Below are 69,201 nucleotides of genomic sequence, written 5' to 3' on the forward strand. Positions count from 1 at the left end.
CTAGGACACCAGTGAGCTAATCTCCTGGATGGGAATAGGTAAGTGTGTCAGTTTTCCATTTGCCAGGATACCAGTGGATCCCCCTGTATCCACCAGCATTTGCTGTGAAATGATTCCGAAACTCCCTTTAACAACAATTTGAGTGGTGGGCCTACCCCACTGATCACATTCCAGAGAGGCCACAGCTCCGGGGCTTCGGGAGCCTCGGCGTCCTCAGTATGGTGCCTCCTGGGCAGCCGCTGAGTGTCCTGGTGCTACGGGCTGCTCACCACCTTGCTGTTTCTGCTCGTGGCAAAGCAATCTTTTAAACATCTCATCTCCTGGGAGTTTGTTTACCTCAGGCCAGGGTTGGTATTTAGCCAATACCCTGCGGGTGGTGAAGATGTCCTTTTTAGCTCCTTCCAGTAGATACTGTTTGGACTAGTTCTGGTTTAATTTTCCCATCCATTTTGTTCGGTCAGCTGTAATTGCAGTGACGTGGCCTTGTGAGACTGCAGCTGGGTTAATTAGCTGTTGCAACTCAAATATCACTCTGATTCTGGTTTCCAGCTCTTGCGGGTTAGTGGCCTGGATATTTACTGGGCCCAAGGCCAATCGACTCCCCGGAACAAACAATTGCCTTCATTCAGGTACATCATATGTAACCATATGGGGAGGGATAGCTTGGTGGTTTGAGCACTGGCATGCTAATCCCAGGGTTGTGAGTTCAATCCTTGATTTAGGGATCTGGGGCAAAAATCTGTCTGGGGATTGGTCCTGCTTTGAGCAGGGGGTTGGACCAGATGACCTCCTGAGGTCCCTGCTATTCTATGTTTCTATTCCATTTACCATCCCAGCAAGCCAGAATAAAAGCTTTTTCCGCATAAAACATCTCTCAGGTCTTTCCCGTTCGGCTTGCCTCTCTGCGTGTGCTTGCCCAGTTATGTTTACGTTAGGATGGAACATGACGTAGACACCTCGAAATATCTTGGGTAAAGGGCACCTGCCTTTCTAGTTGCCATACGCTCCCTTAACAGTGCTATAAAATCATCTTGCGGCAGGTGGGGTGCAACAGACCCATGGGTAAGCCATTCTAATACCGCTTCCTTATTATACTTCCCAAATTGTCGGCCTAACGCTGGGGCTTGCAGTGGCATCAGAACCTTCTCCTCCTCCTTTAGCGTGGGAGGTCGGTCAGTCTGGTCATGAGATCCGGTGATTGAAGTCACAATAAAGGCCATCAGAGGGGCGTCCTCCCTCCATGGTCCTGTAGGACTAACCGAATGTGTCTTCTCCTTGATATCACATGAGGTGTACAGGGGAGGGTTAATGTCCTCTCTCTCTGTCCCTATAATAAACTCCCAGCTCCCCTCCTTGCTTCTGTCAGCTGCAAGGGGATCCCGGTGTTTGGCACTATGTAAACCCTCATAGGAACTCAGTTCTAGTTGCAGTTCCCCCATTACCCTTTTGCATTCCTTATGATCCGCCTTTTGGGCAGCGTTATCCCTGATCTCCTGCATCAGCCTCCTAACGGCTGCTTGGGCCTCTTAAAGCTCCAGGCTACAAATTTCTGCGGCTGCCCTGGAAGCTTCCCTGCGTCACCTGCGTTTCCAGCTGCAGAATTTGGTTCGTGAGTGCAGCATTTCTTGTCTCTTCGGCGTTATTGTCTAAAACCAATTGGTCAAATTGTGGTTGGGAGAGAGAGAACTTCTGTTTTCAGTCTAGCTACCTCCTTATGTAGCACTCGGCTACTCAGTGCTGGGCCATATAACAGGGCGCTACGCCTCTGCCTTCTTCGGCTGGGCTGTATACAGGCAGGGACATTCCCATAACGTCTTAACGGTATTCGGGGCATCAGGGCCAGATATTACCCCCTCTTCCCACGGATTTCTGCCCTTGCCAAATAATTCAACTGCGAAATCCAACGCATTTTTATTTGACTCCGTCTCCCATCCTTTCAGCGCGAAGCCACGGTCCATCTCGAAAAATCCGAAGGGCCTTATCTTTACCCTCGGTAAAATTTGTCCCCCAGAGAAAAGAAAGGAAGGTTGCAAGTCTGACCACCGAGGTCAGAGGTTGGTTCCCACATTTACTGGCACACCTAAGGGTTTTTCCTGTTTAATCAGGTTTGAGCTGGTCCTTGTTTACCACTGCTGACCGTTGAAAAGGGCGGGAAGCAGTCTAGCTAACCCTCCAGTCACATGACCAATACTCCGTTTTGGAGTCTAACATGGAAGCCACCCAAATACAATAAATCAATTATAATACAAACACAAACTTTAGGATTTGGCCCCTAACACCAGTAAACCCCAAATGAACTTTCTTTAGCTGAGATAAAGAGTCAAATGAAAGCAAGTGGAAGGGTCTGGAAGCAGGCCAAAGAAAGACACATACAATGCAATCTTCTCAGGCAGCCTTTTGATTTCCGTTGTTCCCAATGCTCACTTTCCTGCCTATCACTTAACAGCGGCCGTGCTGGAGTGAATCAGGTTGTGTTAATGTTCCCTCGACACCGGCGTGGGTGGGAACCGCAGTTGGGGACTCCAGGGTTGGGGCAGGACATTGGCCTTTGCTGAGCTGACGGATCCGTCCGGCACCGGGAGCGGACCGGGCCGTGCATGAGGCAGATCTCCAGAGGGGAGCTGGAGGGAGGCAGGGATCGAGCACTTGCTGGGGTCGCTCTGCAGTTTAATTGGTGAGGAGCCGACTACTGGCGCAAGCCACAGGCTGGAGGCTGGGTGTGGGCGGAGGCTGGAGTGGGGGCAGGTCGCCAGCAACGCAGCATCTTGGGCTGGAGGGGGGAGGGGACACGGCTGCTCCCCAGCCCAGCTCGCACCCCAGACAGCCCCACCCCGGTCAGACGTGCACATTCCCAGCAGCTGGGGTGAAAACCAGAGCCGGGGTGGGAGAGGCCCAGGGGCTGAGCGCACAGGCTGTGGGGGAGGGACACAGGGAGAGGGCACTGCCCCCAGATCAGGGCTGGGCTGGGGCAGAATCACCCGGGCCCTGGGTAAGTACAGACAGACCCTGTGTGTGAGTCCCAGCCCCGCCCCGCTCTAACCACTAGACCCCACTGCCCTGCTCTGCTCACTCATTTCCCCGCCCTCTCTCCCACCAGCACCTCCCCAGACAGCGATCTGGGACTCACTGAGAGCAGCAAATCACAGAGCCAGTGAGTCCCCGCCTGGAGCCGCGGAGCGGGAGGATGTGGGTGCCAGGAGCCAGCCAGATGCCCCCTTCCACCAAGCTCTGCATTAAAATCATCCTTGCACTGCTCTGCCAGGGTAAGAGAACAGCAGCAGAGACACCTGGGCTGGCAGGAATCCCCCGAGCTGGGGAGAGAACCCAGGAGTCCTGGGTTCCAGATGCCTCCTGCTGTAAGGGTTGATACTGGTCAAATAAATTATGGTTTGGGGAAATAAAGGGGCTCTAGCGGGGGGGCGAGGGGTAGAGTCCAGGACTGGGCTAGCAGGGGCTGTGGGTCGGGAGCGAGGGGCACCAGCAGAGCTGTTGGGAGAATGTGATTTCAAAGGAGTATTTTCCCCAGGAATTGAAATGGGGGGGGGGGGCGGGTGTTTGAAGTCACAGGGGATGAGGGGTGAGCCTGTGAGGGCGAGGGGGGGCTGTATGGCACCATGGTAAAAACTGAGAAATAAGTCAGGGCCATTTTATCAGATCTAACTACTGTTTTAAAACCGTCACCCACATTAGAGCTGGCTACTCAAGCCTTCTATGAAACACGACAGCTCCAGCCTTCTTGGCTTCTTACTGTAATTCTGGACTTGTTGAATGAAGTCAGTTCCCCTTCGGAGGCTTCTCCTGTGCCCAGTTCTGCCAGGCTTTCATGGCAGGCTCCTTCCTTCCTGCTCCTGACCAGGCAGATGGCGACTCCCCCCAGAACACGGCGTTTTCCCAGGTTGGATTAACTTGAACTTCAGTCCTGGAGCATCTTCTATTTTCTCCAAGACGTTCAGGCTTTTCGGACTCTTGCTGAGAAAAAGAGTATAATGAAGACATTGAATTTATGGATTTTTAAATGTCTTTTCAAGATTCTGCAGCTCGTACTAGTTCTAGTTGAATAGATTACAGCATTGTAGGGCTGGAAGGGACCACGAGAGGTCATCTAGTCCAGTCCCCTGCACTCATGGCAGGGCTAAGTATTATCTAGACCTTCCCTGACAGGTGTTTGTCCAACCTGCTCTTAAAAATCCCCCATGATGGAGATTCCACCACCTCCCTAGGCAATTTATTCCAGTGCTTAACCACCCTGACAGGAAGTTTTTTCTAATGTCCAACCTAAACCTTCCTTGCTGCAATTTAAGCCCATTGTATCTTGTCCTATCCTCAGAGGTTAACCAGAACAATTTACCTCTCTCCTCCTTGTAACAACCTTTTATGTAGTTGAACACTGTTCTCATGTCCCCTCTCAGGCTTCTCTTCTCCAGACTAAACAAACCCAATTTTTTCAATCTTTGCTTATGATCTATGACCTTTTTCTAGACCTCTAATCATTTTTGTTGGTCTTCTCTGGACTTTCTCCAATTTGACACCATCTTTCCTGAAATGTGGAGCCCAGAACTGGACACAATACTCCAGCTGAGGTATAATCAGAGCAGAGCAGAGCGGAAGAATTACTTCTCATGCCTTGCTTACAACACGCCTGCTAATACAGCCCAGAACGATGTTTACTTTTTGGCAACAGTGTTACACTGTTGACTCATATTTAGTTTGTGATCCACTATGACCCGCAGATCCCTTTCCGCAGCACTCCTTCCAGGCAGTCATTTCCCATTTGTATGTGTGCAACTGATTGTTCCTTCCTAAGTGGAACACTTTGCATTTGTCCGTATTGAATTTCATCCTATTTACTTCAGACCATTTCTCCAGTTTGTCCAGATTATTTTGAATGCAACCCCGGCTGCAAACTTTAAAAGTGTACTCTCTATGCCATGATCTAAATAATTGATGAAGATATTGAACAGAACCGGACCCAGAACTGATCCCTGCGGGACCCCATTCATGATGGCCTTCCAGCTTGACTGTGAACCACCGATAAATATTCTCTAGGAACGGTTTAGCAACCAGTTATGCACCCACTTAGGTTGTATTTGCCTAGTTTGTTTATGAGACGATCATATGAGTATCAAAAGCCTTATTAAAGTCAAGGTGTACCACGTCTACCGCTTCCCCCTATCCACAAGGCTTGTTACCCTGTCAAAGAAAGCTATCAGGCTGGTTTGACACGATTTGTTCTTGACACATCCATGATGGCTGTTACTTATCACCCTATTGTCTTCTACATGTTTGCACGTCGATTGCTTAATTAGTTGCTCCATTATCTATCCGGATCCTGCAGTTAAAATGGCCTCTGCAGTGTGTATAGGAGAGATTAGGATTATACCTTTCCCTGAGCAAAGCTTGCACTCCACTGTGTCTTCCAGAGAAGTTTGCAGCTCCATCAAATGCAGAAGCAGCATCTCTTTGGGGTCCAATTGACAAGCATTTAACTCTTCTGAGATGTGGGTTGTCAGAGATGGGGCCGATGTGTCGTCTATAACGTGAACATCTAGAAATGCATCTACTGGCCTCCCACGGCCATCAGGAGAACGTCTGCAGTGACTTCGTACTTGGCACCCATTTGCACGGTGCATTTCTCAGCCATGTCTGCACGTTTTCTGAATGCGGGAGAGAGTTCTTCACTTTCCCAGCTCCTGAGTCTTTCTCTGTTGCTCTGCTGTTTCTAGCCAGTCAGCTGCGTTTCTTGCAGAGAGATCGGGAACATTTGCCGGTCTTGTTCAAAACCAGTGTCCACATTCAGCGTTAACAAGTGACAACGCACTTCACGTGGCGTCCCGTTGGGGTGTGACACAAACTGCGCTGTGTCTCCAGCATGAAGTGCTTCTAAATCTGCCTGTGCCCGTGACTGGCTTCCTTTGTACGGTCACTAAATAGGAAACTGTCAAGGCTCCTTCCCCACTCTGACCTTTAGGGTACAGATGTGGGGGCCTGCATGAAAACTTCTAAGCTTAACTACCAGCTTTGATCTGGTCCACTGCCACCATTCCCAATGGGCTAACTCCCTTCCCTGGGTAGCCTTGAGAGACTCTTCCACCAACTCCCTGGTGAATACAGATCCAAACCCCTTGGATCTTAAAACAAGGAGAAATTAAACATCCCCCTCCTTCCTCCCACCAACTCCTGGTGGATCAAGATCCAGCCCCCTTGGATCTAAAAACAAGGAAAATCAATCAGGTTCTTAAAAAGAAGGCTTTTAATTAAAGAAAAAGGTAAAAATCATCTCTGTAAAATCAGTATGGAAAATAACTTTAGGGGTAATCAAACTTAAAGAGCCCAGAGGAACCCCTTGTAGCCTTAGGTTCAAAGTACAGCAAACAGAGGTAAACACCCTAGTAAAAGGTACATTGACAAGTTGAGAAAACAAAGATAAAACTACACGCCTTGCCTGGCTGTTTACTTACAAGTTTGAAATATGAGAGACTTGTTCAGAAAGATGTGGAGAGCCTGGTTTGATGTCTGGTCCCTCTCAGTCCCAAGAGCGAACAACTTCCCAAACAAAGAGGACAAACAAAAACATTCCCCCCACCAAGATTTGAAAGTATCTTGTCCCCTTATTGGTCCTTTGTGTCAGGTGTCAGCCAGGTTACCTGAGCTTCTTAACCGTTTAAAGATAAAAGGATTTTGGAGTCTCTGGCCAGGAGGGATTTTATAGTATTGTACACAGGACAGCTGTTACCCTTCCCTTTATAGTTATGACAGAAACGTTTGAGCAACAAACATGGAGAACAGCCCTTAGGTTGCAGTTTCTTCAGTAGGTAGCTTGGTTTGTGCTTCGGGCTGTTGGGACGTCGATAAACAACTTGAAGCTGCAGATGGCGGGTTGGTGCAGTCTTGGTTCCTGGTATGTTCCTCCCCTTGGTTGGTTTCAACGCTGGGGGGTGATGGGGGATTTCAGGGTGGGTGAACCCCCTCCCTTGTGGGGGAGGGAAATCCCTGATACTGGACAAATAATTTATGGTTTGGGGAACTAAAGGGGCTCTGGCAGAGCTGTGGGGTGGGGGAACCCAGGGCTGGTCTGGCAGGAGGCTGCGGGTTGGGAGTGAGGGGCACTGGCAGAGCTGTGGGGAGAATGAGATGCCCTGGAAGAGGGGGGCTGGTTAGTAAAATGCCCCTCCCCCAAACCCTTGACTCCGGCCCGAACCTGCTTCCTCTTTCACCAGCTAATAAAGGCAAATATTGACCCAGCTGAGAAATCGAGTCTCGTTCTCAGATCCGGCCCTCGTCAGTGACTTGGAAACACACAGCTCCCCATCCCCGCCCGTCTCTAACCACTAGCCCCCCAGTCCCCTCTTAGAGCCAGGAGAGAACCCAGGAGTCCTGGCACCCATCCACTGCTCTAACCACTAGACCCCACACCCCTCAAGCCTCCCATATTTCATCTCTGCTCCGTTGTTGGTGTCTTTTTATTCTCTCTCCCCAGGGAAGGACAGAGCTCTGTGTGGGGCTGGGGGTGGATCTAAGGGGATGCGGGTCAGGACTAAGGGGCACCGGCAGAGCTCTGTGTGGGGGTGGGGGTGGATCAGGGGGCTGCGGGTCGGGACTGAGGGGCAACGGCAGAGCTGGTCTGTTTCCCCTGCAGGTCGGCTCTGCCAGGCGTCCGTCTATCGGATCCAGGTCCCGTCCCGCGTCACGGCCCAGCAGGGTCTCTGCGTCCTGCTCCCCTGTAATTTCACAGCCAAGTTCAACTCCTCCGGGGTCGCCTACAAATACTGGTTCCTCAGGGACGACGACAGGGACACCAGCCCGGCCGTGGCCACCACAGATCCCGGCAGGGCCCCGAGGGAGCCTGGGGGCCGGATCAGGCTGGTGGGGAACGCCCCGGACGACTGCTCCCTGCTCATCAGTGATGTGAGAGCTGGAGACAAGGACCGCTACTACTTCCACTTTGTGAAGGGAGACTTTAAATACAGCTACCAGGTGACCCAGCCGCTGGTGGATGTGACAGGTGAGGCTCGGGGCACTGGAGAGCTCAGCAGTATTAACTCTGCTTATACCCAGTGGTGGAGAGTTCCACTGGTTAATCCCACTAATACCCAGGGGCAGGGAGTTCCGGGGATTAACCACAGTAATTCTCCACTGAGTTGAATTTTAATGGTGTCGCATGCTTAGAGCTGATGGAGCAGCCAGTGCTTAAGGTCTCCGAGGTGCTGCTGTCCGGACAGCTGGTGAATGTGACCTGCCAGGCTCCAGGGACCTGCTCTGGGACCCCTCCCCAAATCACCTGGACAGGGGGGTTCAACTACACAGCCAGGAACATCTCGGTCACCCTGGCGAACGGCAGCATCTCCTATAGCTCCGTGCTCAGCTTCACGCCGGCCCCGGAGGATGACGGCAAAGAGCTCGTCTGCACCGTCACGTACCCCGCCGTGGTTGGGGTCTGCACCCACAGAGCCGTCCGGCTCCACGTCCGCTGTGAGTGACCTCATCCACCTCTGGTGGGGGCGTGGGGTCTAGTGGTTAGAGGGGAGGGGTCTGAGATCCTGGACTCCTGGGTTCTATCCCTGGCTCTGGGAGGGTCGTGGGGTCTAGTGGCAGGGGGTGGGCTGAGAGCCAGGACTCCTGGGTTCTATAGGAGGGCACTGGGGTCCCAGGAGGCAAATCCCCCCACACGTCCCATGTCCCGTTGCAGACCCGCCGACGCTGTTGCCACAGGGGAACTGCACGCTGCAGGGCCGCGATCCCAGGGGAGAGACCACGTGTCACTGTGCCGCCGAGGGTAACCCCCCGCCCCGCCTTGAGTGGCGCTTGCCCAACCGCACCCTCCCCGGGGAATTCGAGGGCCCTGAGCTGCGAGCGACCTCGTGGGCGTGGGGCCCGGCCGTGAGTGGGGAACTGCGGGGCCCGGCCAGGGCCCTGACCAACGTGTCCTGAGCTGCCACCAACGCCCACGGGCAGAGCCAGGCCGCGCTGCCCGTTGTGCCCGCAGGTACCGGGGACTGGCGGGGGCTGGGCATGGGATCCAGTTTTGCCATTAGCTAAAAGCAGTGGCCTGTTTGTCTTCAGGCAGAGATGTATATGTGAGGAAATACGGTGCTATGTGCCAGCCACTTAGACAGATGGCAACCCACGTCCAGTCCCCACCTGCCCCCTTTCACCTCTGTGCCTCCCTGGAGAGGTGGGGAAGGGGGCTCAGTCCCCATGGCTAGGCCAGCCCTCGGCCGCTCTCCCGCTCAGAGGACCCTCCCCCTATGCCGTACCCACCAGTTCATTACAAGCCCTGTAGGGCCGTTTGCCGCCCAGCCGATCCCACCGCTCACACCAGCTGTTGGTTTGCAGCGGGCTTCTCCCGGACACTCGTGGTGGCCTCGGTGGTTGCTGGGAGCCTCGTGCTGGTTGTTGCCGGGGCTGCAGTGGCCTGGAAAGTCGTGAAGGGAAGGTGAGACTCGGGCAGGACGGGAGAAGGATCTGGTGGGAACTGTAGGCTGGAATGGGGCAATAAATGGATCCCCCAAGATCAACTATCACTTCTTGGAAGCGTGAAATTCCACCTGTTGCCCCTCAGCCCGACCCACAGCCCCCTGGTGTGCCAGCCCTGGGCTCCCCCGACATGCAGCTCTGCTGGTGCCCCTCACTCCCGACCCACAGCCCCTGCTAGCCCAGCCCTGGGCTCCCCCCACATGCAGCTCTGCTGCTTTGGGATGGCGGTGCGGGGGGGAGATATTGGGATAGATGGACCCATAGGTCTGATCGGAGCAGGAGGGAGGAGGCGGGACACCAGGATACATGGGCCTAGAGGTCAGATGTTGATGCTGGTTTCACCCCAGGCAGGGGGGCAGGGTCCCCGCCAGGGCTGGACGGTGCCAAGGGACTGGAGATGGGCAGGTCTGTCACTCCTCCGAGCAGCAAGCGTATATGGCGCCCTCCCACAGATAGGTGAGTTCCCGGCCCTTTGGCGGCTTATCCCAGACCCTGTACCCGCCAACCCCGTCCCTGCCCCATCCCCCACCCTGCTGGGATCCCTCCCTGAACTCCACAAGGGCTCTGGGACCCCCTCCCCTGCTCCCAGAATCCCCCTCTGCTGGGATTTCCCCCCGCTGGCGTCCCCTCCCATCCTTTCCCCTGGGCATGGTGGCCACTCTTCCCCACTAACCCGGTCTCTACCCACACAGGACATCACCGGAGGAGGGAGAGCCCTTGAGAAGAAAGGGAGAGGAGGAAGAGGAGGAGAAGGAGGAAGATGTTACAGGGAGAGAGGCGACAGGGAACAATTCACAGAGGAAAACATCTACGCCAATGTCTAAAGCCAGAGAGGGGGACAGGGACACTGCAGGGAGTGAGCTAAAGAGAGACTGGTGTCAGCGGTGGGATAGCCAGTCTGCCTTGTGGCTAAGATGCTAGCTTGGGACGCTGGACACTGGGACCTATTCCCAGCTCTGCTACAGAATGGCTGTGTGACCCTGGGCAAGTCCCTGCCCCCCTCTTTGCCTCAGTTTCTCAGCTGTAACATGGGGAGTATATCACTGCATTTGGCTACTTACACTGTGAGCTTGTTGGAGATGGTCTCTCGCTGTGTCTGGGCAGCGCCTGGCACAACGGGGCCCTGATCTCAGCTGGGGCAGGGACTGTCTTTGGCTGTGTCTGGGCCGCGTCCCCCGCTTTCCCCCCTGTCGCCGCCGCCCATCTCAGCTGGGGGCCACTCTGCTCATGCACCTGAGAGGCAGCTACTGCTCCAGACAGAGTTATGCGGAGCAGGTCGGCCTGTGTTAACCCTTTCACTGCTGCAGCTAAATGAAAGCTATTCCCAACTCCTCCCCGGGCTGAAGAAATTTATGTTGCCTCGGTTTCCCTCAGGGGTTCTTCCCTCGCTCTTCAAGCCGCTCAGCTGTGCCTGGACACTCACCGCCCAGGCCCAGGGCTAGCAAAGCACTGGGAAGAGGGTCATGATAAACAATGCCTGGTGCTGCGATGCAGCCACCTCTGGGGTGGGGCAGCTGGGGAACAGCTCCACAGCAATGCCACGTGGCTCGCCCAGTTCTGAGATGCAGCCACCTCTGATGTCTCATGGTTAGAATGAGGGGAGAGAGAGGAGCCAGGACTTCTGGGTTCTCTCCCTGACTCTTGGAGGAGAGTGGGGTTTAATGGGTTAGAGCGGGGGGAGCTGGGAGCCAGGACTCCTGGGTCCACTTCAGTAACTATGACGACAGGCTCATGACTTTAAAAACCATGTTTACTGTCCACTAACAAAAAGACACAGAAGCAAACGGAGCAATAAATAAGGCGGGTCCAGGGCAGGGTGGGGCAGGGAGTGAGAGGCAGCAGTGCTGGGGGGAGCGGGGGAGGCCAGGCTGTGCCCCACACCCCCATCCATCCCAAAATGCAGTGGTGCCCCCTCCCGGTGGGCTTCCACCCAGTTGACACCCCACGGGTTCTGCTTGGCTGCCGTTTCCCGATGCTCACCCCTCTCCCCCTGCACAGATGTGCCAGGTCCCTTTTACGGAGCTGGTTCTAGGCCATTTCCAGGCTGGTTCCGTTCAATACCCTCGTTCTATCGCTGGCCACCACTCACTGCAAAGCGCCGGCGCTCGCAGCCAAACGTCTACAGGGTGCATCTGCCAACCATCCGCTGCTACCACGTTGTCACAGACTCCCAGGTCGTGCCCACTCTTGGCCCCGTGCAGTCCCTGGGGGGAACCCCCTTCAGTGTGACAGTCCTTCTTGGGGGTCCACTCTCTCGTGGGGGTTAAGCCCCTCCACCTTCTGGAGCCGCACCTCTGAGCCTTAGCACGCCTTTCTCTCACTGTGGGCCCCCTCAGGGAGTCCCCTCGCTCTGGACCCCCAGGGCCTCCATCCCTCAAAGGGGATGATGCAACCCTGTTCTCTAGACCGGAACGACTCTCAGCCAGTGTAAAACAGGAGGGTTTAGTGAACGTCTGAACACAGCTCAGGAAACTCTCAGGGCCTCAGGCTTGGCCTCCCTCAGCACAGCACTTCCCCGTCTCCTCTGCATCCAGGTGGGCTCTGCCTGCTCCCTCTCTCCAGCCCACAGGCCCCTGGCTTCTCAGCTGGGCATCTGATATCACCGGCCCCAAGCCCCGCCTCTGTCCATTGACTTCTCTCCAGGTAAACAGGGTTGCCTGGGCCTCCTCTCCTCTCAGCCTCTCCTCTCATCTGTCCTCTGTCCCCCTCTGGCTGGAACCAGCTGGTCAGGTCACCGGGCTCCTCTCTCCGCAGCCCATTGTCCTCCCACTGGCCAGAACCGGCTGCGACTCCTGAGCTGGGCCTCTGTAACAACAAACTCCCTCTCCCACCGCCTCGTTAAACCAGTAACACCCAGGGAAACCAAGTCCCACCCCCTCTGAATGCAAACCATTGGAAAAACAAGGGGAAAACAAGAAAATCCCCCACTTCGTCACAGGGGGCCAGTGGTTAGAGCAGGGGGGCTGGGTGTCAGGACTCCTGTGTTCTCTAACCAGTTCAGTGCACCCTTGGTGGTGAGACGGGGCAGGGGCTGGGACTGAGCGTGGGCCGCACTGAGGGGTGTCCGTGCTGTTCCCTTTGCCCCAGCGCTCTGTGCCATGATCGCGCTGACCGTGTACACAGGGGAGTTCGCTGGGGCCGTGAATGTCCCGCCAGGCCAAGTCATCTTCGGCTGGTCCTTCGGCGTCAGCTGGGCCTCCTTCCCCCTCTTCCTCATCACTGGTGAGTGCAACATCGGGGAGCGTCAAAAGGCAGCTGCCTCTGGGGTGGGGTGCAGGGGCTGGTTATACAGGGACCCCTTGCCCGGTGCTGAGATGCAGCCACTTCTGGGGTGGGGGGCGGGGGCTGGTTATACAGGGACACCTCGCCCGGCGCTGAGATGCAGCCACCTCTGGGGTGGGGTGCGGGGACTGGTTAGACAGGGACCCCTTGCTCGGCGCTGATATGCAGCCACCTCTGGGGTGGGGTGCTGCGTACCAGTAGATGATGCTCCCATTGGTCCCATTGCTGCTCTGAGCCTATTTCTCTTCTCTCCCCCAGGTGTGGTGACGCTGGTCGCCCACCAACCCTCTTAGAGCCGAGTGTGGGGCCCGTGCTGGCCTCGGGGATGGGGCCGGGAGCCGTGTGGGCCATACTGAGCGTTCTGGGACCTATTCCCCCAGCAGCCCTAAGCAGGGCAGAGAGAGTGAGAGAGAGAGAGAGTGTGTGTGTGTGTCCCTGCTGCCCCCTGCTGGACGCCCCAGCAATGAGTCTCACCCCTCCCTACGCGGAGGCCTCTGCCACACCCCCATACCCGCGCCCTTTTTCCTGTTAAGATTAAAGATCCTGTTCTCAAAGACTCCTCTCTGGTGATTCCCGCCTCCCCCCCCCCCCGTGCTGCTGGGCAGGGAATAGGACACGGGGCCTTTCCCCGCTGGGCGCTCAGGGCCTCTCTCTCTGAGCTCGTATCGAGCCTCGGGAGAGGCACCCTGGGGCGACCCCCCGTTGGTCTGGCCGCGGGCATCTGCAGGCGGATGGGAATGGCTGTGACTGTGGCGGGTAACGGCTCCAGAGGCCAGGCGGCCGGTTGGAGCAAGACGCGTGCCTCGGCCTCTAGGATGGGCAGCCCCCCACTGAGGTCATTGCCGGCCTCAGAAAGAGTCTAAGGCGGGAAACCCCGTAGCATCCCCACCCAGAACCGGTTTGAGCTGGTCCTTGTTTACCACTGCGCCACTGCTGACCGTTGAAAAGGGCGGGAAGCAGTCTAGCTAACCCTCGGGTCACATGACCAATACACCATTTTGGATTCTAACATGGATGCCACCCAAATACACTAAACAGTGATAATATAAACACAAAACTTTAGGATTTGGCCCCTAATAGTTCCCCTTCTTGAAGGATATTGGAACTGCGACAGGACAAATTCCTTCACAAACTTAACCCACCATCAATCCTAAAGTTTGCCCATCAAACACAGTATCTGATTTCTTTTGGTTTCTCTTCGGTCTTACAGGCTAGTGAGAAATACATATGGTGAGTATAACAATATAGGTTCTCATTAGGCCTTGTATAATTAACAGTACGACAACGGGGTGCAACAAAATCATCCAGGCAGATCTCACTTCGCCTAGACTATTGGTGAAGATCATCTCCCACCAGTGGGAAGCCTTGGTTTCCGTCTGTATCTTCTTTGGAATACTTCTTACTCCCCCCACGGCATGTACAGTTATGAAGGTACCCTGACCTTCTACTGGGAGATCTTTCAGCTATTTAGCCAGCTCCTTATGGACTAACATTCTTTTTAAAGCCTCAATATCTACACCTATATGTATAGGCTGCAAATTATCCTACAATTTGTACGTTTGCACTATGTTCTCCATTACAATGCTATATGCAGTTATATTCATATCGCAGCCGACCAAAGTCAGAACTTGGCATAAACGCAAATTTCCCACTTCTACATTGGAAATATATGTAAGCAGAGTCAGGGTGAGCTCTACCCTGACATCTGGTGGTGAATTGTGGTGAATGTGGAAAAGAACTTCAAGGGCTGATCTTGTTTGCATAGGCACACCCACCCCACCTAGCATGAGCCCAGGGCAGCCCAAAATGGTCACTTTGGCTGCTGTGTGATCCCCAGTTTCTCTGTTATTGGGGCAGGAGGAATAAAGTGTTGCTACCCCGATTATGTGAATCAAAGACAATGAAACTGTTTTATGACAGAGGGTCTCACCATCACCTAAGTAGCATTCGCTAGACAAGGGACATGGGTTCTAAAACTCAGTGAATTGATGGGGGGAGGAGAATAATAATAATAAAAATAAAAATAAAAATAAATAATCAGTGTAGTGTAGTGTAGTGTAGTGTAGTGTAGGTGCCTTTTGAGGATCTTGAATACCAATTGCACTGCATATGCTTTCTTTCTCTCCCCTGCACTGTTGAATAGCAAAGCTAATTTTGCTTCTATTAGGAGTCTAGCTTGAGATTGCTGAGTTGAATTTACTTTGGGCCAATAGTGCACCAGTACTAGGGCTTCCCTACTACAAGCTAAAATTGCTGAGCTGAGATCACTCAGTGCTGTGTTAACTAGTGGGGGAGCCTGATGATATAGTGCTAAGTAGTTGGCAGAGTGGGAGAGTTGGAGCAGCCCATGGAACAGTAAGCTGAGCAGTTTGCGGGGGCAGCTGGAGCGGTTCTTGGGACAGCGAGTGGAGTGGAGCAGCTGGCAGAGCCGAGCAGTGAGTGGGATGGTTGGAGCGGCCCACGGAACAGTGAGCGGAGCAGAGCAGTTTGCAGGGATGGCTGGCGCGGCTGGTAGAGCGGAGCCATTCGTAGTGAAGACTGCAGCAGAACTCCACGGAGAGATGGGGCAATCGGCCTCGGACCACATAAGGTGCCCCTTAACACCCGTGTGCTCCTCCCCATTTCCGCCCAGGCTGGGGGTGGGGGGGTAAAACTCTGCAGATAAACTTTTGAACTCTGGGGCGGCACTGACCAGGGACAGAGACTTTTGGATTGTTGGACTTTGGGGTGATTGGACTTAAGACCCTGAGGGGAAAAGGACAAGGCCAAACTTACTTGGAGGTGGGTCTTTTGCTCATGGTTTGTGTTATGAATCCTGTTTGTGGTGTTTCCCCAACATAATGCTGCATTGTTTCCCTCCTTTATTAAAAGGCTTTTGCTACACTCAGACTCTGTGCTTGCCAGAGGGGAAGTATTGCCTCTTAGAGGCGCCCGGGGGCGGTGGTGTGTAATTGTCCCAGGTCACTGGGTGGGGGCTCGAGCCGGTTTTGCATTGCGTTATTGAAACGGAACCCCTAGATATAGAACCCGGCCCTTGTTGCTGCCAACTCAGAGGGGCAGAAGGGTTACATATAAAACTGATTTACAACAAAATCACTACACTTACTTCGAATACAAAAAGAATTGTTGTTTACTTGGACCACAGCGGAGACAGAAGTGGTAGACGTGTGAAATACCTCTGTAGCGGGGCAGTAACCCCACTCCTGCCCTGAAGGGCTTAAAACAGCCCTGGAAGTGGACTCTGGCAGGGAACCAATAAGAATAGGCCGATTGGGGGACAGGTGGGACCACGCCCCAATCAGGCCTCAGCTGGCTCTATAAAAGGGCTGGTAGGCAGGAGCTAAGGCAGTCTCTCGTTAGCTTGTGAGAGAGAAGGGCCTGGCTGTCTGAGAGCTATAGGGTGCCTGAGTGGAGCAGGGCTGCGGAAAGACTAGAGGGCCTGGGGAGCTCCAGATGGGCAACCCCCCAGGCTTCAGGTCTTGAGAAGGGCCTAAGGAAGGCACTGGGGCTGCTGAGGTGCAGTCTGGGGGTTAGGCAAGGGCAGCAGGTCCTAAACCGCTCTTGCCTATGATGAGTGGTGTTTACACTGCAGTCTGCCCCAAGGAACGGGGGCTCCTTGATGACTGGCAGTGGCCATAGACTGAGGTGAGGTGGGGGTAGAGGGTTGGGGGTTCCCTGGGGGGGGGACCCAGACAGTGGTAGGGGTACTGTTGGGGCAGAACCCCTAGGCAAAGGGGCACTGGGGTCCCGGAGGGACACGGGGCCAGTGAAAGGCGAGACACTGGCCTGCAGAGGGTGCTCCGGAGCTGGAAACAGAGCTAATTCCCAGGATAACCAGCAGGAGGCGCCACCGGTGAGTCATCGCAGCGATACAACCTCATATCATTACAAGAGTTAAGATGGTTGCCACAATGGTCTGATTGGAAACAAAGCAGTTAAATGTGAGCTTCTCCCACCAATCAGAATATTTCTGTTTGAAATATGGGAAACATGGTTCGTCATGACCTTCTTAATTTGTAGCGGAATCTGGTGATTAAAGCCATCCCTTATGATTCCCTTCGTTACTGCCAATAACCATTGCCGAGCCCGGATACACCCTATTGTCTCTGGCACATTTGACTGCAACCCCTCGAGTGCATCTGCAATACGGAAGTGATCCTGTTGTTCAGTCTGAAACCACATAGGTAAGACTCTTGCAATATCCACTGTCGTAGTGGAAACACTGTCAAAAGCAGTATTTAACGGTTCCGACATTCGATTGATATCATGGCCTACTTTCCCCAGTCTTTGGGATAAATGACTTTGGTCTATTGAATTAATGACTCCCAGACCTGTTCCCAACCCTCCTAGGAGTGTTGATCCTATATCTCTCCTTTGTCTTTGGAGAATGGGCGACATTATGCCGTGCAACCATTTATGCCATCCATATACCATGGGTGCAATATAATAAGCACACGCATTTCTAACTCGTGATGGACATTTGAAGCGGAACTATTACCTTCCTAATTACATACCGTGGCTCTATCATTAACATTCGGGTCACATCTTGTTTAACCGTTACGGGCCCCACCCTATACTTGGAGGGAGGAGGAACCACTTGGATTTGTCTTGTTATGAACGTTTCAAATGGTCCCCTAAACTTCCACACTCCTGAATGGTCAAGTGTTAAATTTAAGGCCATGTGCAAGAAACATTAAAAGTATCTTCAGGGTGATTCAGTCTACAAAACCTGGAACTAGTATAACTGGGAAAACTAGGGCTAGGTCTACACTGGGGGGGTGTCAACCTAAGTTACTCAACTTCAGCTAGGTGAATAGCGTAGCTGAAGTCGGCGTATCTTAGGTCGATTTACCTGGCCGTAAGGACGGCGGCGAGTCGACTGCTGCCGCTCCCCCGTCGACTCCACTTCCGCCTCTCGCCGCGGTGGAGATCCCGAGTCGACAGCAGAGCGATCAGGGATTGATTTTATCATGTCTACACTAGGGGCGATAAATCGATCCCCGATAGATCGATCACTACCCGCCGATCCGGCAGGTATTGTAGACGTACCCTATTACTAGTTGCATTCCCAAGCTTGCTGGGGATACATGCCAGGTTTATAACTTTCCTATCATTATTGGGTAGTTGGACACGTATAGGTAACTTCCTCAAAGAGGAGTGTTGATGGTATCTCCTCCCGTTTATGGGTATCTCTCCAGGGACTACTAGAGACGGGGCCTCGATATCAAAGTGGATGCACTCTGATACCTCACCTAAAGTATGACTTAAGGTGCAGTTAGTTAGCATGTCTGCCACCACGTTCCATCCACATCCATGCGCCCGCCTTTTTATGGGACCATTTTCTTGTTGACCCTTTTCTGAGGGTTGCAGTCTTACCATGGATACTGATGATAAGTTGGACCTGATCTGTAATAACCAGATAGCAAATGTCTATTAGCTGATAAGATAAAAGCAAAGCAGGTACCCACTCGTCCCTTATTTGGGCAACCTCCCTTCTCCTTCGGTGTGTGGCTGATTCTGTATGAGCCCATCCCTTTCACATGTCTCCTGAGAAAATCCGAGATTTAATCTTTGGCATCCATGGTTTTGCTGTCTTGGGAGCTGGCTGAGTGACTGTGGTGGTCGGACTGGTTGGAAATAAATCATAGTCCTCATAATCTTCATCTATCAACTCCTGCTGTGCAGTGAACATGCCCTCTATAATGTCCAGATCTTCTTCCAAACTATCCCGGTTATTATCATACCCAAACCTGGGCAGACCTAAATCATTCAGTAGAGTTGGGTTGATTTGGCGTTCCCATTGCTCATTCAGCTTCATTTCCATTCATTGTAGCAGTCCATGATCTTCTTTGCCTGGTGTTCCTTGTCTAAGAAGTGTAGTTATTAGGAAAAGGGGTGTCATCTTCTTCTCCATTTCTTCTCATTTCCTGTGGAAAAGAATACAGTCTAAGGAACGTCGTCCTATTTACGGTACACGATTATTCTCAGCTCTGTTTCTATCTGGCAGATCCCCACCCTTCCAGGTCTTTATCTGTGAGCTATGAAACCACTTAAGGATCTTTTCCCTTTTTCCATTGGATATCTCGATCTGCCTTTTGGATGACCCTGGCAGGTCCCATGCATCTCGGACTTAGTACAAGTTCTCTTTCTATGAAGGATTTGTATAGAACAAGATCTCCTTGTTCCCATTCGGTGAAAGTTAAGGTTTTTTTCAGTCTTTGGTCCATGCTCTTGATATTTTATTTTTCAGGTGGACCGCCACGGATTTTTGCACTTCTGAAATGCAGGTGAGTAGACATTTAATCCATGTTTCGGTGACTTTCCGGGGCTGGAATTCATCCGGAGGAACCCCTCCTGGCAGCCCCCATTGCTCCAGGGTGTTCATGGGCCGTCCAAACAACACTTCATGGGGGCTAAATCCATGTGAGCCCACGGTAGACCTCACGGCCATCAGTATAATAGGCAGTTTCACATCCCAGGCTCTGCCTGAAGACTTCACTACCTTTCTTAATGCATTTTTCAGCGTTCGGTTTGTGCTTTCCGCCAATCCCGAGGACTGGGGATATCCTGCGATATGAAATTTCTGTTGTATTCCCAATGCCAGGCGTACTGGGGTTTGATGACTTCCCCGGTAAAGTGACTTCCTCTATCTGAGTCAATTACCTCTGGAATACCAAACCTGCTGAATGCATTTTCCACTAATAATTTTGCAGTGTGCAAAGCTGTGCATCTGCTGGTAAGGTACTCTTCCACCCTTTTGCTAAAAGTGTCCACCATCCCCAAGCAGTGAATGTTGCCTTTTCTCGATTTCGGCAGAGGCCCTACGTAATCTATTTGGATTCTCTGCCTTTCGATGTTTCAAAGGTCCTTTACGTAGGCGATGGTCTGGATTCTTGGCAGCGCAGGGGAGACAGTTATTGGTAAAATGCTCCGTGTCTCTAACGATGGTAGGTCATCATCCCACTGTGAACAGTCTGCCCAGAGTCTTTTCCACTGCCAAGTGTCCCTGATTATGAGCTGGTTGAATCAGGTTCTGCCTTATAACCGTTGGTATGACTAGCACTGGGAGAGACACTGTTTGATCAGCATCCTCCTTTTGTGCCATGATCAGAGCATGTGGGTTTTTAAACACTATCCATGATTTTGCCTTGCCCGGTCTAAGTAGCTGATGTATCTCTGGGTCTTTCTGCTGTAACCTAATTATATCTGTGACAGTGTACCCCATAAGGCTTTATGGGGGGTGCTTATAAATGTATGTCTGGATATAACTGGAAGAGGGGTTTGCTACATATGCCGTGTAACATATCTATGTAAAGGATATGATCTACTGGTTATGTTCATCCTAGTTGTATACAGGCACCATTTGTGTGTTCAAAGTTATGAACATTGGCTGTATAATTGCTTGATTTCTAAGTAGCCTTAGTTAGAACATTTGGTCACTTCTCGGGAAAGGAATGTGCAAATTAAGTGCTCAATCAGGAAGCACTTAACAGACAAAAGAGCTTGGGAGACTCCAATCCACATAAGAAGTCTACCTGAGGACGTCCAAGGTAGCATGTGGGTAATGGCTGCTACCTGCAAGTCCTGAGTCATGCATGGGCATGTGACTTGCCCATGTGATTCCAAATCTCCATTTTGGGACTGGATTCTACACAGGGTGAGGAGGGGGTCTCCACCCACGAGAGAGGCTATTTAAACCTGGGGGAGACCCCTCCATTTTGTCTTCAGCTGGCTAAAGAAGGAGCCTCTCCACCCCCCCCCCCCCAGGATACTTGAAGAAAACTGGAACAAAGGACAGTAACTACAGGGGGTGTGAGTGATTGCTGGACCCAGGCTAAAAGGAGATTAGCCTGTAAAGGGGAGCATTCTGGAACTGGTGAGGATCTTATCTGTATTCAGACATAGATTTACACATTTTATTTTATTTTGCTTGGTGACTTACTTTGTTCTGTCTGTTACTACTTGGAACCACTTAAATCCTACTTTCTGTATTTAATAAAATCACTTTTTACTTATTAATTAACCCAGAGTATGTATTAATACCTGGGGGAGCAAACAACTGTGCATGTCTCTCTATCAGTGTTATAGAGGGCGAACAATTTATGAGTTTACCCTGCATAAGCTTTATGCAGGGTAAAACGGATTTATTTGGGTTTATTGGGAGTTGGGCATCTGAGTGCTAAAGACAAGCACACTTCTGTGAGCGGTTTTCAGGTAAACCTGCAGCTTTGGGGCAAGTCATTCAGACCCTGGGTCTGTGTTGGAGCAGACGGGCGTGTCTGGCTCAGCAAGACAGGGTGCTGGAGTCCTGAGCTGGCAGGGAAAGCAGGAATAGAAGTAGTCTTGGCACATCAGGTGGCAGCTCCCAGGGGGGTTTCTGTGATCCAACCCGTCACAATATCTACATCATTTTTCAGGGGATCAGCTTCAGTGAGCCCCCTTATTTTCTCCAGCTGCTTCTCCCACAGTGGCACAGACTTCACCACTTGCTTAGCCAACTGATCCACTTGGTTGCTTAGCACTGTGATTTCTGCTTGGTTACGGCTATGGGCCTTCACTTTGAAGAGACAGGTATCCCCTTTTCTCTTCTCAGCCAAGTCCTAGGCGCACATCAACTGGATTGCCCTTGCTGGATTTCATACCGCGAGCTTTCCAAACTGGCATCTCATCAATAAAAGCTCTCCAAACCCAGTCTGAATCTGTGCCTATTGTTATGTCCTCAGAGGGGTTCAGCACGTTCTAGCGCTGCTATTATCGCTACGATTTCGGCCGCCTGCGCTGACTGCTGCTTGACGGCACCTTTATACGTTTTGCCTCCTTCTGGGTCCAGAACAGCGAAATCAGTTGCAGGTTTTTCCATCCTTGAGCCAACTGCTACCGTCTACTACCCAGAGCTGACGTTGGTTCACCTTTGCATCCTCGTATCTCTCGTCTAGCTTAAAAGCTGTAATACTGTTAGGGGGCAAGGTCGAGGGGATAGGACAATCATGCTCGTCAGGCTCAGAAATCTCAACAGCATGTGGGAACAACAACCGCGAGGTACCCGATCTCTCCACTGTGATGTTTCGATTCATTAAGGCTAGGGGTCCACTGAGCTAATCTTGGGTGCAACGACCAGGCAACACGAAGCGGGTAGGCGTGTGTGCCGTCTTCACCACAATGGGAGCTATGCCTATGATGACAAGGAATCTGGTGGCACCTTAAAGACTAACATTTATTTGGGCATAAGCTTTCATGGGTAAAAAACCACATCTGAAGAAGTGAGGTTTTTTACCCACGAAAGCTTATGCCCAAATAAATCTGTTAGTCTTTAAGGTGGCACCGGACTCCTCGTTGTTTTTGTGGATACAGACTAACACGGCTACCTCCTGATACATGTCTAGGATGTACTCCCAATGAGTCAGGGACCATACCAGGGCTCAAACCTCTTTCTCCCAGGGAGAATACTCTTCCTTTACCGGTGACAAGGTTCTCGAGCCACAGGCTATAGGTTTTGGTGCTGTGCCCTGTCGTGGCAGTAATATGGCCTTTATAGAGATAGGGGTATGCGTGACCTGTAGGTAAAATGGTTTGTGGGGGTCTGGGAAAGCCAGAGCTGGGGCCTTCATTAAGGCTTCCTTCAGAGCCAGCACTGCATCTCTCTGTGGTGTTCCCCATTCCCATCCCTGGTCCTTTTTCAGGAGCAGATACAGAGGTTTCGCTTTTTCGCTCTACCCTTCTCTGAAATCCCGAGAGAATCCCACCAGGCCCAGGAATTATCTTAATGTTCCTACGTCAGTTGGTGCAGGTAGCTTCGCGATTAGCTCCACTCGATTTTTATCTGGGCATCTACCCGCAGGTCCCTACTGCACCCCCAGGGATGTTACCTGTTGCTTTCCTAACCGAGCTTTTTCAGGGTTTATGATCAAACCAGGTTTTTTTTAATCACTTGAAGCCCTTTATCCAGGGCGTCCAAATTCTCTTGCTAAGTCACTGTGGCAATAAGTTCGTCATCAACATAGCTAACGACCTGCTGAGCGCAGTCTAAATTCTTCCACATTTCAGAAACGGATTGATGGCAAATACAAGGGGCATTGTGTAACCGTTGGGGAACCCGGGTGAATGGTAACTGGGTGTCCCTAAAAGTGAAAGCAAACTTATAATGGCAGTGGGGGTCCATGGGGATGTTAAAGAACGCATGAGATAAATCCAATACGGAATACCACTGGGCTCCACTGGATACAGGTGCCGTTATTTCAGAGAACTTGGCCGCTCCCGGGGCTAGTCTTGGGGTAACGTTAATCATCGCTCTACAGTCGACCGTCAGGCGCCAAGATGTTTTGTCAGCCTTTCGAATCGGCCATATAGGAGAATTTGCAAAGGCTGGTGCGTTCCACCAGGACTTGTTGTTCCATTAAAGCCTCAAGGGTAGGTCTGATACCCCTGTTGCGCTTCAGTGGAAAACTTTGTCCTGACGCACTGGTCTAGGATCAGGACCTGGTATTGTTACGTTGGCCTTAATTTTTCCACGTCGCCGTTTAGCTTGTGCAAAGGCCGCAAGATGTTTGTCGGTCACGGCCATCACTTCCCTTTCCCAGGTCTCGGGTATAATAAGAGATTGTGGTGCCTTGAGTGCAGATACTCGACATGCTGTTGGAATAATCTGTCCCTCCTCGCCACCTTCTGCCTCACAGAGGGCTCGATGAAGGAGGTCCACGGTTACCCTAAACCTTTTAAGCCAGTCCATCCCCGAGCTCCCCTGCCCCTCTGGGGACTGTAGCCGGAATGAATCCCTTTGTTTCAGAGAGCCTAACATACATAAAAGATCTTGGGTAAAGGGCACCTGCCTTCCCTTGCCATTATATGACACCAGTGAGCTAATCTCCTGGATGGGAATAGGTAAGTGTGTCAGTTTTCCATTTGCCAGGATACCAATGGATCCCCCTGTATCCACCAGCATTTGCTGTGAAATGATTCCGAAACTCCCTTTAACAACAATTTGAGTGGTGGGCCTACCCCATTGATCGCATTCCAGAGAGGCCACCGCTCCGGGGCTTCGGGAGCCTCGGCGTCCTCAGTATGGTGCCTCCTGGGCAGCCGCTGAGTGTCCTGGTGCTACGGGCTGCTCACCACCTTGCTGTTTCTGCTCGTGGCAGAGCAATCTTTTAAACATCTCATCTCCTGGGAGTTTGTTTACCTCAGGCCAGGGTTGGTATTTAGCCAATACCCTGCGGGTGGTGAAGATGTCCTTTTTAGCTCCTTCCAGTAGATACTGTTTGGACTAGTTCTGGTTTAATTTTCCCATCCATTTTGTTCGGTCAGCTGTAATTGCAGCGACGTGGCCTTGTGAGACTGCAGCTGGGTTAATTAGCTGTTGCAACTCAAATATCTCTCTGATTTTGGTTTCCAGCTCTTGTGGGTTAGTGGCCTGGATATTTACTGGGCCCAAGGCCAATCGACTCCCCGGAACAAACAATTGCCTTCATTCAGGTACATCATATGTAACCATATGGGGAGGGATAGCTTGGTGGTTTGAGCACTGGCCTGCTAATCCCAGGGTTGTGAGTTCAATCCTTGATTTAGGGATCTGGGGCAAAAATCTGTCTGGGGATTGGTCCTGCTTTGAGCAGGGGGTTGGACTAGATCACCTCCTGAGGTCCCTGGTATTCTATGTTTCTATTCCATTTACCATCCCAGCAAGCCAGAATAAAAGCTTTTTCTGCATAAAACATCTCTCAGGTCTTTCCCGTTCGGCTTGCCTCTCTGCGTGTGCTTGCCCAGTTATGTTTACGTTAGGATGGAACATGACGTAGACACCTCGAAATATCTTGGGTAAAGGGCACCTGCCTTTCTAGTTGCCATACGCTCCCTTAACAGTGCTATAAAATCATCTTGCGGCAGGTGGGGTGCAACAGACCCACGGGTAAGCCATTCTAATACCGCTTCCTTATTACACTTCCCAAATTGTCGGTCTAACGCTCGGGCTTGCAGTGGCGTCAGAACCTTCTCCTCCTCCTTTAGCGTGGGAGGTCGGTCAGTCTGGTCATGAGATCCAGTGATTAAAGTCACAATAAGGGCCATCAGAGGGGCGTCCTCCCTCCATGGTCCTGTAGGACTAACCGAATGTGTCTTCTCCTTGATATCACATGAGGTGTACAGGGGACGGTTAATTTCCTCTCTCTCTGTCCCTATAATAAACTCCCAGCTCCCCTCCTTGCTGCTGTCAGCTGCAAGGGGATCCCGGTGTTTGGCACTATGTAAACCCTCATAGGAACTCAGTTCTAGTTGCAGTTCCCCCATTACCCTTTTGCATTCCTTATGATCCGCCTTTTGGGCAGCGTTATCCCTGATCTCCTGCATCAGCCTCCTAACGGCTGCTTGGGCCTCTTAAAGCACCAGGCTACAAATTTCTGCAGTGCTCTCTGCCCTGGTAGCTTCCCTGCGTCACCTGCGTTTCCAGCTGCAGAATTTGGTTCGTGAGTGCAGCATTTCTTGTCTCTTCGGCGTTATTGTCTAAAACCAATTGGTCGAATTGTGGTTTGGAGACAGAGAACTTCTGTTTTCAGTCTAGCTACCTCCTTATGTAGCACTCGGCTACTCAGTGCTGGGCCATATAACAGGGCGCTATGCCTCTGCCTTCTTCAGTTGGTCTGTATACAGGCAGGGACATTCCCATAACGTGTTAACGGTATTCGGGGCATCAGGGCCAGATATTACCCCCTCTTCCCACGGATTTCTGCCCTTGCCAAATAATTCAACTGCGAAATCCAACGCATTTTTATTTGACTCCGTCTCCCATCCTTTCAGCGCGAAGCCACGGTCCATCTCGAAAAATCCGAAGGGCCTTATCTTTACCCTCGGTAAAATTTGTCCCCCAGAGAAAAGAAAGGAAGGTTGCAAGTCTGACCACCGAGGTCAGAGGTTGGTTCCCACATTTACTGGCACACCTAAGGGTTTTTCCTGTTTAATCAGGTTTGAGCTGGTCCTTGTTTACCACTGCTGACCGTTGAAAAGGGCGGGAAGCAGTCTAGCTAACCCTCCAGTCACATGACCAATACTCCGTTTTGGAGTCTAACATGGAAGCCACCCAAATACAATAAATTGATTATAATACAAACACAAACTTTAGGATTTGGCCCCTAACACCAGTAAACTCCAAATGAACTTTCTTTAGCTGAGATAAAGAGTCAAATGAAAGCAAGTGTAAGGGTCTGGAAACAGGCCAAAGAAAGACACATACAATGCAATCTTCTCAGGCAGCCTTTTGATTTCCATTGTTCCCAATGCTCACTTTCCTGCCTATCACTTAACAGCGGCCGTGCTGGAGTGAATCAGGTTGTGTTAATGTTCCCTCGACACCGGCGTGGGTTGGAGCCGCAGTTGGGGACTCCAGGGTTGGGGCAGGACATTGGCCTTTGCTGAGCTGACGGATCCGTCCGGCACCGGGAGCGGACCGGGCCGTGCATGAGGCAGATCTCCAGAGGGGAGCTGGAGGGAGGCAGGGATTGAGCACTTGCTGGGGTCGCTCTGCAGTTTAATTGGTGAGGAGCCGACTACTGGCGCAAGCCACAGGCTGGAGGCTGGGTGTGGGCGGAGGCTGGAGGGGGAGCAGGTCGCCAGCAACGCAGCATCTTGGGCTGGAAGGGGGAGGGGACACGGCTGCTCCCCAGCCCAGCTCGCACCCCGGACAGCATCACCCCAGTCAGACGTGCACATTCCCCGCAGCTGGGGTGAAAACCAGAGCTGGGGTGGGAGAGGCCCAGGGGCTGAGTGCACAGGCTGTGGGGGAGGGACACAGGGAGAGGGCACTGCCCCCAGATCAGGGCTGGGCTAGGGCAGAATCACCCGGGCCCTAGGTAAATACAGACAGACCCTGTGTGTGAGTCCCAGCCCCGCCCCGCTCTAACCACTAGACCCCACTGCCCTGCTCTGCTCAGTCATTTCCCCGCCCTCTCTCCCACCAGCACCTCCCCAGACAGCGATCTGGGACTCACTGAGTGCAACAAATCACGGAGCCTGTGAGTCCGGGCGCTGGCTGCCCCCCGGAGCCGCGGACCAGGAGGATGTGGGTGCCAGGAGCCAGCCAGATGCCTCCTTCCACCAAGCTCTGCATTGAAATCATCCTCGCACTGCTCTGCCAGGGTAAGAGAACAACAGCAGAGACACCTGGGCTGGCAGGAATCCCCCGAGCTGGGGAGAGAACCCAGGAGTCCTGGGTTCCAGATGCCTCCTGCTGTAAGCGTTGATACTGGTCAAATAAATTATGGTTTGGGGAAATAAAGGGGCTCTAGCGGGGAGGGGGGGTAGAGTCCAGGGCTGGACTAACAGGGGGCTGTGGGTCGGGAGTGAGGGGCACCAGCAGAGCTGTTGGGAGAATGTGATTTCAAAGCAGTATTTTCCCCAGGAATTGAAATGGGGGTGGGGGGTGTTTGAAGTCACAGGGGGTGAGGACTGAGGGGTGAGCCCGTGAGTGCGAGGGGGGGGCTGTATGGCACCATGGTAAAAACTGAAAAATAAGTCAGGGCCATTTTATTAGATCTAACTACTGTTTTAAAACCGTCACCACATTAGAGCTGGCTACTCAAGCCTTCTATGAAGCACGACAGCTCCAGCCTCCTTGGCTTCTTGCTGTAAGTTTGCCCTTGTTGAATGCCGTCAGTTCCCCTTCGGAGGCTTCTCCTGTGCCCGGTTCTGCCAGGCCTTCACGGCAGGCTCCTTCCTTCCTGCTCCTGACCAGGCAGACGGCAACTCCCCCCAGAACACGGCGTTCTGTTCGGTGAGGAAAGAGGATTTCCCAGGTTGGATTAACTTGAACTTCAGTCCTGGAGCATCTTCTATTTTCTCCAAGACGTTCAGGCTTTTTGGACTCTTGCTGAGAAAAAGAGTATAATGAAGACATTGAATTTACGGCTTTTTAAATGTCTTTTCAAGATTCTGCAGCTCGTACTAGTTCTAGCTGAACAGATTACAGCATTGTAGGGCTGGAAGGGACCTCGAGAGGTCATCTAGTCCAGTCCCCTGTACTCATGGCAGGACGAAGTATTATCTAGACCTTCCCTGACAGGTGTTTGTCCAACCTGCTCTTAAAAATTCCCAACGATGGAGATTCCACCACCTCCCTAGGCAATTTATTCCAGTGCTTAACCACCCTGACAGGAAGTTTTTCCTAATGTCCAACCTAAACCTCCCTTGCTGCAATTTAAGCCCATTGCGTCTTGGCCTATCCTCAGAGGTTAACAAGAACAATTTACTTCTCTTCTCCTTGCAACAACCTTTTATGTACTTGAGAACTGTTCTCATGTCCCCTCTCAGGCTTCTCTTCTCCAGACTAAACAAACCCATTTTTTTCAATCTTTGCTTATGATCTATGACCTTTTTCTAGACCTTTAATCATTTTTGTTGCTCTTCTCTGGACTTTCTCCAATTTGTCCCCATCTTTCCTGAAATGTGGCATCCAGAACAATGTTTACTTTTTGGCAACAGTGTTACACTGTTGACTCATATTTAGCTTGTGATCCACTATGACCCCCAGATCCCTTTCCGCAGTACTCCTTCCAGGCAGTCATTTCCCATTTGTATGTGTGCAACTGATTGTTCCTTCCTAAGTGGAGCACTTTGCATTTGTCCTTATTGAATGTCATCCTATTTACTTCAGACCATTTCTCCAGTTTGTCCAGATTATTTTGAATGCAACCCCGGCTGCAAACTTTAAAAGTGTACTCTCTATGCCATGATCTAAATAATTGATGAAGATATTGAACAGAACCGGACCCAGAACTGATCCCTGCGGGACCCCATTCATGATGTCCTTCCAGATTGACTGTGAACCACTGATAAATATTCTCTAGGAACGGTTTTCCAACCAGTTATGCACCCACTTAGGTTGTATTTGCCTAGTTTGTTTATGAGATGATCATATGAGACCGTATCAAAAGCCTTATTAAAGTCAAGGTGTACCACGTCTACCGCTTTCCCCTATCCACAAGGCTTGTTACGCTGTCAAAGAAAGCTATCAGGCTGGTGTGACACGATTTGTTCTTGACACATCCATGACGGCTGTTACTTATCACCCTATTGTCTTCCAGGTGTTTGCAAATTGATTGCTTAATTATTTGCTTCATTATCTGTCCGGATCCTGCAGTTAAAACGGCCTCTGCCGTATATAGGAGAGATTAGGATTATACCTTGCTCTGAGCAAAGCTTGCACTCCACAAGGTCTTCCAGAGAAGTTTGCAGCTCCATCAAATGCAGAAGCAGCATCTCTTTGGGGTCCAATTGACAAGCATTTAACTCTTCTGAGATGTGGGTTGTCAGAGATGCGGCCGATATGTCGTCTATAATCTGAACATCTAGAAATGCATTTACTGGCCTCCCACGGCCATCTGGAGAACGTCCGCAGTGACTTCGTACGTGACACCCATTTGCACGGTGCATTTCTCAGCCATGTCTGCAAGTTGTCTGACTGCGGGGAGAGAGTTCTTCACTTCCCAGCTCCTGCGTCTTTCACTGTTGCTCTGCTGTTTCTAGCCAGTCAGCTGCGTTTCTTGCAGAAAGATCGGGAGCGTTTGCCGGTCTTGTTCCAACCCAGCGTCCACATTCAGCGTTAGCAAGTGACAACGCACTTCACGCGGCCTCCCGTTGGGGTGTGACACAAACTGTGCTGTGTCTCCAGCATTAAGTGCTTCTAAACCTGCCTGTGTCCGTGACTGGCTCAGAGGTTTCCTGCAGACCAGACTCTTGGTGTTTTGCAGCCCTTTCACTGGGCTCGTCAGCCCTGGCTTTGCTGATGGGCCTGGCAAACCAAGCGCCTCCACTTTTCCCCGCTGTAGCAGCGAGACGCTTTCCTTCCGCGTAAGCTTTGTGGCCAGAGGTGCACCAGGGGCTTCCTTTGCATGGTCACTAAATTAGGGTTACCATACGTCCTCTTTTTCCCGGACATGTCCGGCTTTTCAGCAATCAAACCCCCGTCCGGGGGGAATTGCTGAAAAGCCACACATGTCCGGGAAAATGGCCGGCACTTCCTCTCCCCCTGTGGCTCTGCTCCACTCCTCCTCTCTCAGATTTACAGAGCCAAGCTGCCCGAGCAAGCGCTACTGGCTTCAGGCAGCACCCCCCCCGCCTCCGGACCCCGAGCCCCCAGCCAGGCACTTCTCCTACCCGGCTCCAGCTGAGCTGCTCCCACGGTGCAAGGTCCCGAGGTGGGGGGGGGCTGCCTGAAGCCGGTAACGCTGGCTCCTGCAGCTCTGCTCTGTAAGTCTGAGGGGGCGGAGCCGAGCAGCTCGGCTTGAGCTGGGGAAGGGACGTGTCCAGCCAGCTCTGGGTCCTGAGGTAGGGGAGGGCTGCCAGAAGCCAGCAGCTCGGCTCTTACAGTCTGAGCTGGCAGGAGCAGCTCAGCTGGAGCCCAGGTAGGAGAAGTGCCTGAAGCCGGTAGCACTAGGGCAGCTTGGCTCTTAAAGAGAGCCGAAGAGTCAGGGAGCAGCAGCAGTCGCCAGAGCCTGCTCTAAGGTAAGCCAGGGATGCCAGCAAAGCTGGGAGTACCATGCGCCGCTGATTGCACAGGTGGGGGGCAGCGCTGGGGGAGCTGCTCCGGGGAGTCGCCAAAAAGCACTGACTGTGGTGGGGGAGGAGGGGAGGGCAGTGTGAAAAAGGCAGGAGTGTGCAGAGGGATCAGAGCTCTGGCTGCGATGGGCATCGGGCTGCCTTGCCTGCAAGTGGATCAGAGCTCCTGGGGCTGGGGTGTGCTGTATGGCACTCAGCTCCCCATTTGTGATGAGACACAGCAGTGTGGTGGATCACTGCGAAATACCTGCCCAATCAGAGCTGCGGGGGCAGGGCTTGCAGGGGCTGGCTCCGACAGCTCCCATTGGAGCTTTTCCCAGCCAATGGGAGCCTCTGAGCTTGGCTTGTGGCGGGCCCAGCACGTGGAGACCCTGGCTGCCCCTGATCCTAGGAGCAAACACAATGCCAAAACGAAAATACAAAGTTCACTACATATAAAGAATTACGTTTTAGAATTAAAGAATTAAATAGCTCAAAATGTCCGGGATTTTACCGGGCAGGGAGGAGAACTGGGTGCTCCAAGGCATCTGGGGAGCTGGGAAACAGAACAGTGTGAGCTGCGTGTCCTGACCGCTCCCAAAAACTGAGCGCCGGGGCAGATCCTCCACTGAGCAGCTTCATTAAAGTCATGGGAGTCTATACTAGTGGAGTGCCTGACTTTAGAATTGGTGCAGCTGTTTCGTGTGGCTGGGAGGGAGGAGGGGGAATGTGGGGTGCTCAGGGGAGGGGGCGGAGACTTTGGGGAAGGGGTTGGAATGGGGACAGGGAAGGGGCGGAGTTGGGCGGGGCCGGGGGTGGGGAAAGGGGTGGGACCGGGGGAGGGGAAGGGGCGGAGTTGGGGCGGGGCCGGGGCCCCATGGAGTGTCCTCTTTTTTCAATGTTCAAATATGGTAACCCTAACTAAATGGGAAACGTTTGAGCGACAAACATGGAGAACAGCCCTTAGCTTGCGGTTTCTTCAGTAGATAGCTTGGTTTGTGCTTCGGGCTGTTGGGACGTCGATAAACCACGTGAAGCTGCAGATGGCGGGTTGGTGCAGTCTTGGTTCCTGGTATGTTCCTCCCCTTGGTTGGTTTCAACACTCGGGGGTGAACGGAGATTTCAGGGTGGCTACACCCCCCCCTTGTGGGGGAGGGAAATCCCTGATACTGGACAAATAAATTGTGGTTTAGGGAACTAAAGGGGCTCTGGCAGAGCTGTGGGGAGAACAAGATGTTCAGGAAGAGCGGGGCTGGTTAATAAAATTCCCCTCCCACAAGCCCTTGGCTCCCAGCCCAAAGCCGCTTCCTCTTTCACCGGCTAATAAACAGGGCCAGATTTACCTTTTGTGGGCCCCCATAAGGGCAAAGGAGCATGGCCCAGGGGAGTGGGGGGTCAGTCCCCAGAGTTAGGGGCCAGCCAGGGGCAATGGGGCATAGCATGGTGGGGCCGGCCCCACTCCACCCAGCCCAGTGCAAGGCACTGTATACAAACTAGATGTTGCCAGACGCACACTGGCCCACCCGGCCCTGTGCTACCAGCATGTCCCTTCCCTCGAGGGTAGGCCCAGGCCGGGCACACAGCCCCTGACTCCCTATGCCCAGCAGCCCCCCACACAGCCCCTCCACCACAAATGCACAGCGGCCTGCGCACACACATCGCCCCGCCCAGCACTCCCCATACAGCTGCACCACACCTGCCCAATGCACTTCCCCACAGCCCACCACCACAACTACACAACACCCCACTCAGACCCCCCACTGCCCAGCATCCCGACACACAGACCTCCCCCACCGCCCCCCAAGAACCCCCCCACTGCCCAGCATCCCAACACACAGACCTCCCCCACCGCCCCCCAAGAGACCCCCCCCCTACTGCCCAGCATCCCGACACACAGACCTCCACCGCTCCCCAAGAAACCCCCCAGTGCCCAGCAGCCCCCCTCCACCTCCAGAGACCCACTCCCTCACACGCTGCCCCCTGGCCACTCACCGGCCCTGCTGCAAGGGGCCGGCGTCTGCCAGGCTGAGCTGGCAGCGTGGCCGAGGCCGGTCCAGTGCCAGGGCGGGGAATCACTCCGGCCTCTCGGGACTGGCACGATCAGCCATGCCAGGGTCTGCCGTCACCCTGGCCAGACTCCCTCAGGACCCATCTGCCTGGAGACAGGGTGTCCATACGTCCCCATTTGGCCGGGGCAGGTCCCTTTTTAAGCTCTGTCCCGGCCATCCTGACTTCTCTGACAAAAATGGGCATTTATCCCATTTGCTCTCACCAGCCGATCAGTTGGTGAGAGCTAATGAAGAAATGCCCAGTTTACCAGAAAAGTCGGGTGCGGCCCCCTAGCGGGGCGTGGAGAAACGTGTGTGTGGGAGGGTGGCGACGCGAGGGGTCAGGCAGCAGGGCTTGGGGGGTCAGCCCCAGCTAGAATGGAGCTGGGGGGGGGGGGGTTAGGGGCCAGCCCCTGGCAGCAGTGTGGGGAGGGTGTCAGCCCAGATCCTGGCAGTGCTGTGGGGAGCTGGGGCGAGGGAGGGGTCAGCCCCATATCCTGGCAGTGGTGTGAGGGGCTGGGGCGAGGGAGGGGTCAGCCCCAGTGGTTGATTTAGGGTTAGTGGGGCCCCCTGGCCCTGTGCTCAGCTTCATTTTTGGGGCCCCTCTTTTGGACCCAACCAAGAAAAACACCATTTCCTCATACTATGGGGGAGGGATAGCTCAGTGGTTGAGCATTGGTCTTTTAAACCCAGGGTTGTGAGTTCAATTCCTGAGGGGGCCATTTAGGGATCTGGAGCAGTACTTGGTCCTGCTGGTGAAGGCAGGGGGCTGGACTTGATGATCTGTCCAGGTCCCTTCCAGTTCTATGAGATAGTTATATCTCCATATATTTTATTTTATATTTTATCTCCCCCCGCCCCCCATTTTCATTCTTTTTTTCTTCCTCCCTCTCCTATAAGTAATAGCAAGTAAATGAAAATAAAGTGCGGTACCTTGATTGTTCTTGTCGTCTAACTTGTTTTTCCACAGACCACTTGAAAATCGCTGGGGGTCTCGGCGGACACTTCATGATCTTTCCAAATATTGTTTGTACCATTAGCTAACTAGTGTTAAGCGCTTTGGATAAGAGCGTTTTATAAAAAACAAATGTAAAAAACATTGGGGTGCGGGGTCTGGCCAGGAGTTAGGGTGAGGAAGGGGGCTCAGGGCTGGGACAGGAGGTTGGGTGTGGGGCGCTTACTTGGGGCAGCTCCTGTTTGGTGCGAGGGGTGCAGTTGGGGATGTGGGGGAGGGGGCTGCAGGAGCTCCCATTTGGTGCTCAGGGTGGGGGTGGGGATGTGGGGGGGTGCAGGAGTCAGGGCAGGGGACTGGGGATGTGGGCTGGTGTCGTAGGGGTGCTCCCAGCCCCCCGCCCCACCCCGTGCCCTGAATGTCTCACGGCGTGGGGTGTATGGGTAGGGGGAGTGTGGGGGCCCCGCATTTGCTCTGTCCTGCCCCGATTCCATCCCCCACCTCAAGCCTCCCACCCCCTTCCTCTTCTCTGCCTGCTCCCCCTCCCTCCTGGAGCGCCAGCAAACAGCTGTTTGGGGGCGGCGCCGGTGAAGGAGGTGGGGGGGGGGGGAGCTTGGCTGCCAGTGGGGGCGGGACAGAGGCGGCGGGGAAGGAAGAGTTGGCCGTGCTTTCGGCTGCAGCCCAATCAGAGCGGGCCGGGCCGGGCCGGGGCCCCTTTGGAGCCTGGGCCCGGCGCCATTGTAAACCCGGTACTGCTAATAAAGGCAAATATTGACCCACCCGAGAAATCGAGTCTTGTTATCAGAGTCGGCACCAGTCAGTGACTTCGAAACACTCCCACACACACTCTAACCACTAGCCCCCTACTCCCCTCCTAGGGACAGGAGAGAACCCAGGAGTCCTGGCTCCCAGCTCCCCACCCCCCCCAGCTCTAACCACTAGACCCCACTCCCCTCAAGCCTCCCATATTTCATCTCTGCTCCCTTGTTGGTGTCTTTTTATTCTCTCTCCCCAGGGAAGGACTGAGCGGCACCTGCAGAGCTCTGTGTGGGGGCAGGGGTGGATCAGGGGGACTGTGGGTCGGGAGTGAGGGGCACTGACAGAGCTCTGTGTGGGGGCGGGGTTAGATCAGGGGGCTGCAGGTCGGGATTGAGGGGCACTGCCAGAGCTCTGTGTGGGGGCAGGGTGGATCGAGGGGCTGCAGATCGGGATTGAGGGGCTCTGGCAGAACTCCGTGTGGGGGTGGATCAAGGAGGGCTGCGGGTCAGGACTGAGGGGCACCGGCAGAGCTCTCTGTGGTGGCGGGGGTGGATCAGGTGGCTGCGGGTCGGGACTGAGGGGCACCGGCAGAGCTGGTCTGTTTCCCCTGCAGGTCGGCTCTGCCAGGCGCCCGTCTATCGGATCCAGGTCCCGTCCCGCGTCACGGCCCAGCAGGGTCTCTGCGTCCTGCTCCCCTGTAATTTCAAAGCCAACTTCAACTCCTCCGGGGTCGCCTACAAATACTGGTTCCTCATGGACGACGACAGGGACACCAGCCTGGCCGTGGCCACCACAGATCCCGGCAGGGCCCTGAGGGAGCCTGGGGGCCGGATCAGGCTGGTGGGGGACGCCCCGGACGACTGCTCCCTGCTCATCAGCGATGTGAGAGCTGGAGACAGGGACCGCTACTACTTCCGCTTTGTGAAGGGAGACTTTAAATACAGCTACTATGAGACCCAGCCGCTGGTGGATGTGACAGGTGAGGCCAGGGGCCCTGGAGAGCTCAGCAAGATTAACTCTGCTTATACCCCAGGGGTTAGCCCCACTAATACTCAGTTGGGGGAGTTCTTGAGATTAACAACATGCAGTGGCAGGGAGTCCCACTGGTTAGCCCCACTAATACCAAGAGGCCGGGAGTTCTGGGGATTAACCCCAGTAATTCTCCACTGAATCGAATTTTAATGGTGTTGCCTGCTTAGAGCTGTCGGAGCAGCCAGTGCTGAGGGTCCCCGAGGTGCTGCTCTCCGGACAGCTGGTGAATGTGACCTGCCAGGCTCCAGGGACCTGCTCTGGGACCCCTCCCCAAATCACCTGGACAGGAGGGTTTGACTACACAGCCAGGAACGTCTCGGTCGCCCTGGCGAACGGCAGTGTCTCCTACAGCTCTGAGCTCAGCTTCACGCCGGCCCCAGGGGACGACGGCAAAGAGCTCGTCTGCACCGTCACGTACCCCGCCCTGGTCGGGGTCTTCACCCGCAGATCTGTCCAGCTCCAGGTCCACTGTGAGTGACCCCATCCAGCTCTGGCGGGGGAGTGGGGTCTAATCCTTAGAGGGGTGGGGGCTGAGAGCCAGGACTCCTGGGTTCTATCCCTGGCTCTGGGAGGGGCGTGGGGTCTAATGGCGGGGTGGGCCCAGAGCCAGGACTCCTGAGTTCTATAGGAGGGCACTGGGGTCCCAGGAGGCAAATCCCCCCACACATCCCACGTCCCGTTGCAGACCCGCCAGAGCTGCTGCCGCAGGGGAACTGCACGGTGTGGGGCCACGGGCCCGGGGGAGTGGCCACGTGTCACTGCGCAGCTGAGGGGAACCCCCCGCCCCACCTCGAGTGGCGCTTGCCCAATCGCACCCTCACCGGGGACTTCGAGGGCCCTGAGCTGCGAGCGACCTCGTGGGCACAGGGCCCGGCCGTGAGCGGGGAGCTGCGGGGCCCGGCCGGGGCCCTGGCCAACGTGTCCTGCGTTGCCACCAACGCCCATGGGCAGAGCCAGGCCGTGCTGACCGTTGTGACTGCAGGTACCGGGGACTGGCGGGGGCTGGGCATGGGATCCAGTTTTGCCATTAGCTAAAAGCAGTGGCCTTTTTGTCTTCAGGCAGAGATGTATATGTGAGGAAATACGGTGCTATGTGCCAGCCACTTATACAGATGGCAACCCACGTATAAGTCACACAGTCCCCACCTGCCCCCTTTCACCTCTGTGCCTCCCTGGAGAGGTGGGGAAGGGAGCTCAGTCCCCATGGCTAGGCCAGCCCTCGGCCGCTCTCCCGCTCAGGGGACCCTCCCCCTACGCCGTACCCACCAGTTCATTACAAGCCCTGTAGGGCCCATGGCCGCCCAGCCGATCCCACCGCTAACACCAGCTGTTGGTTTGCAGCGGGCTTCTCCTGGACACTCGTGGTGGCCTTGGCGGTTGCTGGGAGCCTCGTGCTGGTTGTTGCCGGGGCTGCAGTGGCCTGGAAAGTCGTGAAGGGAAGGTGAGACTCGGGCAGGACGGGAGAAGGATCTGGTGGGAACTGTAGCCTGGAATGGGGGAATAAATGGATCCCCAAGATCAACTATCACTCCTTGGAAGTGTGAAATTCCACTTGCTGCCCCTCAATCCTGACCCACAGCCCCCTGGTGTGCCAGCCCTGGACTCGCCCCCCACCCATCTTTGCTGGTGCCCCTCACTCCCAACCCGCAGCCCCTGCTAGCCCAGCCCTGGGCTCCCCCGACATGCAGCTCTGCTCCTCTGGGATGGCAGTCGGGGAGGGGCAATATCGGGATAGATGGATCTGTGGGTCTGATCGGAGCAGGAGGGAGGAGGCGGGACACCAGACTAAATGGGCCTAGAGGTCGGATGTTGATGATGGTTTCACCCCAGGCAGGGGGGCTGGGTCCCCACCAGGGCTGGAGGGTGCCAAGGGACTGGAGACAGGTAGGTCTGTCACTTCTATGAACACCCAGCATCTTCGGTGCCCTCACACAGAGAGGTGGGTTCCTGGCCCTCCAGCGGCTTATCCCAGACCCCCCAGTACCTACCCCGGCCCCCACCCTGATGAGATCCCCCTCCCCCGCTCCCAGAATCCCCCTCTGCTGGGATTTTCCCCCTCCAGCACCCGCCACTGGCATCCCCTCCCATCCTTTCCCTTGGGCCTAGCAGCCACTTCTCCCAGCTAACCCGGTCTCTCCCCACACAGGAGCCCTTGAGAAGAAAGGGAGAGGAGGAGGAGGAGGAGGAAGATGCTACAGGGAGAGAGGCGACGGGGAACAATTCACAGAGGAAAACATCTACGCCAACATCTAAGCCCAGAGAGGGGGACAGGGTCACTGCAGGGAGTGAGCTAAAGTGAGACTGGTGTCAGCAGTGGGATAGCCGGCCTGCCTTGTGGCTAAGGTGCTAGCCTGGGACGCTGGACACCTGGGACCTATTCCCAGCTCTGCTACGGAATGGCTGTGTGACCCTGGGCAAGTCTCCCCCCCCCCCCCGTCTGTGCCTCAGTTTCTCAGCTGTAACATGGGGAATATATCACTGCATTTGGCTACTTACACTGTGAGCTTGTTGGAGATGGTCTCTCGCTGTGTGTGGGCAGCGCCTGGCACAACGGGGCCCTGATCTCAGCTGGGGCAGGGACTGTCCTGGGCTGTGTGTGGGCTGCGCTCCTCTCCCCCCATCTCAGCTGGGGCCCGCTCTGCTAATGCACTTGAGAGGCAGCTACTGCTCCAGACAGAGTTATGCGGAGCAGGTCGGCCTGTGTTAACCCTTTCACTGCTGCAGCTAAATAAAAGCCATCCCCAGCTCCTCCCCGGGCTGAAGAGTTTTATGTTGCCTCGGTTTCCCTCAGGACTTCCCCTCGCTCTTCGAGCCGCTCAGCTGTGGCTGGACACTCACCGCCCAGGCCCAGGGGTACCAAAGCACTGGGAAGAGGGTCATGATAAACAATGCCTGGTGCTGCGATGCAGCCACCTCTGGGGTGGGACAGCCGGGGACAGCCACACAGCAATGCCATGTGGCTCGACCGGTTCTCAGATGCGGCCACCTCTGAAGTGTCGTGGTTAGAATGGGAAGGGGGAGGAGCCAGGACTCCTGGGTTCTCTCCCTGAGTCTGGGAGGGGAGTGGGGGCTAGTGGTTAGAGCAGGGGGTCTGGGAGCCAGGACACTCTCCCTAGCTCTGGAATGGGAGTGGGGTATAGGGGGTTAGAGCGGGGGAAGCTGGGATCCAGGACTCCTGGGTTAAATTCAGTAACTATGACGACAGGCTCGTGACTTTAAAAAACACATTTAATGTCCAATAACAAAAAGACACAGAAGCAAATGAAGTAATGCATAAGGCAGGTCCAGGGCAGGGGTGAGAGGCAGCAGTGCTGGGGGAAGAGGGGGAGTCCGGCCTGTGCCCCTCCCCTTCCCTCCCCTTCCCTCCCCACACACCCCCATTCCCCTTCCCTCCCCACACACCCCATCCCTGCAGCCCTCCCCACCCATCCCATCCCTCTCTCCACCCTCCCCACACACTCTGCCCCATCCCTCCATCCCTCCCCCCACTCACCCATTCCTCCCCAGATGCCCCACCCCATCCCTCCTTCCCCATACACACACCCTCCACCCCTCCCCACAGACCCTGTCCCATCCTTCCATCCATCCCACACTTCGCCCATCATCCATCTAGCTCAATCCGTCTGTGGAGCTTATCACGGACTCCCAGGTTGTGCCCACTCTTGGCCCCGTACGATCCCTGGGGGGACCCCCCTTCAGTGCGACAGCCCTTCTCGGGGGTCCAGTCTCTCTCGGGGGTTCAGCCCCTCCACCTCCTGGAACCGCACCTCTCTGAGCCTTAGCACGTCTGTCTCTCGCCGTGGGCCCCCTCAGGGAGTCCCCTCGCTCTGGGCCCCGGGGCCTCCACTCCCAGAGGGAATAATGCCACCCTGTTCTCTAGCCCGGAGCGACTCTCAGCCAGCGTAACACAGGAGGTTTATTGAGTGTCTGAACCCAGCACAGGAAACTCTCAGGGCCTCAGGCCTGGCCTCCCTCAGCACAGCACATCCCAGTCTCCTCTGCATCCAGATGGGCTCTGCCTGCTCCCTCTCTCCAGTCCCGAACCCCCCTGCTTTCCAGCTGGGCATCTGATATCACCGGCCCCAAGCCTCCTGTCATGGAGTGTGCGGGGACACAAGGCCCTGCACCCCCGGCTTCCTGCGATTCACCATGACTCTCAGCCAGCCAGTAAAGCAGAAGGTTTATTTAGACGACAGGAACACAGTCCAAGACAGGTCTTGCAGGCACAGACAACAGGACCCCCCTCAGTTAGGTCCATCTTGGGGTCCCAGGGCCCCACAGCCCCCTTGGGAGGTCAGAGCCCTGTCTGCCCCCCAGCCAGCTCCTGAAACTCTCCCTTTAGCGACCCCTCCCACAGCCTTTGTTCAGTTTCCCAGGCAAAGGTGTCACCTGGCCTCTAACCCCTTCCTGGGTTCTCATGTTACATGCTCAGGTATCTTCCCTCAAGGCCAGTCTCCCATCCCCCAATGCAGACCGTCCCAGCCAACCTCCCCTGCCTTCCCAGCCAACACTCCCCACTCAGCATTCAAAGACCACATTAAGAACAGTCCCAGTTCGTCACCCTCCCCCCCCGTCCTTTGTCTTCTCTCCAGGTAAACAGGGTTGCCTGGGCCTCCTCTCCCCTCTTCTGTTCTCTGGCCCACTCTGGCTGGAATTGGCTGGTCAGGTCACCGGGGTCCTCTCCCTGCCATTGTCCTCCCCCTGCCCAGAACCAGCTGTGACTCCCGAGCTGGGCCTCCCGGTCACCAGGTCACCAGTCACTGGGATTTCCATTCTCCAGCCATTGGCTGGGGTCCCAAGTTCCGTTGCTCCTCCTCTGTAACAACAAACTGCCTCTCCCATCACCTCGTTAAACCAGTAACACCCAGGGAAACTGAGTCCCACCCCCTCGGCATGCAAACCATTGGAAAAACAAGAAAATCCCCCACTTCCTCAGAAGTCGCTTATTGTAGGGCTGCACGTCTCTGTGAGTAATTATGGTAAATAGGCAGGGGGAGGCCATTCCTCACCCCTGAGCCAGCCAGATTCCCCCCCGACACACACACACACACTCGCTGGATGGGAGCTGGCGCCCCCTAGAGGGGAAAGGCCCTGTGTCCCATTCCCTGCCCAGCAGCAGTCCCGGCTCCCAGCCCCCCTGCTCTAAGCCCCAGACCCCACTCCCCTGCCAGAGCTGGGGAGAGAACCCAGGAGTCCTTTGATGGACATGTGAGGGGAGTCGGGGGTGTGTGTGATGAAGTGGGGGATTTTCTTGTTTTCTGTGGTTTCCCACTGGTTTGCATGCAGAGGGGGTGGGACTCAGTTTCCCTGCGTGTTACTGGTTTAACGAGGGGAGGGGAGAGGGTGTTTGTTGTTACAGAGGACCGGAGAGACAACTTGGGACGCCAGCGGATAGCCTGGAGGAGGGACACCCCAGCGACTGGTGACCTGACGACCTGGAGGCCCAGCTCAGGAGTTGCAGCCGGCTCTGGGCAGTGGGAGGACAATGGGCTGTGGGGAAAGGACCACGGTGACCTGACCAGCTGGTTCCAACCAGAGGACAGAAGCGAGGAGAGAAGGCCCGGGCAACCAGTTTACAACCCTGTTTACCTGGAGAGAAGACAATAGACAGAGACGGGGCTTGGGGCCGGTGAACTCAGATGCCCAGCTGGGAGCAGGGGTCTCTGGGCTGGAGAGAGGGAGCAGGCAGAGCCCACCTGGATGCAGGGGAGACGGGGATGTGCTGGGCTGAGGGAGGCCAGGCCTGAGGGCCCTGAGAGTTTCCTATGCTGTGTTCAATGCTCAATAAATCCTCCTGTTTTACGCTGGCTGAGAGTCACTCCAGTCTAGAGAACCGGGTTGCATCAACCCCTTCGGGGGGTGGAGGCCCCGGGGGTCCAGAGCGAGTGGACTCCCTGAGGGGGCCCACGGCAGAGACAGATGTGCTAAGACTCAGAGAGGTGCGGCTCCAGGAGGTGGAGGGGCTGAACCCCTGAGAGAGAGTGGACCCCCAGGAAGGGCTGTCTCACTGAAAGGGGCACCCCCCATGGACCGCACGGGGCCAAGAGTGGGCACGATCTGTGAGCCTGTGACAAGGTGGTAGCAGAGGATGGTTGGCGGATGCACCCTGTAGACGTTGGCTGCGGGCGCCGGCGCTTTGCAGTGAGTGGCTGCCAGCGATAGAACGAGGGTGTTGAACGGAACCAGCCTGGAAATGGCCTAGAACCAGCTCCGTCAGAGCGACCTGGCCCGTCTCTGCAGGGAGAGGGGGCTGAGCGTGGGGAGGCTCACTAAGGAGCGGCTGATTGCTCAGCTTGTAGAGAATGACCCGTCTTAGGCGCAGGCTCCAGACCCCAGGGGGGCTCCCGGGGTGCCCGGAGAGCCGGGGAGTAGCCGTGAGGGCAGTCTGTGTAGCGACCGGGAGTGCGTCAGACCTGACTCCCCAATCAGCACAAGGGGGCCCCAGTCAGGTTCCTCCCTAGAGGAGCTGCGGAGACTGGAGCTGGAGCTGAGAGCGAAGGAGCGGAAGCTGGAGGAGCGGAGGCTGGTGGACCGTGCAGAACAGCGGAAGCACGAGTTGGAGCTGGAGGAGCGGCGGGCCAAGAGGGCCTGCCGGGGTGTAGTGGGGAAGGGCCCTGAGATGCCAGTGTTGTGAGGACTCTAGACACCAAACTGCTGCCCCGGTTCGAAGGGGGGGGGGGAGATATTGATGCCTATCTCACAGCCTTTGAGAAGGCTTGTGATCTGATCGGGACTGACCCTGCAGACAGGCTCCGCTGTCTGACGCCCCCCAGCTGGGTCCCAAGGCCATAGAGGCATTCAGCCAAATGGATGGTGTGGAGACAGGGGACTACGACCTGTTCAAACAGGCTTTGCTGCTGAAGTTTGAACTGACCCCCGAGGCGTACAGGAAACGATTCCGGGGTGTGCGCAAGACCCCAGGTGTCACTTACAAGGAGGTCGCCAACCTGCTGGGGGAATATCTCCACAAGTGGGGGAAGGGCACAGGGGCCAGTACCGCAGAGGATGTGTATAACCTGGTGGGGTTGGAGCAGCTGTATGACATCTGCCCTCCAGACCTTAAGATGTGGCTAGTGGACCGGAAGCCCAAGGATCTGCGCAGTGCAGGGGCAGGATCGGGGGCAGGAGGAGGACCCACTTCGGGGGCTCAGAAGGGGAGTCACCCAGACACCTCTCCAAGGTGGGACTCCAGGAAGCCCAACTCAGGGGTACCCGGGAATGCCGGAGCGGGGCGACCCCCCTTGTGGGACTTGAGGGACCTGAAATGCACTGTGGCCAAAAGGACACAAGGTGGCACAATGCCTAAAGATGAAGGAAATGGCGGCCAAGCAGAATCCACGGGGTGTTAACTGGGTGGGAGCCCACCGGGAGGGGGCACTGCTGGTCCAGGGGGCCATAGTTGAGTGGGCTGTGCCAGGGGGAGGGGACCGCCAGGCCAGCCCAGCAGGGGAAGACGGGGCCCCAGGTCCGGAGCGCCCGTACTCAATCCGCCGGGTGAGCGTGGGACAGGCCCCGGGGGACAATCGCCACATCATCCCCATTGAGGTGGCGGGGAAGGAGCGTCCAGGGGTTCTGGGACACGGGTGCAGAGGTGATGCTGGCGCGGCCTGAGGTGGTGGACCCAGACCAGCTAGTGCCCGATGACTACATGACCCTGAGGGGAGTATTCGGGCCCTTGTCAAGGTGCCGGTAGCGAAGATACACCTGAAATGGGGGGGCTAAGGAGGGACCCAAAGAAGTCAGGGTGCACGATCACCTGCCTACCGAGGTGCTAATGGGTAACGACTTGGAGAACTGGCCGAATGGCACTCAGAGCGCCCTGGTCCTTACCCGGAGCCAGAGCCGGCGGGGGACCTCCTGAGGGCGGGGGGGGGGGGCGGGGCTGAAGCGCCGAGGGTAGGCTCGACAGGGCTGGGCCGGAGCCTCCGTCCCAAGGTGGGGAAACTGAGACACCACCAGCCAGGGCTGTATCCTCAGCCCCAGCAGCTGAATTCCAAACGGAGCTGCAGGTGGATCCCTCCTTGGCAGGGCCGGCTCTAGGCTTTTTGCTGCCCCAAGCAAAAAAATGTTGTCTGCCCCCCACCCCAGCCCTGGGCTCTCCCCCCGCCCCCCACCAGTGCCCTCCCCCACCCACATCCCCTGCCACCCCAGACCTGGGCTCTCTCTTCCCCCCCCCATCCACACCCCCTGCCATCCCAGCCCTGGGCTCCCCCCCCCAAACGTGACCTCCTCATTCACCACAGCAATCCCCATTTACACTTGCAGTGGGGATCAAACCGTTTCTCCTATTTTTATTTCACTTTAGTATAAATCTTGCCCCTCCCCGTCCCCCGCAACCCCATCTTTAGTGCTCCAAATGCACATGGAAGGCATAGAGACTAACCCTCATACCTTGTACCGGGAAAGGGGTGGGGATCTAGTAAAGAGGGTTCAGGCGGAGGAGCGGGTGTGGGGGTGCTTGGGGGCTCTACACTGGCAGAGAAGCGGGGTGTGATGTACTCGCGGAGGAGGGTGGAAGAGGAGGGGGGGTATCAGGAGGGTTGCGGGAGAAGAGGTGCAGGGGAAGGGGGAGGTGCAGGAGGAGAGGGCTGGGGAAGGGTACAAGGGGAGAGGTGCGGGTGAAGGGAGAGTACAAGGGGAGAGGTGCGGGTGAAGGGAGAGTACAAGGGGGAGGTGCGGGTGAAGGGAGAGTACAAGGGGGAGGTGCGGGTGAAGGGAGAGTACAAGGGGAGAGGTGCGGGTGAAGGAGCGATGGGGGGGAAGGTACAAGTGAAGAGGCTGCGAATGGGATGTGGGGTGCAAGGGCTGAGAGGGGCAGGCGCTGACAGCTGCTTCCCCAGCCCCGTGCAGGCAGAGCCGAGAGGACAGACACTGACCCCCAGGTGCCCGAGCCACAGGGGTCCCCCAGCAGGGCAGTATCCCCCGCTGCCCCCCTCGGAGCCGGGCTCTGCCTCTCCCCGCCCAGGGCAGGCAGTGTGGGGCTGAGGCAGGGGAGGGGCGCAGCGGGCGGGGTCCGGGGACGACGCTCCGGCTCTCCAGCGGCCGGGCAGCCTGGACTGCATCCAGCCTGTGCGACTCCGGCTGCCGTGAGCGCCATCTAGCGACTGCAGCCAGAACTGCAGCGTCAGTTCCACCTCAGCCTGAAAGCCTTGGCTCAGGGCCGGCTCCGGCTTTTTGTGCCCCAAGGGGAAAAAATAGGGGGGGGGGGGGGGGGGCCTGGAGCGCCGCCCCTTGGAAAGTGCTGCCCCAAGCACATGCTTGGAGTGCTGGTGCCTAGAGCCGGTCCTGCTCCTTGGAGAAACTGAGGGCCCTGGCTGGCCACGGCAGTGCAGGGTCCCAGGTGGAGAACCGCCGGGAGCGATTCCCATGGGAGAAGGGATTCCTGTACCGGGAATGGGCTGGTTCAGGGCGAACTGAACCTTGGAAGGCCAAGAGGCAGCTGGTGGTTCCCCAGAGGTACCACCACAGACTGTTGTACGTGGCCCACGATATCCCCCTTTCGGGGCATCAGGGCATCCGGCGCACCAGGCAGAGGCTGCTGCAGAACTTTTATTGCCCCGGGGTCTTTGACACGGTCCGACAGTATTGCAGGTCCTGTGACTCCTGCCAGAGGGTGGGGAAGGCCCGGGATAAGTGTAAAGCCCCGCTGAGACCTTTGCTCATCATAGAGGAGCCTTTCCAGAAGGTGGCCATGGACATAGTGGGGCCCCTCAGCAGGGTGACCCGGTCAGGGAACAAATACATCCTGTTGGTGGTAGATTTCACTACGCGCTACCCCGAGGCGGTGGCCCTGGCCTCTATCAAGGTAGACACGGTGGCAGACGAGCTGCTGACCATCTTCACCACAGTGGGGTTCCCCAAGGAGGTCCTTACAGACCAGGGCTCTAACTTCATGTCAACCCTGCTCCAGTGCTTGTGGGAGAGGTGTGGGGTCTGACACACCTGGGCCTTGGTGTACCACCCTCAGTTCAGCGGGTTGGTGGAGAGGTTCAATGGGACCCTAAAGATGATGCTGAAAACCTTTATGGACCAGCACCTGCAGGACTGGGACAAGTATTTACCCCACCTGCTGTTAGCATACAAGGAAGTGCCCAGGAATCCACAGGGTTCTCCCCGTTCGAGTTGCTGTATGGGAGGAGAGTGAGGGGGCCCTGGACTTGATGAGGGCCGAGTGGGAGGGAAAGGCCTCTCCTGATGGGGAATCAGTGGTGAGGTATGTACTGACTTTCCAGGAAAAGCTCGTGGAGCTCATGGGCTTGGCCAGGGGAAACCTAGCCAGGGCCCAGAGGAAGCAGAAGGTCTGGTATGACCGCTCAGCACGTCCCCGCTCCTATGCTACCGGGGACCAGGTGATGCTCCTCATCCCCGTGAGGAAGAACAAGCTGCAAGTGGCCTGGGACGGCCTCTTCAAGGTCATCAGACAGATAAATGAGGTGAACTATGTGGTGGAACTGTCCAACCAGGCTCACAGCCACCGGGTGTATCATGTCAACAGGATGAAGCCATACTGGGACAGGGAGAAGTTGGTGCTGGCTGTGTGTGGGCAGTGGGAGGAGAAGGGAGAGGATCCCCTGGTGGGACTCCTCCCTGAGACTGGGGCTAACCCCTCGCTGGAGTCAATTCCCCTCTCAGACCAGCTAACCCCTGCCCAGCAGGCAGAGATCAGAGCCGTGCTGCATTCGTACCGGCAGCTGTTCTCCAGCCGGCCTGGGCTCACTAACCCGGCTGTCCACCAGGTGGAGACGGGAGCCAACCCGTCCATCAGCCCAGGACCTGGGGAGAGAGGTTGGGGACATGCCGGCTTTAGGGGTGATCCAGCCGTCCGCCAGCCCCTGGGCCTCACCCGTGGTGCTGGTCCCCAAGCAGGCCGGGTCGATCCGGTTCTGTGTGGACTATCGGAAGCTCAATGCCATCACCATGTCCGATGCCTACCCCATGCCGAGGACCGATGAGCTCCTAGACAAGTTGGGGGGTGCCCGGTACCTCACTACCATGGATCTTACCAAAGGCTGCTGGCAGGTGCCTTTGGACCCGGAGGCCAGGGTGAAGTCCGCCTTCACCATTCCAATAGGGCTCTTCGAGTTCCTGGTCCTGCCTTTCGGCCTCAAGGGGGCACCTGCCACCTTCCAATGCCTGGTGGATCAGTTACTAAGGGGGGTGGAAGACTTTGCTCTAGCGTATATTGACGATATCTGTCTTTAGCCAGACCTGGAAGGAACATGTGTCCCAGGTGAAGAGGGTGCTGGGTCGCCTCCAGGATGCAGGACTGACCATAAAAGCTGGAAAGTGCAAGGTGGGGATTGCAGGGTACTACCAGAGGTTTGTGCCCCACTTCAGCTCCCTGGCAGCACCCCTCACGCAGTTATGTCGAAAGGGAAAGCCGGACAAGGTGGTCTGGACCGAGCAGTGCCCGAGGGCTCTCTGTGCGCTGAAGGGGGCACTTATCCAAAGCCCAGTGCTGGTAAACCCGGATTTGAACAAACCTTTCCTGGTGTTCACCGACGCCTCAGATGCAGGGCTGGGGGCGGTGCTGATTGAAACTGATACTAAGGGGGAGAGACACCCCAGTGTGTACCTGAGCAAGAAGCTGCTGCCCCGGGGGTAGCACTATGCGGCCATAGAGAAGCAATGCTTGGCCCTGGGGTGGGCCCTTAACAAACTGCAGCCGTATCTATGTGGGCGGCGCTTCACCGTGTGCACCGACCATTCACCCCGACGTGGCTGCACCCAATGAAAGGGGCTAATGCCAAGCTGCTGAGATGGGCCCTGCTCCTCCAGGGGTATGACATGGAGGTGGGCCATGTGCTGGGGAGGGCCAATGTTATAGCCGATGCTTTATCACGGGGCGGGGGCCCTGAACTTCCCCAGGTCACTGGCTAAGTGACCCTGCTCCGTTCAGACTGGAAGGGGGGAGAGATGTGACAAAATGGGGGTGTTTTCTTGGTTTTTCCAATGGTTTGCATGCCGAGGAGGTGGGACTCAGTTTCCCTGGGTGTTACTGGTTTAACGAGGTGATGGGAGAGGCAGTTTGTTGTTACAGAGGACGAGCGACGGAACTTGGGACCCCGGCCGATGGCCTGGAGAATGGATACCCCAGCGACTCATGACCGAGAGGCCCAGCCCGGAAGTCACAGCTGGTTCTGGCCAGTGGGAGGACAATGGGCTGCGGGGAGAGGACCGTGGTGACCTGACCAGCCAGGTCCAGCCAGAGGGGGCCAGAGGACGGCTGAGAGGAGGGGGGACCCAGATGACCCTGTTTACCTGGATAGAAGACAAAGGACAGTGGCCGGACATGGGGGAGGTGATATCAGATGCCCAGCTGGACAGCAGGGGGGCTCTGGGCTGGAGAGGGGGAGCAGGCAGAGCCCACCTGGATGCAGGGGAGACTTAAATGTACTGTGCTGAGGGAGGCCAGGCCTGAGGCCCTGAGAGTTTCCTGTGCTGGGTTCAGACGCTCAATAAACCCTCCTGTGTTACGCTGGCTGAGAGTCGCTCCGGGCTAGAGAACAGGGGGCATTATTCCCTCTGGGAGTGGAGGCTCCGGGGGTCCGGAGCGAGTGGAGTCCCTGAGGGAGCCCACAGCGAGAGACAGACGTGCTAAGACTCAGAGATGCGGTTCCAGGAGGCAGAGGGGCTGAACCCCTGAGAGAGAGCAGACCCCCGAGAAGGGCTGTCGCACTGAAGGGGGTTCCCCCCAGGCACCGCTTGGGGCCAAGAGTGGCCAGGACCTGGGAGTCCGTGACAAACTTCTTCTTCTCCAGGTGCAGGAATCAGTGACGCGTGGCGTGAAGCCGGGACCGAAATCACCCCCACATGGGGGTACGAGGTCAGTATGACACACACACATTCGCCCTCCCGCCGGGTGCTCAGGGCCTCTCTCTCTGAGCTCGTATCGAGCATCGGGAGAGGAGCCCTGGAGCGACCCCTCGGTGGTCTGTCCGCGGGCATCTGCAGGGGGATGGGAACGGCTGTGACAGTGGCAGGTAATGGCTCCGGAGGCCAGGCGGCCGGTTGGAGCAAGACACGCGCCCCAACCTCTAGGATGGGCAGCCCCCCACTGAGGTCACTGCCGGCCTCAGAAAGAGTCTAAGGCGAGAAACCCCTTAGCATCCCCGCTCAGAACTGGTTTGAGCTGGTCCTTTTTTGTAAAGAACAAATCGTGTCAAACCAATCTGATAGCTTTCTTGGATAGGATAGCGAGTCTTGTGGATAAGGGAGAAGCGGTGGATGTGGTATACCTAGACTTTAGTAAGGCATTTGATACGGTCTCGCATGATATTCTTATCGATAAACTAGGCAAATACAACTTAGATGAGACTACTATAAGGTGGGTGCATAACTGGCTGGATAACCGTACTCAGAGAGTTGTTATTAATGGTTCCCAATCCTGCTGGAAAGGTATAACAAGTGGAGTTCCACAGGGGTCTGTTTTGGGACCAGCTCTGTTCAATATCTTCATTAACGACTTAGATATTGGCATAGAAAGTACGCTTATTAAGTTTGCGGATGATACCAAACTGGGAGGGATTGCAACTGCTTTGGAGGACAGGGTCATAATTCAAAATGATCTGGACAAATTGGAGAAATGGTCTGAGGTAAACAGGATGAAGTTTAACAAAGACAAATGCAAAGTGCTTCACTTAGGAAGGAACAATCAGTTTCACACATACAGAAGGGGAAGAGACTGTCTAGGAAGGAGTACGGCAGAAAGGGATCTAGGGGTTATAGTGGACCACAAGCTAAATATGAGTCAACAGTGTGATGCTGTTGCAAAAAAAGCAAACATGATTCTGGGATGTATTAACAGGTGTGTTGTGAGCAAGACACGAGAAGTCATTCTTCCGCTCTACTCTGTGCTGGTTAGGCCTCAACTGGAGTATTGTGTCCAGTTCTGGGCACCACACTTCAAGAAAGATGTGGAGAAATTCGAGAGGGTCCAGAGAAGAGCAACAAGAATGATTAAAGGTCTTGAGAACATGACCTATGAAGGAAGGCTGAAAGAATTGGGTTTGTTTAGTTTGGAAAAGAGAAGACTGAGGGGACATGATAGCAGTTTTTAGGTATCTAAAAGGGTGTCATAAGGAGGAGGGAGAAAACTTGTTCACCTTAGCCTCTAAGGATAGAATAAGAAGCAATGGGCTTAAACTGCAGCAAGGGAGGTTTAGGTTGGACATTAGGAAAAAGTTCCTAACTGTCAGGGTGGTTAAACACTGGAATAAATTGCCTAGGGAGGTTGTGGAATCTCCATCTCTGGAGATATTTAAGAGTAGGTTAGATAAATGTCTATCAGGGATGGTCTAGACAGTATTTGGTCCTGCCATGCGGGCAGGGGACTGGACTCGATGACCTCTCGAGGTCCCTTCCAGTCCTAGAATCTATGAATCTATGAACCACTGTGTCACGGAGTCCCCGGGCGATGCTCTAGAACTGCTCCCCACAAAGCCAGTCAGGACTTTGGGGAGCCTCCTCTCCCTTGGAGCAGATGGTCTTCAGGGCAAGAAGCTCATACGTCTTCACCTCCTGGGTCTCTCCTGGGAGCATTCAGCTTATGCCCCTCAGTGTGCTTCCCACAGTGAGTCCGCCCAGGCGGGGTCCTGGGGAAGCCAGAAGACCTGCACGCACCCCCACTTTGCAGTCAGACGTGACTCTCAGCCAGCCAGTAAAACAGAGGTTTATTAGATGACAGGAACACGGTCTAAAACAGAGCTTGTAGGTACGGCGGCGAACGGGACCCCTCGGCCGGGTCCATTATGGGGTTCAGAGAGCCGGACACCCACATCTGCCCTCACTCCTCGTCCCCAGCCAGCCCCAACTCTCCAACCCCCTCCAGCCCCTCCTTCTCTCAGCTTTGTCTCTTTCCTGGGCCAGGAGGTCACTTGATCTCTTTGTTCACCTTTAGCTATTTCCTTGCAGGGGGGGGAAGGGGCCCTGGCCATTTGTTGACAGGGAGACAGAGTGTCAGTGATTTATGCTCACTGGCCTTTCCCCACCACCTAGAGACTTAAGAAATGCATAGGGGAAACTGAGGCACCCACACACTATTCAGAGGAAACATTAAGAACAGTCCCACTTCGCCACACACTGCGCCACTGCTGACCATTGAAAAGGGCGGGAAGCAGTCTAGCTAATCCTCGGGTCACATGACCAGTACTCCATTTTGGATTCTAACATGGATGCCACCCAAATACAATAAACAGTGATAATACAAACACAAACTTTAGGATTTGGCCCCTAACAATAGTAAACCCAAAATGAAGTTTCTTTAACAGAGGCTGAGCTAAAGATTCAAATAAAAGCAAGTGTAAGGGCCTGAAAACAGGCTGAAGAAAGACACATACAATACAATCTGTAACTCCCCCCCATCCCGGGGAGGAGGGCTGGCTGGCTCAGAGGGCTGGGAAGTGTCTGTGAATCCACAAGAAGGGCACACTGACATGTTGCACTGAGACTGAGCTTTAAGGGTGACAACCTGCCCCCCATGTACACCCCATTTCCTAAAATGATAAATCTTGATCAAATTATGCCTCGGGTGGTGTCATTCGAAAATTCATAATCTGCTGAATATTATTGCCCTGCTGAAATACGGGTACCAATACTGTGGATGAAGTTATAAGATTCTACAGTACGATTGTTACTGTAATTCTGGGTAGCACCCACACACCAGTTTTTCAGAGACAAAGGCACGCAGGCCCAGACAGCTGTTAACGAGCCATTGTCCAGCCAGGATGGGTCGGGGAGAGGTATAAACAAGAAATGTACATTTCATCGCTGTGGCAGTTCAAATCCCACATCCACTGCTTGTCGCCTGCACCCCAGCTGCGGGACTCCTCAAAGAGGACAGCGGTATGAAAACAAGAGACAGTGCCCTGCGTTTTACCTCTCCTCTTCTCCATGTGTCGACCGAAACCATCAGGAGACATCTGAAGCCAATGAACTGAGGAAGGAGGGGACCCCAGGCTGCAAGGACAGCCAGCCTGTGAAAGTAACTACAGCTTAGGATGCGACAAATCATGCTGGAGTGAATCAGATTGTGTTAATATTCCCTCGACACCGGCATGTGGGAACTGCAGTTGGGGACTCCAGGGCAGGGGCAGGACGTTGGCCTTTGCTGAGCTGACGGACCTGTCCGGCACCGGGAGCGGACTGAGCCGTGCACGAGGCAGATCTCCAGCGGGGAGCTGGAGGGAGGCAGGGATCGAGCACTTGCTGGGGTCGCTCTGCAGTTTAATTCGTGAGGAGCCGGCTAGTGGCGCAAGCTACAGGCTGGAGGCTGGGTGTGGGCGGAGGCTGGAGTGGGGGCAGGTCGCCAGCAATGCAGCATCTTGGGCTGGAGTGGGAGGGGACACGGCTGCTCCCCAGCCCAGCTTGCACCCCGGACAGCCCCACCCCGGTCAGACGTGCACATTCCCAGCAGCTGGGGTGAAAACCAGAGCCGGGATGTGGGAGGCCCAGGGGCTGAGCGCACAGGCTGTGGGGGAGGGACACAGAGACAGGACACAGCCCCCAGCTCTGGGTCCACATGGCTGGGGGGCAGGCGGGACGCCGGACTAGAGGGACCCGTGGGTCTGCGCTGTGTGGTGCCGGGCGGGTTTGGCAGGATGTGGTTTCCCTGTGGGAGGGGGGAGTTGCAGTAGCTGTGGTTCGGTGCCCGCTCAGCGCTGGGCTGGGCGCAGAATCACCCGGGCCCTGGGTAAGTACAGAGCGACCCTGTGTGTGAGTCCCAGCCCCACCCCGCTCTAACCACTAGACCCCACTGCCCCGCTCTGCTCAGTCATTTCCCCACCCTCTCTTCCACCAGCACCATGCAGCGATCTGGGACCCACTGACAGCAGCAAATCGCAGAGCTTATAATTCCAGGCGCTGACTGCGCCCCGGAGCCGTGGAGCAGGAGGATGTGGGTGCCAGGAGCCAGCCAGATGCTCCCTTCCACCAAGGTCTGCATTGAAATCATCCTCGCACTGCTCTGCCAGGGTAAGAGAACAACAGCAGAGACAGCTGGGCTGGCAGGAATCCCCCAGCGCGGTGGAGAGAACCCAGGAGTCCTAGCTCCGAGCCCCCCCTCCTCTAACCCACTAGACCCCAATCCCCTCCCAGAGCCAGGGATAGAACCCAGGAGTCCTGGGTTCCAGATGCCTCCTGCTCTAAGAGTTGATACTGGTCAAATAACTAATGGTTTGGGGAAATAAAGGGGCTCTAGCAGATTGCGGGCAGGGGCAGGGGTGGAGCCCAGGGCTGGGCTAGCAGGGGCTGTGGGTCGGGAGTGAGGGGCACTGGCGGAGCTGTTGGGAGAATGTGATTTCAAAGCAGTATTTCCCCAGGAATTGAAATGGGGGGGGACTGTTTGAAGTCACAGGGGATGAGGGGTGAGCCCGTGAGGGCGAGGGGGGGCTGTATGGCACCATGGTAACAACTGAGAAATATGTCATGATCATTGTATTAGCTCTAACTTATGCTGTAAAACCGTCACATTAGAGCTGGCTACTCAAGCCTTCCGTGAAGCACGACAGCTCCAGCCTTCTTGGCTTCTTGCTGTAATTTTGGACTTGTTGAATGCCGTCAGTTCCCCTTCGGAGGCTTCTCCTGTGCCCGGTTCTGCCAGGCCTTCACGGCAGGCTCCTTCCTTCCTGCTCCTGACCAGGCAGAAGGTGACTCCTCCCAGAACACAGCGTTCTGTTCAGCGAGGAAAGAGACACTCGACCGGACCCAGAGGCGTAGCGAGCACCCTCCGTACCCTCCGACCAGAGGGGGCCCCGCAAGGCGGGGGGCCCCTAAAAGTGGCAAAATAAATACCACATTCCAGTTTCTGCATTGTAAGGGGCCCCGCCCGGACATATGTTTGGAGGGGGCCACGTTCTTTGTTGCTACGGCCCTGACCGGAGCTGCTGTGACTGGGAGTAGCAGGAGATGAATTCCTACTTCTGCCAGCCCAGGGAACAGCACAAAGATCAGGTTGCGCCACGAGTGATGATGAAGAAGAAGCTGAAGTCAAATCTTCATTCGTTCGTCGTATGACATTCCACTCTGGGTCCAAATCCTCTCTTCTGTCCTGATCACATGGCAGCCCCATTGCTGGGAGTGCCTCACACCACTTCTCTGTTGGCGTTTTATGAGAAGGCATCTGTAAAAGCTACACAGAGGTTGATAGAATCCAGAAGTTGCTGTAGTAGATTTGTAAAAGACAACTCTGTTGTACTTTTTCAGCTGGCTTAACAGACACTTCTTGTCCTCTTCACTTAAGGAGTCAATTTAAATGCCTTCATTAGTCAACTTCTGGACTGAAGTTTTTGCTTCTTCCAGAACCTTTTCAATGACTATTTCTCTGATTGATCCAAGTGTAGCTTCTGTTGCTGGACAAAAATCTATGACTGTTGAAGCAGATGTTTGAATGGCGTTGTCTGATAACCCAAGTGATTTCATCAGTAGAGTTACAAGAGAGAGAACAGCCATTGTCATCTCTGAAGGTTGTAGTAAAAGTAATCCACCAGCCTCACTCCTTAGATCCGTCCCAGCTCGGTAGAGACTTTCCAAAGCCAGTAAGAACGGTTGCAGTCATTTTAAGACCACAGCCAAGGATCGCTCGTTGAAAGCCAGCAGGTTTTCCCAGGCTGGACTAATTAGAACTTCATTTTCCATTTTCATCAAGACGTTCAGGCTTTTTGGAATCTTGCTGAGAAAAAGAGTGTAATGAAGACATTTACGGCTTTTTAAATGTCTTTTCAAGATTCTGCAGCTCGTACTAGTTCTAGTTGAATAGATTACAGCATTGTAGGGCTGGAAGGGACCTCGAGAGGTCATCTAGTCCAGTCCCCTGCACTCATGGCAGGACTAAGTATTATCTAGACCTTCCCTGACAGGTGTTTATCCAACCTGCTCTTAAAAATCCCCCATGATGGAGATTCCACAACCTCCCTAGACAATTTATTCCAGTGTTTAACCACCCTGACAGTTAGGAAGTATTTCCAAATGTCCAACCTAAACCTCCCTTGCTGCAATTTAAGCCCATTGCTTCTTTTCCTATCCTCAGAGGTTAAGGAGAACAATTTACCTCTCTCCTCCTTGTAACAACCTTTTATGTACTTGTACTTGAGAACTGTTCTCATGTCCCCTCTGAGGCTTCTCTTCTCCAGACTAAACACACCCAATTTTTTCAAGATTTCCTCATGATCTATGACCTTTTTCTAACCTTTAATCATTTTTGTTGCTCTTCTCTGGACTTTCTCCAATTTATCCCCATCTTTCCTGAAATGTGATGCCCAGAACTGGACTAGGGTTACCATACGTCCGGATTTTCCCGGACATGTCCGGCTTTTGGGGGCTCAAATCCCCGTCCGGGGGGAAATCCCCAAAAGCCGGGCATGTCCGGGAAAATCGGGAGGGCTCGGTGGTGCTGGGCCGGCGCCGGTGCGGGGCCGGGGGCATGGTGCCGGGCCAGGGTCACAGTGCCGGGCTGGGCGCGGGGCCGGGCGTGGGGCCGGGGTCCGGGGAGCCGGTCAGCCGGGGTCCGGGGAGCCGGGGAGCCGAGCCCGCGGGGCCGGGAGCCGGGGAGCCGAGGCCGCGGTGCGGGGAGCCGGGAGCCGGGCCGGGAGCCGGGGAGCCGAGCCCGCGGGGCGGGGAGCCGGGGAGCCGGGAGCCGGGCGGGGAGCTGGGGAGCCGAGCCCGCGGGGCGGGGAGCCGGGAGCCGGGCCGGGAGCCGGGGAGCCGAGCCCGCGGGGCGGGGAGCCGGGGGGGGAGCCGGGGAGCCGAGCCCGTGGGGCGGGGAGCCGGGGAGCCGGGAGCCGGGCGGGGAGCCGGGGAACCGAGCCCGTGGGGCGGGGAGCCGGGGAGTGCGCCGGGGGCCGGCAGTGCTGGCACCCCAGGGCCCGAGCCGACCCAGGATGGAGCCGCCGGGGGCCAGCCTGGGCCGCGCCTCCTCCCCCCACACCCCCCCTTACCTGCTTCAGGCTTCCCGCGAATCAAATATTCGCGGGAAGCAGGGGAGGGGGCGGAGACTTTGGGGAGGGGGAGGGGTTGGGGCGGGGTGTGTGTGGGCGGGGCTGGGGGCGGGGCCGGGGGCTGTGGAGTGTCCTCCATTTGGAGGCACAAAATATGGTAACCCTAAACTGGACACAATACTCCGGTTGAGGCCTAATCAGCGCAGAGCAGAGCAGAAGAATTACTTTTGTGTCTTGCTTACAACACTTCTGCTAATACAGCCCAGAATTATTTTTGCTTTTTTGAGGCAGTGTTACACTGTTGACTCATATTTAGCTTGTGATCCACTATGACCCCCAGATCCCTTTCCACAGTACTCCTTCCTAGGCAGTCATTTCCCATTTGTATGTGTGCAACTGATTGTTCCTTCCTAAGTGGAGTACTTTGCATTTCTCCTCATTTAATTTCATCCATTTCTCCAGATTGTCCAGATCATTTTGAATTTTAATCCCATCCTCCAAAGCACTTGCAACCCCTCCCAACTTGGTATCATCCGCTAACTTTATAAGTGTACTCTTTATGCCAGGGGTCAGCAACCTTTCAGAAGTCGTGTGCCAAGTCTTCTTTTAGTCACTCTAATGTAAGGTTTCGCGGGCCAGTCATACATTTTAACGTTTTTAGAAGGTCTCTTTCTATAAGTCTATAATATATAACTAAACTATTGTTGTATAAAGTAAACAAGGTTTTTAAAATGTTTAAGAAGCTTCATTTAAAACTAAATTAAAATGCAGACCCCCCCCTGGACCGGTGGCCAGGACCCAGGCAGTGAGAGTGCCACTGAAAATCAGCTCGCGTGCCGCCTTTGGCACTCGTGCCAGAGGTTGCCTACCCCTGCTCTATGCCATGATCTAAATCATTGATGAAGATATTGAACAGAACTGGACGCAGAATTGATCTCTGTGGGACTCCACTCATTATGATCTTCCTGCATGACGGTGAGCCGTTGATAACTACTCTCTGGGAACGGTTTTCCAACCAGTTATGCACCCACTTAGGTTGTATTTCTCTAGTTTGTTTATGAGAAGGTCATGTAATACAGTATCAAAAGCCCTACTAAAGTCAAGATACACCACATCTACCGCTTCCCCCCTAACCACAAGGCGTGTTACCCTGTCAAAGAAAGATATCAGATTGGTTTGAAACCATTTGTTCTTGACACATCCATGACGGCTGTTACTTATCACCCTATTGTCTTCTACCTGTTTGCACATCGATTGCTTAATTACTTGCTCCATTATCTGTCCGGATCCTGCAGTTAAAATGGCCTCTGCAGTGTGTATAGGAGAGATTAGGATTATACCTTGCTCTGAGCAAAGTTTACACTCCATAAGGTCTTCCAAAGAAGTTTGCAGCTCCATCAAATGCAGAAGCAGCATCTCTTTGGGGTCCAATTGACAAGCATTTAACTCTTCTGAGATGTGGGTTGTCAGAGATGCGGCTGATGTGTCGTCTATAACCTGAACATCTAGAAATGCATCTACTGGCCTCCCACGGCCATCTGGAGGACGTCCGCAGTGACTTCGTACGTGACACCCATTTGCACGGTGCATTTCTCAGCCACGTCTGCACGTTGTCTGACTGCAGAGAGAGAGTTCTTCACTTCCCAGCTCCTGAGTCTTTCTCTGTTGCTCTGCTGTTTCTAGCTAGTCAGCTGCGTTTCTTGCAGAGAGATCGGGAGCATTTGCCGGTCTTGTTCAAACCAGCGTCCACATTCAGCGTTAACAAGTGACAACGCACTTCACGTGGCCTCATGTTGGGCTGTGACACAAACTGCGCTGTGTCTCCAGCATTAAGTGCTTCTAAATCTGCCTGTGCCCGTGACTGGCTCAGAGGTTTCCTGCAGACCAGACGCTTGGTGTTTTGCAGCCCTTTACTGGGCTCGTCAGCCCTGGCTTTGCTGATGGGCCTGGCAAACCAAGCGCCTCCACTTTTCCCCGCTGTAGCAGCGAGACGCTTTCCTTCCGCGTAAGCTTTGTGGGCAGAGGTGCACCAGGGGCTTCCTTTGCACAGTCACTAAATAGGAAACTGTCAAGGCTCCTTCCCCACTCTGACCTTTAGGGTACAGATGTGGGGGCCTGCATGAAAACTTCTAAGCTTAACTACCAGCTTTGATCTGGTCCACTGCCACCATTCCCAATGGGCTAACTCCCTTCCCTGGGTAGCCTTGAGAGACTCTTCCACCAACTCCCTGGTGACTACAGATCCAAACCCCTTGGATCTTAAAACAAGGAGAAATTAAACATCCCCCCCCTCCTTCCTCCCACCAACTCCTGGTGGATCAAGATCCAGCCCCCTTGGATCTAAAAACAAGGAAAATCAATCAGGTTCTTAAAAAGAAGGCTTTTAATTAAAGAAAAAGGTAAAAATCATCTCTGTAAAATCAGGATGGAAAATAACTTTACGGGGTAATCAAACTTAAAGAGCCCAGAGGACCCCCCTCTAGCCTTAGGTTCAAAGTACAGCAAACAGAGGTAAACACCCTAGTAAAAGGTACATTTACAAGTTGAGAAAACAAAGATAAAACTACACGCCTTGCCTGGCTGTTTACTTACAAGTTTGAAATATGAGAGATGTCTGGTCCCTCTTAGTCCCAAGAGTGAACAACCCCCAAAACAAAGAGCACAAACAAAAACATTCCCCCCACCAAGATTTGAAAGTATCTTGTCCCCTTATTGGTCCTTTGGGTCAGGTGTCAGCCAGGTTACCTGAGCTTCTTAACCGTTTACAAGTAAAAGGATTTTGGAGTATCTGGCCAGGAGGGATTTTATAGTACTGTACACAGGAGAGCTGTTACCCTTCCCTTTATAGTTATGACAGAAACGTTTGAGCAACAAACATGGAGAACAGCCCTTAGGTTGCAGTTTCTTCAGTAGGTAGCTTGGTTTGTGCTTCGGGCTGTTGGGACGTCGATAAACCACTTGAAGCTGCAGATGGCGGGTTGGTGCAGTCTTGGTTCCTGGTATGTTCCTCCCCTTGGTTGGTTTCAACGCTGGGGGGTGATGGGGGATTTCAGGGTGGGTGAACCTCCCCCCCTTGTGGGGGAGGGAAATCCCTGATACTGGACAAATAATTTATGGTTTGGGGAATTAAAGGGGCTCTGGCAGAGCTGTGGGGTGGGGGAACCCAGGGCTGGTCTGGCAGGAGGCTGCGGGTCGGGAGTGAGGGGCACTGGCAGAGCTGTGGGGAGAATGAGATGTCCTGGAAGAGGGGGGCTGGTTAGTAAAATGCCCCTCCCCCAAACCCTTGACTCCGGCCCGAACCTGCTTCCTCTTTCACCAGCTAATAAAGGCAAATATTGACCCAGCTGAGAAATCGAGTCTCGTTATCAGACCCGGCCCCCGTCAGTGACTTGGAAACACACAGCTCCCCATCCCCCCCCCCCCGTCTCTAACCACTAGCCCCCCAGTCCCCTCTTAGAGCCCATATTTCATCTCTGCTCCGTTGTTGGTGTCTTTTTATTCTCTCTCCCCAGGGAAGGACAGAGCTCTGTGTGGGGGTGGGGGTGGATCTAAGGGGGTGCGGGTCAGGACTGAGGGGCACCGGCAGAGCTCTGTGTGGGGGTGGGGGTGGATCAGGGGGCTGCGGGTCGGGCCGGAGGGGCAACGGCAGAGCTGGTCTGTTTCCCCTGCAGGTCGGCTCTGCCAGGCGCCCGACTATTGGATCCATGTCCCGTCCCGCGTCACGGCCCAGCAGGGTCTCTGCGTCCTGCTCCCCTGTAATTTCACAGCCAACTTCAACTCCTCCGGGTTCGCCTACAAATACTGGTTCCTCAGGGACGACGACAGGGACACCAGCCCGGCCGTGGCCACCACAGATCCCGGCAGGGCCCCGAGGGAGCCTGGGGGCCGGATCAGGCTGGTGGGGGACGCCCCGGATGACTGCTCCCTGCTCATCAGCGATGTGAGAGCTGGAGACAGGGACCGCTACTACTTCCGCTTTGTGAAGGGAGACTTTAAATACAGCTACGTGGTGACCCAGCCACAGGTGGACGTGACAGGTGAGGCCGGGGGGCCCTGGAGAGTTCAGCAGGATTAACTCTGCTTATACCCAGTGGCGGGGAGTCCCGCGGGTTAGCCCCACTAATACCCAGGGGCAGGGAGTTCCGGGGATTAACCCCAGTAATTCTCCACTGAGTTGAATTTTAATGGTGTCGCATGCTTAGAGCTGATGGAGCAGCCAGTGCTGAAGGTCTCCAAGGTGCTGCTGTCCGGACAGCTGGTGAATGTGACCTGCCAGGCTCCAGGGACCTGCTCTGGGACCCCTCCCCAAATCACCTGGACAGGGGGGTTCAACTACACAGCCAGGAACATCTCGATCACCCTGGCGAACGGCAGCATCTCCTATAGCTCTGAGCTCAGCTTCACGCCGGCCCCGGGGGATGACGGCAAAGAGCTCGTCTGCACCGTCACGTACCCCGCCGTAGTTGGGGTCTGCTCCCGCAGAGCCATCCGGCTCCAGGTCCACTGTGAGTGACCTCATCCACCTCTGGTGGGGGAGTGGGGTCTAGTGGTTAGAGGGGCGGGGTCTGAGATCCTGGACTCCTGGGTTCTATCCCTGGCTCTGGGAGGGGCGTGGGGTCTAGTGGCAGGGGTTGGGCTGAGAGCCAGGACTCCTGGGTTCTATAGGAGGGCACTGGGGTCCCAGGAGGCAAATCCCCCCACACGTCCCATGTCCCGTTGCAGACCCGCCGACGCTGTTGCCACGGGGGAACTGCACGCTTCAGGGCCGCGATCCCAGGGGAGAGACCACGTGTCACTGTGCCGCCGAGGGTAACCCCCCGCCCCGCCTTGAGTGGCGCTTGCCCAACCGCACCCTCCCCAAGGACTTCGAGGGCCCTGATCTGCGAGCGACTTCGCGGGCACTGGGCCCGGCTGTGAGTGGGGAGCTGCGGGGCCTGGCCGGGGCCCTGGCCAACGTGTCCTGCGCTGCCACCAACGCCCACGGGCAGAGCCAGGCCGTGCTGACCGTTGTGCCCGCAGGTACCGGGGACTGGCGGGGGCTGGGCATGGGATCCAGTTTTGCCATTAGCTAAAAGCAGTGTCCTTTTTGTCTTCTGGCAGAGATGTATATGTGAGGAAATACGGTGCTATGTGCCAGCCACTTAGACAGAAGGCAACCCACGTATAAGTCACACAGTCCCCACCTGCCCCTTTCACCTCTGTGCCTCCCTGGAGAGGTGGGGAAGGGGGCTCCGTCCTCATGGCTAGGCCAGCCCTCGGCCGCTCTCCCGCTCAGGGGACCCTCCCCCTACGCCGTACCCACCAGTTCATTACAAGCCCTGTAGGGCCCATGGCCGCCCAGCCGATCCCACCGCTAACACCAGCTGTTGGTTTGCAGCGGGCTTCTCCCGGACACTCGTGGTGGCCTCGGTGGTTGCTGGGAGCCTCGTGCTGGTTGGTGCCGGGGCTGCAGTGGCCTGGAAAGTCGTGAAGGGAAGGTGAGACTCGGGCGGGACGGGAGAAGGATCTGGTGGGAACTGTAGCCTGGAATGGGGGAATAAATGGATCCCCCAAGATCAACTATCACTTCTTGGAAGCATGAAATTCCACCTGTTGCCCCTCAATCCCGACCCACAGCCCCCTGGTGTGCCAGCCCTGGGCTCCCCTGACATGCAGCTCTGCTGGTGCCCCTCACTCCCGACCCACAGCCCCTGCTAGCCCAGCCCTGGGCTCCCCCCACAGGGAGTTCTGCTGCTTTGGGATGGCGGTGCGGGGGGGAGATATTGGGATAGATGGACCCATAGGTCTGATCGGAGCAGGAGGGAGGAGGCGGGACACCAGGCTAGATGGGCCTAGAGGTCAGATGTTGATGCTGGTTTCACCCCAGGCAGGGGGGCAGGGTCCCCTCCAGGGCTGGACGGTGCCAAGGGACTGGAGACGGGCAGGTCTGTCACTCCTCCGAGCAGCAAGCGTCTACGGCGCCCTCCCACAGACAGGTGGGTTCCCGGCCCTTCGGCGGCTTATCCCAGACTCTGTACCCGCCAACCCCGTCCCTGCCCCATCCCCCACCCTGCTGGGATCCCTCCCTGAACTCCACAAGGGCTCTGGGACCCCCTCCCCTGCTCCCAGAATCCCCCTCTGCTGGGATTTTCCCCCTCCAGCACTCCCCACTGGTGTCCCCTCCCATCCTTTCCCCTGGGCATGGCGGCCACTCTTCCCCACTAACCCGGTCTCTCCCCACACAGAACGCCACCAGGGAAGGGGGAGCCCTTGAGAAGAAAGGGAGAGGAGGAGGAGGAGGAGGAGGAAGATGCTACAGGGAGAGAGGCGACGGGGAACAGTTCACAGAGGAACACATCTATGTCAACATCTAAGGCCAGAGAGAGGGACAGGGTCATTGCAGGGAGTGAGCTAAATAGAGACTGGTGTCAGCGGTGGGATAGCCGGCCTGCCTTGTGGCTAAGGTGCTAGCCTGGGATGCTGGACACCTTGGACCTATTCCCAGCTCTGCTACAGAATGCCTGTGTGACCCTGGGCAAGTCCCCGCCCCCCTCTGTGCCTCAGTTTCTCAGCTGTAACATGGGGAATATATCACTGCATTTGGCTACTTACCCTGTGAGCTTGTTGGGGATGGTCTCTCGCTGTTTCTGGGCAGCACCTGGCCCCGGGGGGTCCATGATCTCAGCTGGGGCAGGGACGCTCTTTGGCTGTGTCTGGGCCACGCCCCCCCACACCCCCCCATCTCAGCCTGGGGCCACTCTGCTAATACCCTTGAGAGGCAGCTTCTGCTCCAGACAGAGTTATGCGGAGCAGGTCGGCCTGTGTTAACCCTTTCACTGCTGCAGCTAAATAAAAGCCATTTCCAACTCCTCCCCGGGCTGAAGAAATTTATGTTGCCTCGGTTTCCCTCAGGGGTGCTTCCCTCGCTCTTCAAGCCGCTCAGCTGTGGCTGGACACGCACCACCCAGGCCCAGGGGTACCAAAGCACTGGGAAGAGGGTCATGATAAATAATGCCTGGTGCTGAGATGCAGCCACCTCTGGGGTGGGACAGCCGGGAACAGCCCTACAGCAATGCCACGTGGCTCACCCAGTTCTGAGATGCAGCCACCTCTGACGTCTCATGGTTAGAATGGGGGGAGGGGGAGGAGCCAGGACTCCTGGGTTCTCTCCCTGACTCTGGGAGGGGAGTGGGGTTTAGTGGGTTAGAGCGGGGGGAGCTGGGAGCCAGGACTCCTGGGTCCAATTCAGTAACTATGACGACAGGCTCATTACTTTAAAAACCATGTTTACTGTCCACTAACAAAAAGACACAGAAGCAAACGGAGCAATAAATGAGGCGGGTCCAGGGCAGGGTGGGGCAGGGGGTGAGAGGCAGTAGTGCTGGGGGGAGCGGGGGAGGCCTGGCTGTGCCCCACACCCCCACCCATCCCTCCATTCCAAAATACACCCCATCCCCCATCCCTCCACCCTTCCCACCCCCCATCCCTCCCGACACCTGCCCCACCCCATTCATCCATCCCTCCCCGCATGCCCCATGTATCCATCCATCCATCCCTCCCTCTCCCCCGCACACTCCATCCCTCCCTGTACATGTCCCCATGCCCATCCATCCCTCCCCACATGCCCTGCGCCATCCCTCCTTCCCCATACACAAAACCGCCCCCCTTCCCCACACCCCATCCATCCGTCCATCTGACCATCCTCACACACACTCCTCCATCCACCCCTCCCCACACGCCCTGCCCCATCCCTCCATCCGTCCCACACACTCCCATCATCCATCTAGCTGGAGCCATCTGTGGAGCTTATCACGGACGCCCAGGTCATGCCCATTCTTGGCCCCGTGTGGTCCCTGCGGGGAATCCCTTTCAGTGCGACAGCCCTTCTCGGGGGTGCACTCTCTCTCTCGTGGTTAGGCCCCTCCACCTCCTGGAACCGCACCTCTGAGCCTTAGCACGCCTGTCTCTCGCCATGGGCCCCCTCAGGGAGTCCCCTCGTTCTGGACCCCGGGGCCTCCACTCCCAGAGGGAATAATGCCACCCTGTTCTCTAGCCCGGAGCGACTCTCAGCCAGCATAAAACAGGAGGATTTATTGAGTGTCTGAACCCAGCACAGGAAACTCTCAGGGCCTCAGGCCTGGCCTCCCTCAGCCCAGGACATCTAAGTCTCCCCTGCATCCAGGTGGGCTCTGCCTGTTCCCTCTCTCCAGCCCAGAGCCCCCCTGCTTTCCAGCTGGGCATCTGATATCACCGTCCCCCAAGCCCCGCCTCTGTCCATTGTCTTCTCTCCAGGTAAACAGGTCGCCTGGGCCTCCTCTCTTCTCAGCCTCTCCTCTCATCCATCCTCTGTCCCCCTCTGGCTGGAACTGGCTGGTCAGGTCACCAGGGTCCTCTCTCCTCAGCCCATTGTCCTCCCCCTGCCCAGAACCAGCTGCGACTCCCAAGCTGGGCCTCCCGGTCACCAGTCGCTGGGGTCTCCATTCTCCAGGCCATTGGCTGGCCCTGTGTAACAACCAACTCCCTCTCCCACCACCTCGTTAAACCAGTAACACCCAGGGAAACTGAGTCCCACCCCCTCGGCATGCAAACCATTGGAAAACCAAGAGAACCCGCCACGTCGTCACATCTCTCCCCACTTCGAGTCTGAACGGAGCAGCATCACTTAGCCAGTGACCTGGGGAAGTTCAGGGCCCCCGCCCCGTGATAAAGCATCGGCTATAACATTGGCCCTCCCCCGCACATGGCCCACCTCCATGTCATACCCCTGGAGGAGCAGGGCCCATCTCAGCAGCTTGGCATTAGCCCCTTTCACGGGGTGCAGCCACGTCGGGGTGAATGGTCGGTGCACACGGTGAAGCGCCGCCCACATAGATCTGGCTGCAGTTTTTAAAGGGCCCACCCCAAGGCCAGGCATTGCTTCTCTATGGCCGCATAGTGCTGCTCCCGGGGCAGCAGCTTCCTGCTCAGGTACACAATGGGGTGTCTCTCCTCCTTAGTATCAGTTTGCATCAGCACCGCCCCCAGCAACGCAGCCTCTTGGGCTGGAGGGGGGAGGGGACGCGGCTGGTCCCCAGCCCAGCTCGCACCCCGGACAGCATCACCCCGGTCAGACGTGCACATTCCCAGCAGCTGGGCTGAAAACCAGAGCCGGGATGTGGGAGGCCCAGGGGCTGAGAGCACAGGCTGTGGGGGAGGGACACAGAGACAGGACACTGCCCCCAGCTCTGCGTGCACACGGCTGGGGGGCAGGCGGGACGCCGGACTAGAGGGGCCCGTGGGTCTGCGCTGTTTGGGGCCGGGCGGGTTTGGCAGGATGTGGTTTCCCTGTGGGAGGGGGGAGTTGCAGTAGCTGTGGTTCGGTGCCCGTTCAGTGCTGGGCTGGGTGCAGAATCACCCGGGCCCTGGGTAAATACAGACAGACCCTGTGTGTGAGTCCCAGCCCCGCCCCGCTCTAACCGCTAGTCCCCAGTCCCCTCCCCGAGCCAGGGCTAGAACCCAGGAGTCCTGGCTCCCAGCCCCGCCCCGCTCTAACCGCTAGTCCCCAGTCCCCTCCCCAAGCCAGGGCTAGAACCGAGGAGTCCTGGCTCCCAGCCCTGCCCCGCTCTAACCACTAGATCCCACTCCCCTGCTCTGCTCAGTCATTTCCCCACCTTCTCTCCCACCAGCACCATGCAGTGATCTGGAACCCACTGAGAGCAGCAAATCACAGAGCCCGTGAGTCCAGGCGCTGGCTGTCCCCCGGAGCCGCAGAGTGGGAGGATGTGGGTGCCAGGAGCCAGCCAGATGCCCCCTTCCACCAAGCTCTGCATTGAAATCATCCTCGCACTGCTCTGCCAGGGTAAGAGAGCAACAGCAGAGACAGCTGGGCTGGCAGGAATCCCCCAAGCGGGGGAGAGAACCCAGGAGTCCTGGCTCCCAGCCCCCCCTCCTCTAACCCACTTGACCCCACTCCCCTCCCAGAGTGGGGATAGAACCCAGGAGTCCTGGGTCCCAGAGGCCTCCTGCTCTAAGAGTTGATACTGGTCAAATAACTAATGGTTTGGGGAAATAAAGGGGCTCTAGCGGGGGGGTGGGGGTGGAGCCCAGCACTGGACTAGCAGGGGCTGCGGGTCAGGAGTGAGGGGCACCGGCAGAGCTGCTGGGAGAATGTGATTTCAAAGCAGTATTTCCCCAGGAATTGAAATGGGGGGGGGGATGTTTGAAGTCACAGGGGATGAGGGGTGAGCCCATGAAGGCGGGGAGGCTGTATGGCACCAAGGTAACAACTGAGAAATATGTCACGGCCATTTTATTAGCTCTAACTCATGCTGTAAAACCGTCACCACATTAGAGTTGGCTACTCAAGCCTTCTGTGAAGCACGACAGCTCCAGCCTTCTTGGCTTCTTGCTGTAAATTTGGACTTGTCGAATGCCGTCAGTTCCCCTTTGGTGGCTTCTCCTGTGCCCGGTTCTGCCAGGCCTTCACGGCAGGCTCCTTCCTTCCTGCTCTTGACCAGGCAGAAGGGGACTCCCCCCAGAACACGGCGTTCTGTTCGGTGAGGAAAGAGGATTTCCCAGGTTGGACTAATTTGAACTTCAGTCCTGGAGCATCTTGTATTTTCTCCAAGACGTTCAGGCTTTTTGGACTCTTGCTGAGAAAAAGAGTGTAATGAAGACATAGAATTTATGGATTTTTAAATGTCTTTTCAAGATTCTGCAGTTTGTACTAGTTCTAGGTGAATAGATTACAGCATTGTAGGGCTGGAAGGGACCTCGAGAGGTCATCTAGTCCAGTCCCCTGCACTCATGGCAGGACTAAGTATTATCTAGACCTTCTCTGACAGGTGTTTGTCCAACCTGCTCTTAAAAATCCCCCATGATGGAAATTCCACAACCTCCCTAGGCAATTTATTCCAGTGCTTAACTACCCTGACAGTTAGGAAGTTTTTCCTAATGTCCAACCTAAACCTCCCTTGCTGCAATTTAAGCCCATTGCTTCTTGTCCTGTCCTCAGAGGTTAAGGAGAACAATTTACCTCTCTCCTCTTTGTAACAACCTTTTATGTACTTGAGAACTTTTCTCATGTCCCCTCTCAGGCTTCTCTTCTCCAGATTAAACACACCCATTTAAAAACAAAAATTCCTCAGGATCTATGACCTTTTTCTAGACCTTTAATCATTTTTGTTGCTCTTCTCTGGACTTTGTCCCCATCTTTCCTGAAATGTGGCACCCAGAACTGGATACAACACTCCAGTTGAGGCCTAATCAGCGCAGAGCAGAGCGGAAGAATGACTTCTCATGTCTTGCTTACAACACGCCTGCTAATACAGCCCAGAATTATGTTTACTTTTTGTCAACAGTGTTACACTGTTCACTCATATTTAGCTTGTGATCCACTATGACCCCCAGATCCTTTTCCGCAGTACACCTTCCTAGGCAGTCATTTCCCATTTGTATGTGTGCAACTGATTGTTCCTTCCTAAGTGGAGCACTTTGCATTTGTCCTTATTGAATGTCATCCTATTTACTTCAGACCATTTCTCCAGTTTGTCCAGATTATTTTGAATGCAACCCCTCCCAGCTGGGTATCGGCTGCAAACTTTAAAAGTATACTCTCTATGCCATGATCTAAATCACTGATGAAGATATTGAACAGAACCGGACCCAGAACTAGTCCCTTGGGACCCACTCGTTATGATCTTCCTGCATGACTGTGAACCGTTGATAACTACTCTCTGGGAACCGTTTTCCAACCAGTTATGCACCCACTTAGGTTGTATTGTTTATGAGAAGGTCATATGAGACAGTATCAAAAGCCTTATTAAAGTCAAGATGTACCACATCTACCGCTTCCCCCCACCCCCTATCCACAAGTCCTGTTACCCTGACAAAGAAAACTATCAGGTTGGTTTGACACAATTTGTTCTTGACAAATCCATGATGGCTGTTACTTATCACCCTATTGTCTTCTAGGTGTTGCAAATTGATTGCATAATTATTGCTTCATTATCTTTCCGGGTACAGAAGTTAAAACGGCCTCTGCAGTGTGTATAGGAGAGATTAGGGTTATACCTTTCCCTGAGCAAATCTTGCACTCCATTGTGTCTTCCAGAGAAGTTCGCAGCTCCATCAAATGCACAAGCAGCATCTCTTTGGGGTCCAGTTGACAAGCATTTAACTCTTCTGAGATGTGGGTTGTCAGAGATGCTATAAACCACTTGAACCTGCAGATGGCGGGTTGGTGCAGTCCTGGTTCCTGGTATGTTCCTCCCCTTGGTTGGTTTCTACACTAGGGGGTGATGGGGGATTTCAGGGTGGCTGCACCCCCCCTTGGGGGGGAGGGAAATCCCTGATACTGGACAAATAAATTGTGGTTTAGGGAATTAAAGGGGCTCTGGCAGAGCTGTGCGGTGGGGGAACCCAGGGCTGGTCTGGCAGAGGGCTGCGGGTCGGGAGTGAGGGGCACCGGTAGAGCTGTGGGGAGCCCAGGGCTGGTCTGGCAGGAGGCTAAGGGAGAGGAGTGAGGGGCACCGGCAGAGCTATGGGGAGAATGAGATGTCAAGGAAGAGGGGGGTTGGGTAATAAAATGCCCCTCCCCCAAACCCTTGGCTCCCAGCCCAAAGCTGTTTCCTCTTTCACCGGCTAATCAGAGCCGACCACCATCAGTGACTTGGAAACACCACCCACCCCGCCCCCTGGCTCTAACCACTAGCCTCCCACTCCCCTCTTAGAGCCAGGAGAGAACCCAGGAGTCCTGGCTCCCATCCACCACTCTAATCACTAGACCCCACTCCCCTCAAGCCTCCCATATTTAATCTCTGGTCCATTGTTGGTGTCTTTTTATTCTCTCTCCCCAGGGAAGGACTGAGGGGCACCGGCAGAGCTCTGTGTGGGGGCGGGGGGTGGATTGGAGGGCTGCGGGTCAGGACTGAGGGGCACCGGCAGAGCTCTGTGTGGGGGCAGGTGTGGATCGGGGGGCTGCGGGTCGGGACTCAGGGGCACCAGCAGAGCTCTGTGTGGGGGTGGGGTGAATCTAGAGGTGATACCAGTCAGCTCTGTGTTCTTGGGGAACCAGGGCGCAGTATCCAGCCTTTCTGACTCACGAAAGACACACTCCACCTCCACACCCCCGCTCTGCTGGAACCAAAACTGATCAGAGAAAAGACTTGCAGAGAGCAGTGAAGGGCATTAGGAAACACACCTAGACCCCTCCTGACACGGGTGACAGGATTAAGGGAACTCCCCTGGCCTCATTTGCATCGAAGATGGGACAGGGAGACATCTCCATTAGCATACAGAATGGAGAACAGAGAACCGCACTGAACTCTGGGACCAGAGAAGCAGGGAAGCACTGCATCCTGGGGGATCTCTGCTCCAGACGTTAATGAACCTATGCCTGCACACACCCAGCTCAGCAGTTATCAGACCAATTCTAGGAATGAATCCTTGATTGATATCCAAAATACCGAAGCAGCCGAATTGCATGGTGAGCTCCCTGGAAGGAACATCACCCATAGCCAGGAGTGATCAGCTCCTATTGTCTAGCCTAAAGAAAACCCTGGAGTCATCAGTTTACCTATAAACAAATCTAGTGTTCTCCCTTGGACCATTGTTGTTTCCCTACAAAACCCCCTACCCACATTCCAGTCAATGTTCTGATGCCTGGATCCAACATCTGCATCAGTTCCACTGGGACTTCATCTTCTCCTGACTGACCGTGCTGGGGGCTCTGCCCGTCTCCAGCACTCCGGACCCTGAGCTACCACCACCACCTGGGAACCCCGACCAGTTCAAGCCTCATAGAGTGGGTGAGATCCCTCCCTCCCTCTCTCTCTCTTTGTGTTTTCTTTTCTACCTCAGGCAGGTGGAGTTTTCCATATATGAGTTTTGTAACCTTCAATAATGTAACGGTTATGTTGGCTTAGGCTCTCCTTGTGTGGTATCACTATTAGTCTATAAATAACTTTTATGGTTAAGTGGTTGCTTCTCTCTCTCTCTCTCTGAACTTTACTCTTTTGAGTTTTTAGCTTCCCCATGTACTCTGCAGCAACGCTTCTTTTACCTAAGCTAAAGATCCCTGTAGTGCCCCAAAATCCTGTGGGGTTTGCTCATCAAGTGGGTTACCACCAGAACGATTGTAACGTGACCGTGGGGATAGGGACGTGCTGAACCTGGGACATACGAGGGTGGCAGCTTGGAAGTGCTGCTCGACCCATACTACTGAGTCCAGGGGCGTATAAGGGGGTCA

General features: G+C 55.2%; 2 protein-coding genes across 8 annotated transcripts; both read left to right on the top strand.

Moving 5' to 3' along the window:
* Window positions 1-2,419: 2,419 nt before the first annotated feature.
* On the top strand, window positions 2,420-10,807 carry LOC135972211 (sialic acid-binding Ig-like lectin 13). 4 transcript variants are annotated; one of them, XR_010593992.1, is made up of 8 exons: window positions 2,420-2,674; window positions 3,098-3,263; window positions 7,637-8,002; window positions 8,167-8,469; window positions 8,687-8,983; window positions 9,334-9,433; window positions 9,822-9,930; window positions 10,167-10,807. XR_010593992.1 is itself a non-coding variant. In XM_065573698.1 (8 exons), exons 2-7 carry the CDS (start codon window positions 3,185-3,187, stop codon window positions 9,928-9,930), a joined length of 1,044 nt encoding a protein of 347 aa, XP_065429770.1. In that variant the 5' UTR covers window positions 2,422-2,674; window positions 3,098-3,184; the 3' UTR covers window positions 10,167-10,305. The 4 variants fall into 4 exon arrangements, 3 of the variants coding, with proteins under 3 accessions (XP_065429770.1, XP_065429769.1, XP_065429771.1); XM_065573698.1 differs by having other exon boundaries at window positions 2,422-2,674; window positions 8,687-8,773; window positions 10,167-10,305; XM_065573699.1 differs by lacking the exon at window positions 8,687-8,983 and having other exon boundaries at window positions 2,423-2,674; window positions 10,167-10,305.
* A 15,239-nt stretch (window positions 10,808-26,046) lies between these two features.
* Window positions 26,047-37,813, top strand: LOC101944821 (sialic acid-binding Ig-like lectin 13). 4 transcript variants are annotated; one of them, XR_006173808.2, is made up of 8 exons: window positions 26,047-26,276; window positions 26,700-26,877; window positions 34,646-35,011; window positions 35,232-35,534; window positions 35,750-36,046; window positions 36,406-36,505; window positions 36,895-37,003; window positions 37,211-37,813. XR_006173808.2 is itself a non-coding variant. In XM_008175906.4 (8 exons), exons 2-8 carry the CDS (start codon window positions 26,799-26,801, stop codon window positions 37,218-37,220), a joined length of 1,209 nt encoding a protein of 402 aa, XP_008174128.1. In that variant the 5' UTR covers window positions 26,047-26,276; window positions 26,700-26,798; the 3' UTR covers window positions 37,221-37,813. The 4 variants fall into 4 exon arrangements, 3 of the variants coding, with proteins under 3 accessions (XP_008174128.1, XP_005293973.1, XP_065429808.1); XM_008175906.4 differs by having other exon boundaries at window positions 36,895-36,948; XM_065573736.1 differs by lacking the exon at window positions 26,047-26,276 and adding an exon at window positions 26,471-26,591 and having other exon boundaries at window positions 36,895-36,948.
* The last annotated feature ends 31,388 nt before the right edge of the window (window positions 37,814-69,201 follow it).

The sequence above is a fragment of the Chrysemys picta genome, chromosome 20, assembly GCF_011386835.1.
Source record: "Chrysemys picta bellii isolate R12L10 chromosome 20, ASM1138683v2, whole genome shotgun sequence".
In the NCBI taxonomy this organism is placed as follows: Eukaryota; Metazoa; Chordata; order Testudines; family Emydidae; genus Chrysemys; species Chrysemys picta.

Coding starts and splice junctions, on each gene's coding strand:
- LOC135972211 (XM_065573697.1), top strand. CDS start 3,185: ATGTGGGTGCCAGGAGCCAGCCAGATGCCCCCTTCCACCAAGCTCTGC. Junction 3,264..7,636: donor CCTTGCACTGCTCTGCCAGG/GTAAGAGAACAG, acceptor TTTCCCCTGCAG/GTCGGCTCTGCCAGGCGTCC. Junction 8,003..8,166: donor GCCGCTGGTGGATGTGACAG/GTGAGGCTCGGG, acceptor TCGCATGCTTAG/AGCTGATGGAGCAGCCAGTG.
- LOC101944821 (XM_008175906.4), top strand. CDS start 26,799: ATGTGGGTGCCAGGAGCCAGCCAGATGCCTCCTTCCACCAAGCTCTGC. Junction 26,878..34,645: donor CCTCGCACTGCTCTGCCAGG/GTAAGAGAACAA, acceptor TTTCCCCTGCAG/GTCGGCTCTGCCAGGCGCCC. Junction 35,535..35,749: donor TGTCCAGCTCCAGGTCCACT/GTGAGTGACCCC, acceptor GTCCCGTTGCAG/ACCCGCCAGAGCTGCTGCCG.